The sequence below is a fragment of the Melitaea cinxia genome, chromosome Z, assembly GCF_905220565.1.
Source record: "Melitaea cinxia chromosome Z, ilMelCinx1.1, whole genome shotgun sequence".
NCBI lineage: Eukaryota > Metazoa > Arthropoda > Insecta > Lepidoptera > Nymphalidae > Melitaea > Melitaea cinxia.
Genome location: NC_059424.1, coordinates 7,994,446 through 8,066,534, shown reverse-complemented (window position 1 = coordinate 8,066,534; position 72,089 = coordinate 7,994,446). Strand labels below are relative to the sequence as shown.

The following is a 72,089-nucleotide window of genomic DNA, read 5'->3' as shown; positions in this document are numbered from 1 at the left end:
TATTGTCACACCTGTAACACCACATCCAAAGACAGTTTCGATTAAATTATCAATTGTCAAATTAACGATGTGCTCTTGATAACATTTGTCCAGTAACTCTTTAGGCAACGTAGCGAAAGCTTTAGTGGGCCACACTTTTGTGAAATATTTCGTAATCCACTTTATACATTTACGGTATAGATCGTCTAATCCATAAACCGATGATAGTGGGAAGCATTCCAGCACACCTGCTGTGCATACTTGACATGGCTAAAAGCAATTTCACCATTAAAATGACCTAAGCATATATAACATTAGATTCATTTATTTTATATCATTAATAACACTACAAAATCATTGTTAGTTTAAAATATATTATAATGCATTTTTCAGTAAATTTTCCATTTTTTTTTTAAATTAATATTAAATAAAATATTGATAATTTAATTACCCTGTGAAAATGATGACAATATTTGGCTTTTAAAGTGAACATGATGGCTTCTTTCAATCCTTCGAGTCCCAGCATGTCTGCAATTGTCGCTAACTCTACTATACTTATCGAGTCAGGGATAGTCGACAAACCAGAATATATATGGCACAATGCGAAATGAACAACGTTAAACGAGAACCTACAAAAATAAATAAATTTGTTATATAACATGATAAACGTTTATTTTATTAAATTAGACCAATACTCACGGCGGTAGGACAATGACGTTTCCAGCACTTTCTACCCAGCCACCGCTTAAAATACCAGCAAAATACTGACACCTAAAAATTATTATTCTACGTCAAAATTACAGTTAAGATTAAGAAGCTTATTTTTTTTTTTATACTACTAGATCGGCAAGCGTACGGCTGACCTGATGGAAAGCGATTATACTTGCGATTTTTATTATATGTGTTGATTATACTTTATTGGTATTTCGATGTAAATAAAAAAAGAATACAATATATTAAAATATTTACGTTTCAACGCAATGCAATCTGTAAAATTTGTTTGTTCAAAGGCGTTGTTAATCTAAGAAACTGCTGGTTCGAGTATATATATACTGCATTTACGCGATATGATCATTTAGTTAACAATTTTAGTCTTTTAAAGTTACCTTGAAGACAATATACATTTGTGTGCTTTGATACGCTTTCCGGAAACTTCAACTATAACATCTGGTGCTATTTCTTCTAAGAACATGCGGAGTAAATCTTGACCTAATCGGGACTGACAATTTACTATGAAACTTGTAGTATCACTTGTATCTTCTGTTGTACTGTTCTCTAAAAAAAAATTCAGTTATATAATCGTACTATGAAATCTACAATAAATGGTAATAAAAATGTCTTACCTATAACAGAACGACACAGGCTACTGATAACGCTACTCATTTCAGACATATCTGAACCTGGCTCATCTATTTCCCCTACACTCGAAGATACACCTTGTCTCAGTGGTGACTTTGTTCGCCCAGATAATGATATAGGCATGCTTCTACTGAACTCGTTCTTTAAATGCGGAAAAAGTCTATTTAAGCTCAATGCATTTTCCGAGTGGAATGAACTGATAACCTCACTTGATCTAGATGTCCTTGCTGTATTTTGTTCCGACCAATTATTATCAGGTATAGATCGTGTCATTCGTGACTCTAAAATTTCTCTCTCAAAATTGTCTGATTTCTGGACTGGTTTATCTAAATCCGATAATTTAACATAAAGGTCTGTCGCCTGATTTTTTGTAGATTCTTCAGGAATTACTTCTTTAATGTCTGGTATGAAAGATTTTTCACTACTTCGTCGATGTGACTTTTCAGTTTTTCTTTCTCTTTCAACCTCACATACCTCACTTGACTTTAGACAACTAGGGTCTGGAATCGCTATAATTTCAGATATACTTATGTTGGGATCATTGCATAATGATTCGTATTTCTCAAAAATAAAACTAGCGTTCGGATCCTGATCCGTTGTAGTGTGATGAGATTTATCTCTGACGGACACAGATTTTTCATTGGACATCGTTTTCGGAACTTTAGATTTTTCAGCAGCTTTTAAAGAGTTACCACTCGGTTGTTTTTTTACATTGAGGGAAGATGATAGTCGTGATGGCATTTCTTTAAGTGTAGATTTATCACCCAAATCTATATACATGGAAAATATATTCTTTTTTTCGGTACTATTTTCAATATTTTGTTTTTCAGGTGGAGTATCAGGTAGAGTAGTCAAATCAATATAGAATATATGACCAGACTTCTCAGAGCTATCAGAATCCACAGAACTTTTACTTTTATTGCAACTATCGCCGCTACTCGACTTGGGTTCATTTTTTAAATTTTCATACACTCTGCCACTCTGTTTTTTGACATTAATATTTTGGCTAGATCTGCTAGATTTATTACCCTCTGACACTTTAGGACTCAATGACATATCAACAACCCAGGCAGATGCTGATACTGATTTTGACGATTTTGGAAAACTATTATTTTCGACATTCAAACATACTTCTGTCGTTATTGAGATGTTATCTACTTTTCGTCGGATCAAGGGACTACTACTTTGTAACCCTATTTTGGAAGAAGTAGTATTTTCGACTGACGCGCCATCTGATAGAGAAGAAGATTCGTTGTACCTGTTCGGTCTCAAGTTAGTAAGACTTTCTCTGCTCATAACTATTGTATCACTTTCGCTTTCTTCAGATTCGTAATTTTTTAGTGATGTCGCTTTTAATGACATAATAGAGTTGTGTGGCGTAGTTCCCATATATACCGTGCTTGTTGAGACAGATGTAGCTTTGTCAGTTTCACAATTATTAGGTCCAGATGTGTTTTTGTTTTCATGGATATCATTTCCACTTAAAGAATCTTCGGTTATAGGAGTCATTTCAAATATAGTTGGGGATAAGTCTTTCTGTATAGAATCAGGTTCTTTGTTGTCAGGATGTTCTAATGAGTCATCATTATCATTACTTTCAGACCAATCTACTGGGCTAGTATCGACTCCCTTGATAGACGAACAAGGCACCGGCTTACTTGGTAAGGGTGTATTGTTGGCTTTAATTTTAATATTTCTCTTCTCCAGTTGATTTAATATATTCAATGAGACATATTCTTCGTCTACCAAACTAGCAGCATCGATAAAGCAAGGTGTAGTCTTAACTAAAAAGTTTGGAGAATCAGACTGATCATTTTGTTTTTTAACGGGGGTATGACTACCACTTTGACATTCGTTTTGTATAAATTTATGACAGATTTCTTTGTCAGTAATTTTTGGAGGAAAAACGGATTCCCAGGATCCTGTTTCTGAAGATACCGACGAAGATTCTAATATAACAATTTCTTCATTTTGTCGTTGCTTTTGTTCTTTAGAAGATTTACTACAAGCTACGTCATTTGATTTTGTGTCTGCATTTTTTTTAAGATCAATATATTCTATACCTTGAGGTGTTGTACAGATCGACAAAGGTATAGTATGAACTATTGGAATCCTTTGAATTTGGTTTGTGTCAACTTCTGGGCTTGATCCTTCTTCTATAGTTAAGTCATGTCGTGCGCTTTCAGATAACGATACATCTGTTAAAGTTACATCTTTATGGTTGTTAAGGCTTTCTAGTAAACCCGTATTTTCTAAGCCCGAATCGGAGGAAGTAAATATATTCTCCATTTTGATACTATCGTCACCAGCATTTAATTGTGTCAAGCACCCAGATGATCCCACAGCGGGTGAATAAGCATATGCAGCAGAGAGATAATCCGAAGAAGAACTTGGATCGTCGGTGATCAAACTGTCCGGTGAATATGCTGGATCTGTATTTTTTTCAATTGAGGGTTCGTTAGGAAGCGTGTTTTTTAATGTTTCAGAAACTTTTAAATTTTGATTATAAATTGGTTTTTTTCCCGAATATTCACAATTATTTACTACGAAAGGTTCATACGTTGTGTTATTTATATCACAATCATTGGAATGTTTTAGTATTTTGGGAGAATGACTAGAAATCAAGGACAATGTAGTTGGTTTGTTGCGTTGTGGCACTTTTTTGTTGTCTCTATCTTGCGATTTTATTATAGTTTGAAATGCATTTGATAAAGCGTCTTGTTCTATGAGTTCCTGTTCCAATAAATTTCCCTCGATGTGCACTAGCGCATAGTATTCTTTAGTTAAATCAGTGCTGGGACTTAGAGATGATATCTGTTGAAATTTTTTCTCTGTATAAGGAGTTGTACAATTCGGTGTTAGAAATACATCAAGATCCTCTATTTCTTCTTTTGATTTATGCGAATCGATAAAATTATATTTTGTAAATATATTTCTCTTGAGAAAAATTAATATTTCTTTTTCTTGAGTAGTGATATCGCATTCGGTATAAGCATCACTGAAAGTAATAAAAAGCTAATATATAATACGTTCGCAATTCTTGCAGCAATAAATAACTATTTTCGTAAACAGTGCATTGTATGGTTATATGCATAAAGTTACCTTATAAACGAATATATCTCATCAAAAGCTTCTTTACCGATGTTCACATGCAAAAATGCTTCAAGCTTTTGATAAAATTTATTTGTACGTGCTTTTAGTATACAAGTATGGGTTAGTATTTTTAGTTTACCACACACCACTTCTAGGTCCGAATAAATTGATTCGTCAAATATTCTGTAAAAAATAATAATAATCTTACATTGAAATACTCACGGTTTTTGTTTGAAGTTAGTTTAATATGCTTATCAAACTTGCTTATTAAACCATGAGCGGGAAAAGGACTTAGTTATAATGATTGAGTATGTATATTTAGATTTTTAGAACTGGAATGTTCAAGAAACAATTATTTAGTAAACAAATAATTTCAAGCAATGCTAAGATATAAAATCATCTTACAATTAGAATTTTCATATAAGAGATTCCTCTCAACTGACTACATCTAATAACAATAAAAATTGAAACGATTGTGTCGTACTGCTGTCGTGCGAGTGTAGCACTATTATGGTATTGAATTTTATGTTTTCATACAAAATATCTCCTCGAACTAAAATGGATTTATATTAAAGTAATTTGTCGCATATTTACATCATTTGTATTGCGTGATGACTAATAATTATACTTTTAATGTTTTTGTCAGTAGCATAAGATACTAGTGAGGAGTATACTATGAATGACACTTCCTCGTGTAAGCCCCTAGCTTTCTATTTTGGAAATCAGGTAACTGTTGGCGATAGCGACTTTTACATCGTCACCGATGGGAGGAGCAGTTAGTTACCCAGTAGTGAAAAAATTATGAACCCTCTAAAGAATAGTCGTCTAAAAGGCGTGTCCTAGTAAACCTCGCTTTAGAACGTAGCTTAAATTACGTTTTTATATGGAGATGACTATAATAAAGCAAGGTGCATATGGTCTTCAAACTACTACACCTTACTTTTTCTATTTCGACAAAAATCCCAGAAAAATCACATAAACTACACCCTAAGAGTTATTAATGCTTAAGTATTTTCGGTTTATAACAAATCCAATGTAATGATTTGTTTCCTATAAATTGATATTATTTTGCTACGAATAATATATAAGTCATATAAAATAGTTGCTTGTAAGCAATCGAGTAGCATGCAGTTTATAATAATTACCTTGCTATATCCTCTTCAAGCTGCCTCTGTAAGTAAAGTTCCAATTTCAATGCTTCGTCTGATGCGGAGGATTCACTAGCCGACACCGGCTTAACCCTCGAGTCCGGCATTAAGCATTTCTTACACCTTAATAGAAAAAATACTTATTTTACTATTCATAACTTAGAGCAGATAAATGCGTGTCAAAATTGAAATTTCAGTAAATATTATTTTTCAAAACTTATTAATGTCGAGAATAGCTGTTTTAGTAAATTTCTATAAAATGCTCGAACATTTTTATGGCTGTAGTTGTATCAAATAATTATTTGTTTTACATTTTTATCGTTATTTTCAACTCTTATAATATTATAAAAAGATTACAAGACTCGATTAAGGACTCGCATCAGTTGCCTGATAGCATACCGTATTGCATCCATGCAAAAATGAGCAGTTTAACACTATTTAAAAAACTAAAAGGTTTTATATACATGCAAATTAGTTAATTTTATATAAAACGTAGCTTACTTTAAATGCGTTTTCTAAAAATTGAAATAACAAATAAAATACAAACACAAAATAGGAATTTTGGTAACAAAACTTACAAAATGTTAAAAATATTTAAGCAAATGTTACAAAATGGAATATACGGGTTAATTTTTATGTTTTCAGTTTTATTACTGCCATTTGATACAATACAGTGGATTTTATAACTTGCTTCTTTTATGAAGTCAGTTAAAAAGATAAGACTAAGCAGCTGATGCCGGAGCACACTCTCTTTACTTGTCTGGTCTCACTGAGTAAAAACCGTGTGGTGTCGTGGGACACCAGATAGGAACGAAGTTAATCTATATATATAAAAATGAATGTTTGTCTGTTTGTCCTTTATATAAACTATGCATTTGATCATGTCATGATCTTCAGCAGTGTTGTGCATGAGCCCACAAAGGTTTCTGAGTTGGTACGATCAAAAAATAAAAATAAAAAAGGGTAGCAACGCGCGCAGGGTACAGCTAGTTATAAAATATTAATTTCAAGTTCAATTCGAGGTATAAAGAAAAGTACCTGGGTGACCGAGCTTAGCCCGTTATTATTATTATTATTATTATTTTTTAGTAAATCATGTTTTTTGGTAAAATACGAATTACATATCGATAAAATATGATTACTAATTTTTGATCATACCGACATAATAAAAAAAAAATATGAACTGGTTATTTAAATAAATAATCACGAGTGCAAATAGAAAAAAAAGGGAAAAAATAATCGATCTGCTGACGTGTGAGTTCTCATTCACCTTTGTATTCTAATGATATTCTAGAAGTTTTTTATTGCCGAAAACACGGATAAAACCTTCTTCTTGGCACCAACTTCAAAATTATAAAATATTTATTTAATCATTTCTGATTAACTAAATCAAAATACGAATTACTTTGTACTAAGTAAATTTATTTTTAACTTTTAAGTTTCCTTTTTGAAGTCGGTATTTTTTTGTTAAAAATTATTTTATTTTACAATTTTTAGTGATGGGTAGACCTAACAAGGATGCTTTTTCTCTTATGTCGGGGGTTCAGAAACATACACAATACACAAGCACAAACACCCAGGATCATGACAAACATCTATATGGCCAATACAAATGTCTGTCGTGCGCGGGGATTGAACCCACTAACGCCAGCGCAACAGCCGGTGCTTTGACCGCTGCGCTAACGCGTCGACATACTATGAGTAAAGTTCGCTATCAGGTGTACGTAATAACAACCGGGACTGACAGCCTGGCGTGTTCTCCGAGGCTAGGTTGGGAGAACCACAAGGATTAACAACTAGACCAAAAATAAATATTTATATAAACATAAGTATCCACTCCGAGCTGGAATAGAACCCGCGACCGTCGGTGTTTAGGCGCCGCCAACACGGCACATGCACCATTATATCAAAGCGGTCGTCAAACAGCAAAAGGTAACTGCTATAAATCGTTGAAAAGTTCCCTCGACTATCTTTCGTCTCCATCATCAGACTTTAATGGCACTTACAACTCATATATATGCAAAGTTCTCATCAATAGAAACGAATTAAGTTCAAACAGCAGGTGATTGCTATAAGTCGTTGAAGAGTACCCTCGACTATCTTTCGTCTCCATCATCAGACTGAAATGGCACTTATAACTCATATATATGCAAAGTTCTCATCAATAGAAACGAATTAAGTTCAAAAAGTAGGTAATTGCTATAAATTGTTGAAGAGTTCCCTCGACTATCTTTCTTCTCCATCATCAGATCGACTCCAGACCTTTATTAAATAGTAGTGTTTTATAGTACTTAATGAAAACTTGATTAAATTTACTAGTCACCCTTTGTAAAAAAATGTTGTAACTATACACCTGTATATGCATTAAGCAAAAAGCGGTTATTAAATCGTACAAACAGACACTCCTTTATCACTCTTTATCAATAAAAATCATAAAACTACTTTAAAAAATTATATATAATTACAAAATATATAACAATTATCGAATGATATAATAATAATTATGTAAATAGCAAACTACAATAATAATAACAGTCATCGCGTTGACTAGTCATACATAGACTATATATAAAAATCTTACGCTTATTTTTTAACGTTAGGGGCGTTTTTTGCCAGCTCTAGCGCAACGCCCCATAAGGAACTTCGTTCCAAAAACATCTAGATTTCTATAACGGGGTATCTGTTTATAAAACAATACAAAAAAAAAAAAAAAACAAAAACTTTATTAAAAAGTTATAACATTTTATTCGATGAGAATCTTATTTGTCAACTCATACTGTTTTGGTTCTAAAACAAACGGACAACGACAAATACGTTTCCTTTGGTACACCTTTTGGGTATTGGTTTATTTTAGATAACCAATTTTTTAGTCTCACTAAATACCATGACGAATTTGAAAACGTGAAGTTTCTAGATACAAGAAGAAACTACGCTTTCCCTACTATACTTCGAGTTCTTAGAAAAAAAAATTATTGCAATATATTTAAGTTCTAATGGAAAGTAATGGTTGTAAATGTGAAATGAATAAAAGAATTGTTAAATATTTTTATATCTGAGGCATTCTGGGCAGGCAAGTAGAGCAGAGTTATAGCATAACTCGTGCTATGTTGCATACCACACCATAATTTTGACTGATCGAACAGTAGAGTTAACGCAGTTTGAAATGTTTACACATTGATATTAATTACGAGTAAGTAGGCTTCTATTATTTTTATATTTATAAACAGATGACAAGAGATGAACTACTAGAATCCTAGTTACGAAAAGTGAAATCTTAGGAAGACTACCTAAATATACTATTGTAATAGTAATAATTGTGGTATGTTGTGTGTAGTGCTTGTAGGCGAAATAAAAATTAACTAAAAAACTTAAAAAGTTCTCATTAGATCTCAATAAAATTCAAAATGGGCCACATGATAAGTAAGAGCTTTCAATTAGGAAAAAGGATTCGTCAAAATAGGTACACCCAGTAAAAAGTTTTTATGTAACAATATTTATATACAAAAAAATACAGTCAAATTGAGAAACTCCTCCTTTTTTTAAAAATTTGTAAAAAAAAAAAAATATGAAAAATACATACTTCCTAAGAGTTAAATTTATTACTACCCGTAAAACTACTGGTTACTAATATTATAAAACTGAACAGATATTTTTTATTATTTGTTTGTTTGAATGCGCTAATTTCAGAAAGTACTTGTAGAAACTTGACACTCTTTTTATGTTGGCAAGCCCATTTACCAAGAAGGGCGGAGGAATGAATATTTTCAAATTAACGCAGGTGAAAACGCAGGCCACAGCTAGTTATAATTATAAATAATTGTGTTTGCAGGCAAACGAAGAAAAACCGACTTCAATTATATCGACAAGTAATGCAACGTAGGTAGACGAAAAAATAGTCAAGTAAATAGGCATTATCAAAGATTACTCCAAAAGTTGTAATCAGATCTCGATGAAATTTAAATGTTTTTCATTAAAGGCTTTTGATTAAATTAAAAATCATCAAAATCGGTACACCCAGTAAAAAGTTATGCGGATTTTCGAGTTTCCCTCGATTTTTTCTCTGGGATCCCACCATCAGATCCTGGTTTCCTTATCATGGTACCAAACTAGGGATATCTCTTCTCCAACAAAAAAAAAATATTTATATGGTCGAATTCAGTAACCTCCTCTTTTATTTGAAGTCTGTTAAAAAAAGGTTATATTTATTAAAAAAAAATTATAATTATAAAACTTTTGGCAAATTTTAATTAGATTAGATTAGATTTGTTTCAATAATTTTATATGCTTGCAAACGAGAAATAATCAAGTTTAATTGACATTAACAAGTAATACAACATAGCAACCAGTAGTTACCCTGCATTTTGTTTAATCTGATAAAAAATTATAACCCAATAATAAGGTTAAGGATCATTTATTTCTCAAAAAAAAAAAAAAAACAATTCACTCACATGAGAAATTACAAACACTAAATTAAACAATAATTTATATGTTGGGTACATCACAATACAATATATAAAAGATTCATAGTTGAGAAAAGAAATTAATAATATGTAGGGTAGGACTAAAATATCTATACACAAGTTAACAGAAATATGGGCAAATGGAAGTGTTTTTAAAAGTGAAAATGTATTAACTGTTTTGTTATATTATATGTATATAATTTTAGTAATTTTTATTTATTATTATTTTTTTTTTAATATTATTATTATCTTTTATTCTTAATTATAATCCTATATTATTATTAGTTACACAATGGCACCCGAATGAAGCTAAAAGAAAAAGAGGTAGACAACAAAAATGGTGGGATAATGATATCAGACAGGTTGCAGACATAACATGGAGTAGGGTGGCCAGAGAGAGATTAGAATGGAATAGGTTGGAGGAGGCCTTTGTCAATTGGCAAACGGACTTACAGAAAGTTAAGAAACACAATACGAAAAAAAAACTCCATTCGCCCTTAACAAGTGTAAATATATAACCCCTTAAGATTACACCATAGATCTAAATTGAAGTCAAGTTTTTTTCGTTTGCGAGCTAATACAATTAAGTATACCAATCTAAGTCCTGTCAAAATTTTCAGGGTAAAAATTAATCAGTCAGATTCACATTTATATTTAAATAGATATAGGTAGTAAAAATGAAGTTATGATAAGATGACTATAATATTTGGCTAACAAGTCTACGTCTTATTATTAAATACTAGCTGCCCAGACCGACTTCGTTCTGTCAATAGTTAATAGTAAAAAAAAAATGTTTATTTTTTTTACTATTAAAGCCTTCCGTGGGTTTTAAGGGACATACAAAAAAATAAATTTGCCAAATTTGTCACGCCGTTCTCGATTTATGCGCTTAGCAACATTCATTTTTATTTATATAGATAGACTAGCGTGTGTACTTTTATGTTTTCTATTTCATTTATTAGATCTTTACAAAAATTATGTATACTACATATAATAATCAAGGAATCATAACTAATTTTTAAATGCTCTCAATATTCACCCTTACATATGGCTGATTTGTTCTACCCTCTTTTTATTCATTTTGGGATATAATTTTTTTTTTTCTACTTAGTAACAAAACTTTTATTTACAATAATATACCTACCATTTTAAGAAGAATTAAAAATAATTTAAAAATACCTAATCGATATACATATGGCTTGACGAAATATTATTTACAAAACTCACGTTAAATTAATAAATAACGATTTTATTATTTATAAGCTAACAAAACAAATTTAAATGCAAAACATGTTTCTATTGTCTAGTACTAAATGACATCATGCAGCACCAATAAATGTATGAAATATCTTTAGACTTACTTTTATTCTACAAAAAGTAAAACGATAAAAAAGACTTTATCGTTAAAGGTTTAAATTATTTCTAGATATAATCATTAAGAAATACGAGCCAAAGAAAATAATTGAAGGTATTTAAAAAATTCTATCGCAGCAGATTTTTCGCGTCAAGTTATAAAAATCAATCACGTAAACGCACATATCAAAAAATGTGATTTTGTTAAATAATTATTAATGAAATTGATAAAATGATAAGAACAAACAAACTCTCGTGACATACCAAAAATATTCCAATAAGTGCAATAATTCTTCACGTAAAAAAGTGATGTATTAACAAAATTATTTACTGATATATGAGAAATAATAATTACAAAACAATCATTTACACTTGTTTTTACGTATTTATTATGACATTGTACTTACAAAATTAAGAAGTATGGAACTGCAATTTTCTTCTCCTCAAACACAGATTAATACTTATATACGTAGCTAGCTATCCACAACTACCTATCGATCGATCTGCACTGCACTAGCGCCATTGTCAAGACCGGTATTTATGACTTTTCTGTGACGTATCTGTATAATTTAGACATCAGATAAATATAGTCTATAATGTATTATGTACTTTGATTTTAGATAAAATCTGCCATTTTAATACAAAAGTATTGTCTTACCTTAGAAATTTTAAAATGTATATATTTGTGACGAGTTAAAAATTTCATCTATTTTTTTAACAGTGTTTGCGCCGGCGTACTGCTTATTTCAGGTCATAAAGTAAAATTCTATTTTTTTTTTAAAGTACAAAAAAAAGAACTTTGTAAATATTCTATGCATAAAATTTTATTTAGAGATACTGCATAATTTTATTAGTATACTTAATTGACTTACTTTTGATATTTACATAATAATATATATATATACATAACATAACATATCAATATGTATATATATATACATATTGATAATTTTCTAGTTCATGGCCAACTTTCCGCTTCATTTACCTATCATGATCTACTTTTCCTGTTCTATCGTGTGCGTCCCCCTAAACGTAAACCTTAATTAATTTTTCGACGTAGCTATAAGAATATTAACCAGGAGGCGCTGGAAAGTGATGCTTCGAATATTGATTGGTCTGATGTGTTGAGTGGCATCAGTATCGACGAAAAAGTTAAAAGCCTTAATGCGAAGATTTTAGACCTTTATGATCGGCATGCAGCACTTAAAAGAATCAAAGTCAAGCAAAATCCCGCTCCCTGGCTTTCCGATACTATTGTTACGAACACACAAAGAAACTAGCGCCATCTAGCGGCTATCGGCCGATATAAATAGCCGCAGGTAGGCGAGTGAGTTCAGTTCAGTTTGAGCGATCTTCGAGGCGACTTCAAGAGTTAAAACTAGTGATCAAGAGCGGTACCAGCGAAACCTACGACAGTGGCTACGCTTAGGACATCGTTAGTGATTAGTGTTAGAACCTAGTGCTTTGTGTTGGACCTAGTGCTAGTGAATAAAGTCTTGAAAAGAGTCAGCAGGTTTTTCTCTCCAAATCCTTCGAACCCTAGCACGTAACAACTGGTGTCGGAAGTGAGATTTGGAGATGCCATTGACTCCGGGAGAAGACTTCAAGGACTCCAAGGGCGCCAGCCCAAGACAAGGGCACAACGAGCTGCGGAGGCCACACCTACTGGGGACCAAGCTCCGCCCACCGTGGACCAAGCCCCGCCTACTGACCCCGCCTATCATGCCCCGCCCACTGACCACGCCCCCTGGCCCCGCCTACTCGGACTCAGGCCCCGCCCACTTGGGCTCAGGCCTCGCCCACTCAGACGCAGGCCCCGCCCGCTCGGACGCAGGCCCCTTCCACTCGGGCTCTGGACCCGCCTACTCAGGCTCAGGCCCCGCCCACTTTGTCTCAAACCCGCCCACTGGATCCGCCCACCTTATCATGCCCACCAGCGACAGCGTAGCTTCTACAGACTCTCAAGTGGCTCTTCAATTAGGAAGTTTAATTAAATTAATGGAGCTGCAAAGGGCTGAAATTCGTGCTTTGCAAGAATCACAAGAGCAAACAAGTTTCAAATTGCAAGAATCACAAGAGCAACAAAAGGAGCTCCAAGAAAAAACGCTTTGGGCTGTAAAAGATGTTAGTGACGCGGTGACTAAGCTTCGAAAAGATGTCGACGTAGTGGAAGGACGAGTTACCGGGTTAGGATTGGATGTTGAAAATGTGAAAACCGGCCTCACTGAATTACAGAAGAAAGTAGTGCGCCTTGAAACCACGGGAGCCGCGATGTCTAGTGGAAGTACCGGAGTGGCGCAAGGACCAAAATGAAAGTGCCTCCATACGACGGTACTACTCCGTGGAACGCTTATCGTCAACAATTCCAGACGGTTGCTACTGCCAACGGATGGACAGAAGAGCAATGCCTGACCGCTCTCACTGTTGTGCTCAGAGGGCAAGCTTTGTCGGTTCTGGAAGCACTGCCACATACAGGAAACGGGTTCCAAGACTTGATGGAGGCACTTGAATCCCGATACGGGGAGCGCCACCTGGTGCACGTGTTCCGTGCTCAACTGCGTGACAGAGTCCAACGCTCAGGAGAAGGACTACAACAATGGGCGTTGGAAATTGAGAAACTCGTCAGGAAGGCACACCCAGGAGCAGACACCAAGATGGTAGACACGAATATTGTTCAAGCATTTGTCGACGGAATCAAAGACCTGGAGGTCAGAGCTGCAGTGAGGCTTCGTCACCATACGTCGTTAAAGGAAGCATTGCCATGACATACGGCAGACCCATAAGATCCGCGAGGTCTCTGAGGAAGTCAAGGAGGTTAAGGCTCCTACGAAGAAAAGTTCTGGAGTTATGTGCTACAAGTGCGGCGAAAGGGGTCATCTTCAGCTCAACTGCCCGCAGAAGGAGACCCAGATAGCAAGGATGAAAAGGATCGAGGAACAAATAGAGGAGCTGAAGAAACAAGGGGCTTCGTCCCTTGCACGAGAGCAGGGAAACGAATAAAAGCCAGGACTATATACATACAGGCGAGTACTGGCTGACGCGGAGGAAGCCCCAATAACTGTTATCTCCCAGACATGCAGCGGGAATAGTCTTGCGATTCAGGGAACTATTAACAGGACGGATTGCAAAATGACTCTAGACACAGGCACCTCTAGAACAATTGTGAACCCAAAGCTGGTAAAAGCCGCAAGGGAACACAAGAGGAGAATTAACTGTCGGCTTCTTACGGCCTCCGGTCAGCCAATACCCGTCCTGGGAGAAATGTCAGTTACGATGTATGTAGGGGGGTCGTCATACTCTCATAACGTTATCGTGGCTGAGATTATGGATGATTGCATCTTGGGTTTGGATTTCATTAAGAAACACAACTGCAGAATTAATGTCACTGACGGAGTTTTTCAAGTGTGGTGAAGAAGAAATCTTCATTCTCGGTGGTGCTTGTGGGAAAGTCGCACGTGTAAAGAAAGTCATTATACCTGGAAGAGCGGAAACTCGGGTGTTGGTGAAACTACCGACAACTGGAAAGAAAAAGTCAAACAGATGCGTGTTGATCGAAGACACACCTACCAAGACATCGGCGCAAAAACTGATGACGGCGAGAACCCTTGTTAGTGGAAGCAGTAACGCTGTGGTCAAGGTTTTCAATCTTGATGATTGCGAGATCTGCTTGAACAAAGGTGACGTCATTGGAAAGTGCGAAGAAGTTGTCTGGATGAAAAAGTGTAGTTCGATGACAGGCGCAGACTTGGCAAAGAGCAACAACTACGGATTTGTGACTGAGCTACTCGACGACTGCAAGAGTAATCTGTCTTATTCGCAGAGCATGAAAGCCAAGAAGTTTTTACAGTGCTACGCGCATATCTTCTCCAGTCACGAAGGGGACCTTGGAAGAACCTCAGTGGTCCAGCACAGGATAGATACAGGAAGTGAGAGACCAATTCGTCAACGAGCACGACGGATACCAATTGCAAAGGAAAAAGAAGTTGAAGGCCTTTTGGAGGACATGAGAAGGAATAAGATTATTAAACCGTCTGCAAGTCCGTGGTGCTCACCTGTTGTATTAGTGAAAAAGAAAGATGGTAGCACGAGATTTTGTGTGGACTATAGGGGTCTCAATGATGTCTCTAAGAAGGACAGTTACCCGTTACCTCGAATTGACGACACTTTGGATACCTTGAGTGGCATGAAATGGTTCTCAACCCTAGATCTAAAATCTGGATACTGGCAGGTGGAAATTCATCCAAAAGACAAGGAGAAGACAGCTTTCTCGACCGGTAAAGGTTTATGGCAATTTAAAGTCATGCCCTTCGGATTGTGCAACGCACCTGCCACATTTGAGCGACTCATGGAGCGTGTACTGGCAGGCTTAGTTGGAGAGGCTTGCTTAGTCTACTTAGATGACGTCATTATTGTCGGTCGTGACTTCGAGGACCACTTGCAAAACTTGGAGCGAGTTTTCGCTAAAATAGAGGGCGCCAAATTAAGGTTAAACCCGAAAAAGTGTCGTTTATTTAGGAATAAGGTCAGTTATCTCGGCCATGTTATCTCCAGTAATGGAATCCAGACAGACCCGGAGAAACTGGAAGCAGTCCAAAAATGGCCTACCCCTAAAGGCAAAACCAAAGTGCGGGCATTCCTCGGTCTATGCTCATACTACAGGTGTTTTGTTAAGGGATTCTCAGAGATAGCCAAGCCATTACATCGGCTGACAGAAGATAAATGACCATTTAGTTGGGATGGGACTTGTGAAGATTCTTTTCAGAAACTGAAAAAACATCTGTGTGAAACACCAATCCTGGGATATCCACAAACCGAAGGTCAGCTTATACTCAACACGGGTGCAAGCAACACGGCCATTGGAGGGGTGTTATCTCAAAAACAGGGTGAAAGAGAAGTAGTTATTGCATATTTCAGCAAATCTTTATCCAAGCCAGAGAGAAACTACTGTGTGACAAGAAGAGAACTTTTGGCTATTGTAAAGACGCTACAACATTTCAACAAATATCTCATCGGCAGACAGTTTTTACTTTGAACTGATCACGCGGCCTTGAAGTGGCTACTGCAATTCAAGAACCCAGAAGGTCAAGTAGCTCGATGGATTGAGCAGCTTCAGGAGTACGACTTCAAGGCGGAACACCGCAGCGGAAAAATGCATGGGAATGCCGACGCACTCTCACGAAGGCCGTGTTCGGAAGACTGCAAACATTGTGTTAAGCAAGAATCTAATGAAGTAACATTAAAGCTAACAAGAACAAGTCCTTTGGGTATCTGGGAGAGTGATGCTATGAGGGAAGCTCAAGAAAGAGATGACGACCTTCGGCACATCATCACATGGAAGAAACGGGTGACGTAAAACCAATCTGGAGTGAGGTTGCACCCACTGGCGCTGTCACTAAGGCGTACTGGGCTCAATGGGACAGTCTGATACTTCTACTGTCTGATACACAAAACGGAATACTCTACCGGAAATGGGAGAAGACTAACGGCAGAGAGTTCCACCTTCAGATAATTGTCCCAAGAACAAGAGTACCAGATGTTCTCCGTGAAATACATGATGGCGTATCAGGAGGTCATCTAGGTGTCAAGAGGACATTAACAAAAGTGCGAGAACGATTCTACTGGTTGCATTGTCGAGATGATGTACAGGATTGGTACCGCAAATGTACTACTTGCGCTGCTGTAAAAGGACCACAGACCAGGAGCCGTGGGAATCTGCGGTTGTATAACGTCGGTGCACCGTGGGAACGAATTGCAGTTGATGTAGCGGGGCCATTTCCTGTAACGGAATCGGGAAACAAGTATTTTATGGTCGTCATGGACTACTTCACCAAATGGCCCGAAGTGTTCGCCATACCAAACCAAGAAGCTACAACAGTCGCTTCTAAGTTAGTCGAAGAAGTGATATGTCGCTTTGGTGTGCCTCTAGAAATCCATTCTGACCAGGGCAGGAACTTCGAATCGCAAGTATTCCAAGAAGTGTGCAGAATTTTGAGCATGCATAAGACGAGGACCACCGCGTACCATCCACAGTCTGATGGAATGGTTGAGAGATTTAATCAGACCCTTGAGAGGCATTAGGCGAAATTGGTAGACGACAAACAAAAGGATTGGGACAAGTATATACCACTCTTCCTTCTGTCGTACCGTACCGCCGAGCATGAGAGCATAAAAGCTACCCCGGCGTATGTCAATTACGGTAGAGAGTCACCGGAGGAACCAAATACCGTACAAGACTATATCAGCGATTTAAGGGAAAAAATGCGCTATGTACACGCCTTGGTTCGGGAAAATGGATTACAGTCAAGCGAGAACATGAAAACCAGATACGACCGGAAATCGAACACGAGCGGCTTCAAGGAAGGGTCACTGGTGTGGCTGCATAACCCAACTCGCCGGAAAGGGAAATCTCCAAAGTTGCAGACCAAGTGGGACGGTCCATACAAAGTGGTTACCCGCCTTAATGATGTGACTTACAGAATTCAAAAGCAACCAAGAGGGACATTCGAAGTGGTACACATAGACCGTCTGGCACGTTACCATGGCAGTAACAATGATGCTCGGGACGAGCATCTCTAAGAGGGGAGTAGTATTAAGAACACACAAAGAAACTAGCGCCATCTAGCGGCAACCATTGAAACCACACAAAGACAGAGACCGCATGAAACTCTCTACTCAATACTAGATGGCGTTAGAGGAACTGCTGTGGAATTATATAGAAGTATAGTCTCGAAAACCGGGTACATGCGCGAACTTTCCAGAATGGTCTGGGCCTCGTCTCGACCGATATAAATAGCCGCAGGGAGGCGAGCGAGTTCAGTTCAGTTTGAGCGATCTTCGAGGCGACTTTAAGAGTGAAAACTAGTGATCAAGAGCGGTACCAGCAAAACCTACGACAGTGGCTACGACATCATTAGTGCTTAGTGTTTGAACCTAGTGCTTTGTGTTGGACCTAGTGCTAGTGAATAAAGTCTTGAAAAGAGTCAGCAGGTTTTTCTCTCCAAATCCTTCGAACCCTAGCACGTAACACTATCAAGGAGCAAATGGCATTTAGAGATCGCGCTAAAAGGAAATTCAAAATTTGTCCTTCCTAAAGTAATCTCCAAAAATTCAAAACTCTTTGTAATCGATGCAAACGTTTTTTTCGTGCCTCCAAACGTCAACATTTTCACTCTTCTCTCCAAAATAGAAGTACTGCAAACGTGTGGAAATTTCTTAAGTCCGTGGGTATCGGTAAATCACCTATCCTTTCACCTAGCGATTTTGCTTAGATGCTCTCAACAATTTTTTTTCACATTCTCCTACGAGACTGTGTTCTAACGTCAAAAAAGGCACTCTAAAATATTTATCAGAATTACCATTACCCAATACTCAATTCTCCTTTACACCTATAACTGATTCAATTAAAACTGCAGTCCTTTCAATTTCATCGCAGGCCGCTGGCAATGACAAGTTATGTTTGAAAATGATTACGCTGATTCTTCTTTTCTTATTACCGATTCTTAACCATATTTTTAACTACTCTCTTACCACAAGTACCTTTCCGAAAGCCTGGAAACAAGCAAATGTTATTCCTTTGCCTAAAGTTACCAATCCTTCTTCTTTAGCTGATTTCCGACCTATTTTCATATTGCCTACTCTCTCTAAAGTTTTTGAATGCATTGTCCGCAAGCAGTTCTCTTTCTTTTTATACTCTAATGATCTTCTCAATTCATATCAGTCTGGCTTTCGTCCAGGCCCAAAGAGCAACACGGAGGGGAGTAGCCATGTACAGGCGTTCCCCTCTGTCAAGGTATAAGGCCAAATGGCCATATGCGTACAATGAAACTAGTGGCAACCGCACTGATCACTAGACTAAATCTAGTTGCGCGATTGAATCAACGTCCTTCAAAAAATGCCAAAATTGTTCTGTTTTTTGCTTCAAAAAAAGATCTGCCACGTCAAATTTACTAAAACATGCCGTTACCTTTCATACGTAAGTATTTTTTAATCACATTATTACTTGTATACTACTTTTAAACCTTTTTTAAACTTAAAAATTACAAATATTATCGGTCGTGTTGACTCGATTTGTTTACCAACATAGGCCGCTCGCCCTCATACAATATGCGGATCGATCGAGCGACTGATCGGAGTCTATTTCCCAGAAGTCACTGTCGCCGAGCGATAGTGTTGTTACCGGTTTGTTTGTAGATAGTTATCGATAAAAACGGCAAAGGCAAAAGAGGTGACAGACATTTTTGAGATCTTGATTTATTTATAATATAATATTGCTAGCTTTTTTTAATAAACATAGTTATATAATAAAATTGCATTAAATCAAATATAATACGCGTATTACGAGTATTAATACATTTTACTAGAATTACTTAATGTGAACTTCGACCGTAATGTTTTATATAAAAATTTGGCAGGTTTTCTGAAAATCCAAATTTAAGGGATACATAGAAAAAAATTGTAATAACAGACAGACCTGGACGCCCACAAAAAATAGTGTAATTTGTTCAGATCATATCAGTACCACTAACTTTCAAGTGTTACTACATTTTGTATTTCTACTATCATTAGTTTTTGCAGCGCACGCAATGTAAGGAATTTTTTAGGCTATTTTTTTATCCCTTGGGTTATATTATTGGAGTTTTAGTAAAGATCCCAAATATTTTTAAAAATATAGTATAACCTATGTCGCTCAAGGATAGTGTAGCTTCTCAACGATGAAATAATTTTTTGAATCGGTCCAATAGTTTCGAAGTCTATCCAATGCTAACAAACAAACAATCAAATCTTTACTCTTTATAATCGTTTATTTTACATGAAGATGTTTGATTTGTAGTATATAATAAATTAAGTCTATTTTTATAATAATATCTTACCTTTGTATCACTTTAAAAACATTATTTCCCTAACCGAGTAGTTGAATTTATCGATAATGCATATCGACAGTTTTTACAACCACGGCTGTTAGCAACTTTTCAGTGTAGTTGCGGCGTGTCATTATACTGTAATGACATAGAATGTATCTATGTGTGTGTGAAAAATGTAAGTATGATTTTAATTTAGTATGTGTGAGTTTCGTAGTGACAGACGATTATTTTTGTGTGGGAATTAGATAAAGTGTGCATGTGTGTAATTTCCCCCCGCAAAAAATGACAGAAAGTTTTATATCGGTAACAAATGCAATGGCCACTCCCCTCCGTGTTGCTCTATGTCCAGGCCATAACACAACTTCTGCTCTTATCGACGTAACTGATGATATTCGCTTAGCCATGGAGAATAAATCGCTTACAATCCTTATACTTATTGATTTTAGTAATGCTTTCAATTCTATCGACTTCGAAATTATTCTTGGCGTACTAAAATCTATTAATACTTCTTTATCCGCGTTAGCGTGGTTTGAATCTTATCTTCGGAATGGTTCACAGCGTGTTCAAGCAAATACATCGTATTCCAACTGGTGTAACCTTACTGTGGGAGTTCCCCAAGGTGGCGTACTTTTCTCTCTTCTTTTTTCAGTTTTTATTGACACTGATCACACACGATCACTAAGATTATATCTTCCAAATACCACTTATATGCTGACGATCTGCAAATATATCGCCATTGTAAGTTACATGATGTCGCGTCTGCTATTGTACGAAATCAGATCTTACTCCGTTTGATTATTCTATACCTAAATTCATAGCCCTGGTGCGCCAAAGTCTGTAAAATATTTTTCATGAGCGACTTCGTACTTCAAATAGCATTTAACCGATTTTTGGATGGGTGTATTTATTTATTGATTCTTTATTAAACACCGAAATACAGACAATCTTAATTTATATAAATTACGCGTCACGTTGTTTGTCCGCGATAGACTCCTAAACTACTTCACCAACTTTAATCAAATTTGCACACCGTGTGTAGTTTGATCTAACTTGAAAGATAGGCTATATTTTATTTTGATAATAATTAAATAATAATGCGATACGAAGTTCGCCAGGTCAAGTTTAAAGTAATAAATAGAAGATGAGACAACACGCCTTGTGGTACGCTAATAATTACATGAGACTACTCTGAGAAAGTATCTTGGACTTGTAAATGTCGCCGACGACCATACAAGTAACTTTGAAAGCACTCAATTACCGACGGAGATTTGTTAAAAAAACGTAACACAGATAACAGTATATCGAAGTCCACTGTATTAAAAGCATTACTAAGATTAAGTAAAGCCAAAATAGTAAGTTTTTGATCGTCCGTTGCGTGTACAATGTCGTTATGAATTTTGACAAGTGCTGTTACCGTGGTGTAACCCCTCCGAAAGCCGGATTTAAACAGATTTAGAAGATTATTTAAGGAAAAGAATAATATTAGCTGTTGATGTATAAAGAGCTCTAAAACCTTGGGAAAGACAAGTAGGATTGATATTGGGCGGAAATCGGAAAAGTCAGGTGGATTGAATTTATCAAAGACTAGCTGACCCGGCGAACTTCATATCGCCTAACACAAACTTTATCGTATGGTATTAATGTTCAAATTGACTTTTAAGTATTATCACAAATCTTTTGTATGGGAGTATAGAAAAGTGTTGTTTTTAGACTTTTTCAGGAAATTTAATTTTTTTTTTTTTAGAATTTTTCTCTCCGTAAGAACCATCCTCGTACATCAAGGAATATTTTAAAAAAAGAATTAGCAAAATCGGTCCAACCGTTCTCGAGTTTTGCGCTTAGCAACACATTCAGCGACTCATTTTTATATTATAGATGTCACTTTAATGACGTCGTTATTAAAAGTATTTATGAAAATCGCTGTAATTAAGAGTATGATTTTAAAATATAACTTTATAATTCGTAAGACAAGTATTACACAACACTATTTAATAAAACTGGCATATAACATTATCTATCACAATGGTAATAGTACCAAAATAAAACGGACTTTTTATTTTCGTTTTAGTCTTGATATACCATACTTATATATAAATTTAAAAAAAATGTATAACAGCATTACTAGAAAACATATTTTTACTTTTTGGTAAATATGTAAATGTTACAAATATAATACAACATGTCAACACGAGGCAGGCGTTCATAGAATTTGAACATGAAAGGGTATTGATTTTCTGTTCGAAGCCTATCGCACCTGCAACACATATATCTATAGAGTTTAATTTGTTTTACTTCCGATATTTCTTTATCTTTATACGCGTGTTTTAATTTCTGAAGCTAGCAATTTCACTTCATTTGACAAGTCTTTTTCTAACTACCGTACGTCTACAATTTCACGTACACAGTATTCAAAAAAGGCGCCTAGATAACGCAACTTGTACTTAGAACATTTAATCATATGCTTAAAATAAAATCGTACTTTATTTTTATTGTTTATATTTAAAAATGTACTTTTTTATATAACTAAGTTGCCAAACATGCGTACGGCTCAACTGATGGTAAGCGATTAGCGCAGCTTTTAAACGTCTGCAACACCAGAAACATCGCAAGGACTTTGCCAATCCTATACCCAATTGAGTCCAGGAGTTCTGGTCACCTTACTCACTAACAGGAACACAACACTGTCTGGAAACAGTATTATCTAGCTGTTATTCTGTAAGGTTGAGGTGCTATTCCAATCAGGCTGCTCCATATTTTGAGCCAAAAAATTCCTGCTGTACTCTACCTCAGTTTATACTGTATCTTTTAACTTTATAATACATTCAAATTTTATTGAAAAAAAAAGGTGGTTAAACGGGTAATACTTCATTTGCCCGAGTTTATTTAGGATTGATATTAGTTTTTGTTATCAAAATAAAGAAATAAACGAAAGCAAGACTTTTAAGCCCTTTGGTTTGACAATTAGCAGACAATTCGATTGAAAAATATTTCACAAATCCATATCTATATCTATAATCTATAATATATATAAAAGCGAAAGGTCACTCATTCATCACGAAATCTCCGAAACTATAACACCTACAAACTTGAAATTTGGCAGGTAGGCTCCTTATAAGACGCAGGCATTCGCTAAGAACGGATTTTACGAAACTCGACCCCTAAGGGGCTGAAAAGGGAGTTGGAAGTTTGTATGAAAGTCCTATGTTTTTGAAGTAAGAGACTTAAAATTTAAAATGTAAGCTCTATAGATGATAAAAAGGTGTCCAAACAATCTATCTTTAGAAACCAACTCCCTTTTGGGGTTAAAACGGGGGATGGTAGGTTGACTCACTCATCACGAAATCTCAGAAACTATAACACTTAAAAACTTGAAATTTGGCAAGTAGGCTCCTTATAGATCCTAGACATTTACTAAGAACGGATTTTACGAAACTCGACCCCTAAGGGGGTGAAACGGGGGTTGGTAGTTTGTATGAAAGTCCTACGTTTTTGAAGTAAGAGACTTGAAATTTAAAATGTATGCTCTATAGATAGTGAAAAGGTGTCCAAATAATGTATCTTAAGAAATCAACACCCTTTTGGTGTTAAAATGGAGGATGGTAGGTTGACTCACTCATTACGAAATCTCCGAAACTATAACATATACAAACTTGAAATTTGACAGGTAGGTTTCTTATAGGATTTGACATTTGCACATTTGCTAAGAACCGATTTTACGAAACTCGACCCCTAAAGGGGTGAAACGGGGCTTGGTAGTTTGAATGAAAGTCCTATGTTTTTGAAGTAAGAGACTTGAAATTTAAAATGTAAACTCTATAGATGGTGAAAAGGTGTCCAAATAATGTATTTTCACTGGAAGTTTGCCGGGAAAACTTTGTGACACACTGATTTCAACGCGGGCGAAGCCGCGGGCACAGCTAGTAAAGGATAAAATGTTTAAATGTTTATTAGGCCCCTTATTTGAAGCCTTTTTATTTGAAAGAGAGTGTTGGTAAATTTCTTCCTTTTTGACCGGTGGGTCATGTGACTTCCTTTTAAAAGTATCTCCCACCACGTTGAAGTTTCCTTTTTACCTGAAAGAATCTTGTGGCTCACTGGCGTCTTGTCTTCGGTAACGTTCGGACACAATTTGGTAAGTCCGTAAAACTTTTATATAACTATTATATATTATATTTATTCCGTAGTCTTTTTTTTTCTACAATGTCATTATGTCGTATTGATGTTATATTATAGTGAGGGTAATACTTATGGTTATTTGTGAAGTGACTTTAACTTCCACAAAGGGCAAGGACTAGGTTCGATAGTCAGGCACGAGCTCAGGGTAAACAAAGATTATAACTCGAAAACTTTCCGTCCTGGTCAGCATTTTGTCCAAAGATGGATAGACTCAAAAGCTCCCTTAATTTTCGTGAATATAATAAGAAACTTTCGGATACCATTTGTAAAGAAACCACCATTACATTCTCCAAATATAAAAAAAGAACATTTACAAGACACCAAGTTCAGAACAAATGGACTATATAATAGCTCAACTTCTGCAAATGAGAGTATTAGAGACTGGCTATACTCTCTGACCAAGTTTTGTTTCTTCAATGTTCGCCATACGAAAGAGCGACGGTACATCTCGTCCAATTTCCAATTTACAAAATCTGAACATGTACATCCAGATATCCACATTTCATCTACTTAATCAATGTAAAAAGAGTGTCGAATTTCTTACAACTAAACGATTAAATGATCACAATAGATTTACTAAATGCATACTTCCGTTTGCAAGTCAACAAATCACACAGATGCTATCTACGTCTTATATACAAAAACCAGTTGATGCTGTTGACATGTTTGCCTTTCGGTCTTGCTTGCGCTCTAAAAATTTTTGCATGCCTAACAAACTGGATCGCCCAATATTTGAGAACGAGGTCTACGAATTCTTGTATATCTAGACCATTTTTTATTAGTCCATCAAAACCCTCAAACGCTTTGGGCTAACAAAAATTCAGTAACTGTTTCTAGACCTTCCGGTTCTGACTTAGCAAAGTTTTTGATTGACTTGCATCAAATACAAGGCCTAGCATATAATACGATTTTAGTTTACAAATCCGCAGTCGCTACATTGTGTGATCCAAGTGTCATGACATATTAAGCTCGCATTTGTTAGTACATCAAGCATTAAAGTCAATTAAATTAAACACTTGTAATAACCGGCCTAAGAAGAAGAAGATAATTTAATAAAATGGTTGAAGCAAAATGTTCCTGATAGTAATAGTTTTTATGAATATTCTGCTAGACCGGCTTTATTGCTTTTGCTATATTCAGGTCGCTGAGTCCATGATTTGAACTTATTGACAATTGAAAAAGAAGGTTGTTTAATAAATGAGGGATACATAATATTGTGGCCAAAGTTTAGTTCGAAAACGGACTCTGTACGAAATTGGCAATCTGGATGGCGCATTTTAGAAAATAAAGAATATAATAGTTTAGATGCTGTATATTGGATAAAACGTATGATAGAATTATCACACGATAGACGTTTAAAGTACGGCCTGAATAATTTATTTATTACAACATGTGATTTACAAAGACCTGCCTCTCGAACATACATAACTGGTTGGGTTAAAAGAATTTTCATTCAAGCAGTTGTTAACGCTAGTCCTGGAAGTATACGTTCTGCAGTTAACTCAAAGAACTTTATATGAAATTGTCCAATTGATGAAGTTTTGTACAAAGGAAAGTGGCGTTCAGACGTACTTTTATGAAATATTATTGTCGAGAGGTCAGATCGAAGCAAACAGGTCAATCTACGTCACAATAACCAGTGAATGAGAGCTAATAAATTATTGTACCTATTGTAATTCTTAAATAATAAAAGTTGTATTGATTATAAGTTAATGATTAAACGGTTAAATAAATTATATATATTTAAATTAATTTACTGAAGTTCCATTTATACACCTGGAGATAACAGACAGGTCTCAAATAAAAAGGCTTGAAATAACGGTTCAAGGCTTAATAACCGCGTTTTACCTACCAATAAAACGCTTATTAAGCCTTAACCTTATTTGAAGCTTTATACTCTACCACTTCCAGGTGAAAATGACTTTTATTTGAGACTCAATGAGCCACAAGATTCTTTCAGGTAAAAAGGAAACTTCAACGTGGTGGGAGATACTTTTAAAAGGAATTCACATGACCCACCGGTCAAAAAGGAAGAATTTACCGACACGCTACCGAAAGTCAAGTTTGTTTCCCTCAAATAAAAATGCTTCAAAATAAGGTTAACGCTTAATAAGCGTTTTATTGGTAGGTAAAACGCTGTTATTACTGTTAGATGGTTGGGCGTGGCAATGAGAACATAGGCTTGATTTAATTATACTTTAATGAATTATAAGACAAACAGGCTAAATTATATTTAATATGCGGAGCGGTCGACACGACATCATGGACGACGGAAAAGCAAGAGACAATAATGTTGCCACTAATAAAATACTATATAACACCTCTCTTTTCAAAATTAAAAAAAACAATGTTTTACAATGTTTGCAAGTTACATGAAATGGAACATATCGTAAGTACAATTTTTTGTCTATGATTTTACAATAACATATACACAATTTAAAGTGACATTTGGTTGTGACAAGTAATGACAAGTGACATTTCTTAGAGATATATCTTAACTTATAATCTTATAAATAGATTTACAATAAAATTATTTTATTGACAATATCGACGGGGTTTAATAATAGGGCGACCATATGAAGAGTATTTAATGTTTGTTGTAGTATTAGTGTTGTGTTGATCAGTGTTCGTTTCTGTTTCAGGTTGGTGAACTGGACTGGAGGAAGAAGAAGACATTGGTGGTGAATTTGAACTGGTAATTGGATTGGAAGGAACTGAGACGGATACTGATTGTTTTGGTTTTAGGATGTGTTGTCTGTTACGACGGAAGGTTCCTTCAGGTGACTGGATAATGTAACTACGAGGCTGTGGACCTAACTGAGATATAATACCTGGTGTCCATGTACTTGTTGGTACCTTTTTATAGTACACTTTGTCTCCGATATTTAGTGGTTTAAGTTGTCTTGTGTGTTTATTATAATAAATTCTAGATTTTGATTTTTGTGTTTCAATAATATTTTTAATTTTATTAGTTGTATCAGTGTCTAATTTTAGGTGATAGTCTGTAACTGGAAGTCGTGTACGTAGACTCCTATTCATGCACAATTGTGTAGGTGAATAACCTGTTGCTTTAGGTGTATTTCTATAAGTAAGTAATGCTAAGTATGGGTCTGTTTTGTCAGATTTACATTTCTTTAATATATTCTTTATAATACCTACTGATCTTTCTGCCATACCATTTGACCTGTTTAAATATGGACTAGATGTGACATGCTCAATATCCCATTGTAATGTAAAGTTTCTAAATTCTTGACTGTTGAAAGGTGGGCCATTGTCTGATACAAGTATTGACGGAATGCCATGTCTAGCAAATATTGATTTAAGATGTGTAATAACAATATTAGAATTTGATCCTGACTGTAACAATGCAATTTCAATATATTTAGAAAAGTAATCTACTACTAATAGGTATTTACTGTTATCAAAATCAAAGAGATCTATACCTATTTTATACCAAGGAATTAGTTTATAGTCATGATGAATTATAGGTTCTTTAGAATTATTTCTCTGGTAAGTAAGACAAATATTACATTGGTTTATGTATTTTTCAATATCTAAATTAATGTTTGGCCAAAAAACTTTATTTTTTGCTAATCTAATACAACTATTTATGCCTTGGTGACCTTCATGAATGATTTTCAAGATATTTTCTCTCAATGTCTCTGGAATAATAATGCTATCTGACTTAAAGACTATGTTATTAATGACATGAATTTCATCTTTGTAAGAAAAGAATGGTTTTACTGACTGACTGACTGACTTTTTGTGTTCTGGCCAACCATTTTGACAAAAGTTGATAATCTGACTAAGAGTTTGATCTTTAATTGTAGCTTCTTCTATTTCTTTAAGCTTATTTGGACTTACTGACAAAGTTGACATTACTAAGTTGATGTGTAAGTCTATATCTTTTTCTAGGTCTGTGAGTGTATTATCAGGCAAGGCTGCTCGTGACAAGGTATCAGCTATGTATAAGTATTTACCTGGTTTGTATACTACCAGTAAATCATATGGCTGTAGTCTGAGCATTATTCTTTGAAGTCTAGGGGGAATGTCGTATAATGCTTTTTTGTATAGTGTAATGAGAGGTTTGTGGTCAGTTTCCACAGTTACCTGTCTACCATATATGTAGTGATGAAATTTAGTGCAGCCAAAGAGAACTGCTAGTAGTTCCTTCTCAATTTGGCTGTAGTTTTGTTGGCACTTTGTAAGAGATGCAGAAGCATAAGCTATTGGCTGACTGCCATGTGACAAGACTGCTCCAAAGGCGTCTTTGGATGCATCTACAGATAAAAGCAAAATTTTATTGGGGTCATAGTAAGTTAAGACCGGTGCTGAGCTAATAATTTTCTTTAAGTTACTAAATTCGTATTCATGCTGTTCTGACCAGTACCAGGTAGTATCTTTTTTCAATAATTTTCTTAATTCACTTGTTTCCTGCGATAAATTTTTTATGAAAGAACCTAAATAGTTAATCATGCCTAGAAATCTCTGAAGCTCGGTGACTGACTGTGGTCTTGGCATCTTACATATAGCTTCGACTTTGCTGTCGTCGACACTTATTCCTTCACTACTGAACACATGACCTAGGTATCTTACTTTTGTTTGACAAATGATAGACTTTTCTTTGTTAAACCTGAGATTGATTTCTCGTGCTCTCTGTAAGACTTTTTGTAGACGTTCATTATGCTCTGAGAGATCTTTACCATACACTAGGAAGTCGTCCATCATGATCTTAACTCCTGGAAGATCTCCAAATCTTTTTACCATCTCACTATGGAATATTTCAGGTGCTGCATTTATACCAAATGGTAAACGTGTGTACCTATATCGACCATAAGGTGTAATGAATGTACACAATTTAGAAGACTTTTCACTAAGCTTAACCATCCAGAAACCTTTATTAGCATCGAGTGTGCTGAAATATTTGGCACCAGCAAGATCAGACTTGATCTCGTCAATAGATGGGAACTGATAGTGTGGTCTCATGATAGCCTGGTTTAGTTTACGAGGGTCTATACATAGACGTAATTTTTTATTCTTTTTAGTAGTTAATACAATTGAACTTACCCATTCGGTTGGTTCTTCGACTCGTTTTATCACACCACTTTTTTCTAATGATAATAGCTCTTCTTTTAGAGGATTTTGTAGCTGTAGAGGCACACGTCTGCACACGTCGACTGAAGGAGTTGTATCAGGTTTCAAAGTAAGGTTAACCTCTAAATCACGGATACAGCCTAGACCTTCAAAGAGGTCTCTATTTTTTTCAATAATGTCCTGTGGGTTAGACTGAGTCGTAGGAGAAAAGCGGACAGTATTTACTTTTTTGACTAGGTTTAATGTTTTGCATGTTTTTCTACCAAGTGTATTTTGACAGTTTAAGTCTACTATGTGAAAGTTTTCTAAGTAATTCTTTTTTTTGTATGAAATGTTGATAGGGCATTGACCTACTGTGGGTAGTATATGACCACTGAATGTTAAAAGCTTGTGTGAACTTGGTTTAATGTCTTTTGTGTGTAAGTTAAGTTTAGTGAAAGTGTTGAATGAAATTATATTTGTGTCTGCCCCTGTGTCTAACATAAAAGAAATAACTTCACTATTAATAACAACATCTGCCATCCACTTGTCATCCTGTTCTTCACACTTCAATGTTCCTATAAAATACAAGTCGTCATTGGATTCAGGGTTTATATTATCTTGAGTTACTGCGCGGACAGTCTTGCTCGATCTGCACATGACTGCAAAATGGTTGTATTTCTTGCATATTTTGCATTGGACTCCGTTGGCTGGACATCTATAGCGGTGGACTTGACCACAACGACTACAAGTTTCCTTATTATTCCCGTATTGATTGTGCTCTGGTTGTCTGCTCCGTGAGGATTGTCTTGGTTGACTCTCTTGTCTCGGCTGGGATGTATGTCTTGTTTTAAATATTTGTCTTGACCTGGATGCCTGTTGTGTCCTTTGTCTTCTACTAACTTCACTAATGGTAGCCGTAAGTGTACTCTCCAACATCTTAGCTTGTATCCTAGAAGCTTCCTGGTGTTTCGCTATTTCTATTGCTTTATCTAGTGTCTGTGGCTTATCTTGAAGGATTCTTTCTTTTATGAACTGGTTATTGGCATTAAGATTCCAACTAAAGATATCACGGAGTAAGTCATCTTGATTTTTGAGTTCACACTGACTGGCTATGTTTTTAAGATCTGTAATATATTGTTCAATCGACTCGTCATCTCCTTGTCGCCTGTTGAATAGCTTATGGCGCTCAATTGTGACGTTGATTTGCGGCAAGAAATGTTTTTCAAATTTCTGGATTAGCTCATCGAAAGTGACAGTGTCGATGTCAAGGCCAAATGAATAGAATATATTCAAGGCATCTCTGCCTATGTGATGCAACAGAATAGCCACTTTCCTGTTATCCTTACTATCTTCTAGCATGTTGGCGCGAAGATATATTTTAAGTTGAGTGAGCCAATTTTTCCATTCTAATGGCATGTTATTAGAATGTATATTAAGCGGCTGGAGAAGACCTCCCATGGCCCCTAGGTGAGAGTGGTGTTTTTCTGATTTTTCAGACATTTTAGGCTCGACGAAACCAATGATAAAATTATATTTCTCACCTTAGTGGACGAATCGTGGCATATGGCGACTTGAATAACGGTTTGTAGAAGTTCGAGTCTCTTGACTAGAACCACTTCTGACACCATGTTAGATGGTTGGGCGTGGCAATGAGAACATAGGCTTGATTTAATTATACTTTAATGAATTATAAGACAAACAGGCTAAATTATATTTAATATGCGGAGCGGTCGACACGACATCATGGACGACGGAAAAGCAAGAGACAATAATGTTGCCACTAATAAAATACTATATAACAATTACAACCTTAATTATTAAGTTACTGAAAGTTTGTTTCAATAATTACAATTCGTGTTAATATCTTTAATTTTAATCCACTTCTTCGATTTATTTTAAAATTGATACCTTAAATGCCTTAAATCTTACCTACAAATTTTTTTTTAATGCCAATCGTGATGGAATAGAAGTAAGGATTATAATTTTTTTCACAGATGGCGCTTTGAACCTGCATCACCTATATTGGCTACATCTACAATCTACATAAATGTCTATAGGAAATAAGGGAGGTTCACAGTCACTGCTCAGTCTTAATTTCTGTCAGCGACTACAACTTTTTTACCTATTGCTGTCAAATCATTCACTTCGTCACAAAATGCACAATATTTTTTTTGAAGACTCATTTGTTTATTTGATTGATTATTTCAAAGTTGCAAATTTAACTTACTAAATTAAAAATAGTTTTATTTTACTTAGGTTTAAGTAGGCGACAATAAAATTAAGTAACCTAATCAAGTGTACCAAAAAGTGGTTTATTATATAACTGATTTAGTAAATCTTTAACAAAATGCTTTAAATAAGTTTTGGCAATAGTTTCGCTTTTGCTCGACGTATTCAATATTATGTGAATATGGATAATACAACAGACAAATGGGACCCAGGTATGTTGGTTTTTAAATATCACAAATCCCTATATTTATTAAACGTATCATTATTAAGCCTGAAAAAAGCATATATCAATGGAGAGAGTTTCTTCGGTGACAGTATTTATTCAATTTTGCAATATTGTGTACCAATATGCCAGTGCCAGATGGTGTCAGTACTAATGTAATGCAAATAAGAAGTAGTCAAATAAAAACCAGTAAAGTACGAAATTGTTTTAGCGCTAACTCGGCTGTTATCATCGCTAAAAGAAGTACAATCAGATGGAGAAGATGTAGCTTTCTTAAGTGAATTACTGCAATCAAAGCAGCTTCATGCACTTGTTCAAGTACATAATAAAATTGTAGCAGCACAATGTAAAGATGATAAATTTTACCCTTTACTCTCAAATGCTATGCAAGTGACTCTGGAGGTTTTGGAAATGTTTGGTGAGATAGTAACAACATCTACTGAGTATGATGAGCTTTTGAAGTTACTGCAAAAGCCACACTTCCAGGTAACTATTTATATTTAATTAATTAGTTATTATTAATAATGTGGCATTTCAAACCAACTTTTAACTCTTGACTTCCTGGTGAGATGTGGTGAGGTTTTTAGACTACCTCTTCCTCATAACCAAAAATCACATAAATTTTTTTATGCCAAAAAAATTGAACTTTTCAGAATATTGTCTTTAAATACAGGTATAATCAGATTATCTAAGTTTCTAGACAGGCATCAAGGTTGCAAGGTGTTTGTTTGTTGTTTTTTGGTTTAGAAATTGCACCTTCAACATGAAATAAACACATGTAATATCTCAATATTCTTATGAATTTTGTGATGTTTTTCCAAACCGCTCCCCCCTTTCGAGACTTACATGATGATTAATAGATGACTCCTTAAGAAGTTTCAAATACTGTGTAGGTACAATAACCACATATTATAATTGTTTATTTAATGTATAGGCAATACTCTGTACGCATGATGCTGTGGCCCAAAAAGATTATTACCCTCACTTGCCCGATGTACCTGCTGACGCTGATGATGAAGAAGAAACTGTAAAAATTGTTCAACTTGTAAAAAGTGATGAGCCACTGGTATGTATTATTATATATTAGAATATAAAGAATTGAAACATTAAATATAGGTACATCTTCATTTAGAAATAGCAGCTATATATATGAATTAAATGGTATTTATAGCATTTATAGATATGTTGAACTATTAATATGTATATAAGTATATTATTATTGACTGTTTCCACCTAATAAAATATATACTATTAGTAAATATTTTATTATTAGAAATATGGCAAAGTGATATTTGTCAAATAATAGGTCTTCAATTTTAATAAAAATGTAATAATATATTTGAAATATGTATTAAGTTATTAATTTTTTATTGAAAGGGTGGAGCTCAGAGTGCAGAGCCTATAGTGGTAAGTTTAAGATAAATTTTATTAATACATGATGTTGTTTTAATAATTTTTATTTGTTTATTTTTGTTATATTTTATTTCTTTATTGAAATAAAGTTTATTGACAATAAATAATAAATAAATATAAATATTAAACTAAGCAACTTAATGCTTGTGTCATAGGTAACAGCCGACTGGTATAGCTACATATATTTTTTTTTTGATAAATATACATATAAATAATACATATATCAATAAATATATATAAATAAATATATATATATTACACCCAGACTTGGGGTGGGAATCGAACCCACAACTCCCGGAGCAGAAAGCAGGGTCACTACAAACTTCGCCACCGGGCTAGACAACATAAACCTAAATCAAACACAATTGTGATTGAAGTTAATTTGGCCATTTCTCTATTATTATTATTTATATCATTCACATCAAAAGATTTTTGTTAGCTGCTATCTCTAGATGTTTTTGTAATAAGTAGTATATTTTTTTTACACAAATACCTTTTTTTCGTGTTAATATTGTTTTTACTTGCTTTAAAATAAAGCTGTTATTATTTTAAAAATTAGCTGTATATTCATTTATTTCTATTTTTTATATTTTAAATGTATTATCACTACTTAGTATAAAACAAAGTTGCTTCCCGCTGTCTGTATGCTTAAATCTTTAAAACTACGCTATGGGTTTTGATGATGATTCCAGAGGAAGGTTTATATGTAAAGTCGCAGTGTCTGTTTGTAATATTAAAATAACCTCTTTTTACTAAATATATATGGATATATACACGGTACATATACTAAAATAACATTTTTTTGACAGATTAAATTAGACAGATTTATTTTGTAACTCTGCAACTGAAAAATATTTCTTTTTTAATTACACGCGGATGAAGTCGCGGGCACAGCTAGTATAACACAAAATAAATCTATTCAAATAAATAAAATTAGTGCCTGCTAGTTTCTAAAATAAAAGTAGCCTAATATTACATCAGCTATCTGTCAATGAAAGTCCCGTCAAAATCGGTCCAGCCGGTTCAGAGATTAGATGGAACAAACAGACAGACAAAAATTGTAAAAAATGTTATTTTGGTATATGTAACGTCTATACATCCATATCCATTTAGTAAAAAGCGTTTATTTTAATATTACAAACAGACACTCCAATTTATAATTTTATAACATTTATTTTATATTTTATATTTAGTATCAGCATTGTACCCGTGCAAAGTCTGGGCGGGCCGCTAGTCCTATAAATATAAGGTTTATCGTGTATTATTGTAATTGGTAATGCAAAACACCTGTAAATATTGTTTCTTTAAACATATTATAAAATAAAATAAAAACCCAAGGCAACAGAGTAGTTGTCATAAAAATTGGTTAAACCATGCAGACTAAGTGTTAATTATTGAATGGAATTTTATTATTTAAGTTTCTTTATTAAAATAAAAGTTTTATTCTTGTAAATTTGCTTTTGCAGATTTTGTTCTATTTTGTAATTTTTGATATATCTACTTTTATCAGCCTTATGCAAATCCTTGTTTTATATCGAAAATCCATTGTTTTGAGAGAATGCTATCTGTTTGTGATCTATATTAGAATGTATCGTGCAAAGTTTAGTCAATGTTTGTAAGGTCGATTCTCTTACGATTAGTTACGTACCTTCAGTTATAGTGTTGTTTGTTATTCTTTTTTACAAATTACTTATACTTTTTTAATATTTTAATCGGATAAATATAAATCGTGGCCTAATCGGTAATTATTATTTATCTTCATGTATTATCTCAAGTTAAGGAAAGTTATTTTCATTCAAAATAACGACGCGTTGGCGCAACGGTCACAGCACTGATTTGTTGGCTGTTGCGCTAGCAGCAAGATATTACAGACTGAATCATATGTTCATTCAAAAATAAAAAGTAGCATTGTTAGTAAATAACTAATTTATTTTTAATAATCTTCAGTTTATCTGGAAGAAGTAGGTCACTCTAATCTTAATGTCATCTCTATAAGACGCTTACACAATTTGTATTTGTCTTAAACCACTCTTGCTCTGTTTTGTGCTGAGTTGTGTACAGTAAAGTGTTAAAACTTAAGTAAATCTCATGCGATTATATGCATGCCCTAATTGCAACATTTTATAAATGTGATTGTAATTTTTATTTGATGGACATACCTGTCTTCATTTTTGATTTCTAATATACAAAAAAAAAATAAGATTTATATTCTTGTTGTTTAGTTAAATTCGAGATAACGATATCATTTCTATATTGTGTTCATAATAGTTAACTAATTTTACATTCATTTCAGGGTGCTACTATAAAAACTGATGAGGAAAGTGGGAAAATTGTTATAGCCAGAGTTATGCATGGTGGTGCAGCTGACCGTTCGGGCCTTATTCATGCTGGAGATGAAGTCATAGAGGTTAATGGAATAAGTGTACAGAATAAATCACCAGCAGATGTACTTTCAATTTTGGTAATGTCCTTATACTTATTAATGAATAAGATTATTGCTAAGAGAATTGCTACTAGCTAAGCTGTGCTCTTTCAAATGATCCTGATTTTGTTGATATCATGAATACAAAAATAGCTATTAAAATATATTTATTGTAGACTTGTGTTTTAAAATTTAATCCATTGTGTGTTAAATCTTCTGTCTCTAATTCAAATTCTCATTCATGATATAGTAAGCAGTTAATCCCTTAAGAAGTAGAAATCCAGAAAACCGCTCAAAGTGCTAAATACTAAACATTATTATTTATATACAATTTTTTTGTAGTTGATGTTTATCCACAATAGTCATTTTAATATTGGTTGCAGCAAAGTTCTGAAGGGACCATTACATTTAAGCTAGTACCATCTTTTGGGAAGGGTGGTTCACGGGAAAGTAAAGTGAGAGTAAGAGCTCTGTTTAATTATAATTCCGCCGAAGATCCGTACATTCCTTGTAAAGAAGCAGGTCTTAATTTTAAGAAGGGCGATATACTACACATTGTTTCTCAAGATGACGCCTACTGGTAAGTACACAAAAAAAAATTATATTTACTGTTGACACAATATAACCAAGTCCTACATTGCTTGCGTTCGATATTGATTTTTAACCGACTTCCAAAAAAGGAGGAGGTTCTCAATTCGACTGTTTTTTTTTTTTTTTTTTTTTTTATGTATGTTACATCAGAACTTTTGCCCGTGTGGACCGATTTCGACAAATTTTGTTTTAATTGAAAGGTGGTGTGTGCCAATTGGTCCCATTTGAATTTATTTGAGATCTAACAACTACTTTTCGAGTTATAACTAATAATGTGTTTTTACTTGACGCTTTTTTCGTCGACCTACGTTGTATTATACCGCATAACTTTCTACTGGATGTACCGATTTTGATAATTCATTTTTTGTTAGAAAGGGGATATCCCTAGTTTGGTACCGTGATAAGGAAACTAGGATCTGATGATGGGATCCTAGAGGAATCGAGGGAAACTCTCGAAAATCCGTAATAACTTTTTACTGGGTGTACCGATTTTGTTAATTTTTAATTTAATCGAAAGCTGATGTTTATCATGTGGTCACATATAAATTTTATCGAGATCTGATAACTACTTTTTGAGTAATCTTTAATAACGCGTAGTTGCTTGACCATTTTTTCGTCGATCTACTACTTGTCGATGTAATTGAAGTCGGTTTTTTTTTCGTTTGCGTGCAAACACAATTATTACGATCATCAGTAAGCAAATTGTTCGAACTTGAACTTGAACTTGTGGAGGCCAATGTCCAGCAGTGGACTGCAATAGGCTGGAATTTATTTATTTATTTATTTATTTCCGTATTTACACAACATATTCAAGTAACAAGTGACAAAAAAGGAACATTCAGTTTCTAGGTGTAATTTGAAAGCAATTACTATTATGATCTCTACTTTTCCTAGCTAGGTAGCTGAGCTATCTGTATTAAGGAGAAGCGATTTGCCTCCCAAGAATTCTACAATTTTTACTTTACATTAGTTTGCCACGAGTTGTTCAGAGTTCAAAGTTACATTATAGATTATAAAGAATTGTTATCGAGTGGAATACAAAATAGAAAACTTTCTATAATTACAGGTGGCAGGCTCGGCGTGAAGGTGATCGGGTCATGAGGGCGGGGCTTATACCGTCTAGGGCTCTACAAGAAGGAAGGATTATACATGAGCGACAAGCAGAACCGCAAACCATGGACGGTTGGTATTTATTGTTTACTGTTTACTACGACTATGATACGTTAATTTATATGTAGTCTTTCGACTGTTGGAAGGCTCCTTATCTATATTTGCAGGGCGCGGGCGTAGGTTATACTCGCACTCTTTACAATATTATGTAGGTAGTACTTAAAATGATTATAACCAAATTGTAATGCGATCCGATCCAATCTATCGTGTGGCATAGGGAGTAACTCAGAGCAGTGCCTAGGACTTGCGACCCAGGTGTAGGTTTAAGGAGGCCTCCTTTGAGATGCGCATCAACGCTCACCTTCACTGCTCGAGTTATACATCCCGCCTAGCCACCTTAATCGTAATAGATAACAATTAATTCGTTTGCACAAATTAATTATTGAATGAGTCTAGGTTAAGCTACTAGCAGGATACAACAAGTGTATCGTGCCAAGCCAGAGCTAAGACTGCCTTCGCGGCGGTTGCACCGTTCGTTTCGTACACGTCAGAATAACTCGAGTAAAATAATAAATGAGGGTAGATGACTATCGAACGATGTGCTAGGTGGCGCGATCGTTGCATCTGTTGTTTATAAATTCCTTTCTAATTGCGTATGACAGCGCTAGTGTTGACATATATAATTCGAATATGAGTGCAATATGTTTATAATATAATTGTGTTTGCTCGTAAACTAAAAAAAAACTACTTCAACTACAGCGACAAGTAATACAACGTAGAAACACGAAAAAATCTAGTAAATACGCGTTAGCAAATATTACTCAAATATTAGTAATCCGATCTTGGTCAAATTTAAATAAGACCACATAATAAGTATTAGCTTTCGATTAAATTAAGAATTATCGGAATCCGTAAACCCAATGTAAATGTTATGTGGTATAAAACAACGTAGGTCGCCAAAAATATTCAAGTAAATACGCGTTATTATATATAACTCGAAAACTACTTATCGGAACTCAATTGAATTTAAATGAGACCGGATGACACGCGGTGCACGAAGTCAAAAGTTCAGAGTGTACATAAAAAAAATACAATCGAATTGAGAACCTCCTCCTTTTTAACCGACTTCAAAAAGGAAGGAGGTTACTGAATTCGACCGTATATATATATATATATTTTTCTTTTTATGTATGGTCGGGGATAACTTCGTCGTTTATGAACCGATTTTGATAATTCTTTTTTTGTTGGAAAGGAGATATCCCTGGCGTGGTACCATGATAAAGAAACCAGGGTCTGATGATGGGATCCCAGAGAAATCGAGGAAAACTCGAAAATCCGCATAACAATTATTTGGAAGTCGATTAAAAATACCCAATGGGATGTTATTATATAATGGTTTTGTTATTCGTCCGTTTTTTAGGAACTATTTTATTTTATTATGAAATTTGTATCGCCATGTTTTTTTCGTGAATATGTATATCATTTTTTTTCTAATTTTTTATACAAACATTCTCTTGACAATAACAAATACAAAGAAATAAAAATATTTAATTTTTTACGTTGAAATTTGGATATGCTTTATTACATAGTCTAAGATCTCTAAGTGCCCTAAAAGACCTTACTTATTTTCTGACGGACTAAATGGTCGTAATAGGCTTAGTGTGTAGCGTGAAGTACATATACCCGTTAGATTAAGCCGATTTTCAGGTGTCAAGTTCAAAGTTACGTAAAATTGTACTCTACCTATAAAGTTGGGTACAATTTTAAAGTATTAACTTATACTCTTATGGTTGATTCATACATATGTTTTAGGAAACCCCTAAGAAAAAGCCCCTAACGGACTGTCAATTTATGTTAACACTTTAGAGATATTTTAAGAAGTATTTTATTAATAACTTAGCTGCACCCTTCGCGCGTTGCTAAGCTTTAGTTTTTGGTCATACCAACTCAGAAACCTTTGTACGCTCATGCAAAACACTTTGCTGAAGAGCATGACATTATAAATGCATAGTTTATGATTCTATAAAAGACACATACATTCATTTATATCATATATTCATGATGTCATCATATATATATATATATATATATATATATATCTATAATATAAAAATGAGTCGCTGAATGTGTTGCTAAGCGCAAAACTCGAGAACGGTTGGACCGATTTCGCTAATTCTTTTTTTAAAATATTCCTTGAAGTACGAGGATGGTTCTTACGGAAAGAAAAATTCTAAAAAAAAAATTTTGAATTTCCTGAAAAAGTCTAAAAACAACACTTTTCTATATATACAAATTTTAGTTATATACAAAAGATTTGTGATAATACTTAAAAGTCAATTTGAACTTTAATACCATACGATAAAGTTTGTGTTAGGCGATACGAAGTTCGCCGGGTCAGCTAGTATATATATATATCACTTACCTACAAAAAAGTCAATCAGTTTATTCAGAACTTTATTCTTGAACTACAATGATACCAAGAAACTGCTAAGTGAAAGCATTTGAAATGTGTGTTTTTGTGTCCCCTCTGTTCAGTGGTTTAACCCGATCCCAAGACCTTAGTAGGTAGGGGCGATACGCAGATGCAACGAAAACACACACACTCTCTCTCTTTCTCTCTCTCTCTCATTCTCTCTTTCTCTTTCACACTCTCACTCGCAGACAGGCACACATCACTTCAAGATGCATATCACAAAACGAAAAAAATAATAATAATAATAAGACATAACACCAAACTAATATATACATATAACTAACTTGTGCTATAATCACTGGAGGAATCACTGCCTGCCTAAGATACAGGACTTTTCTACTTTAGGCGACAGGGGTTTAAAATACAGTGTAATGGACACCCATCATCATCATCATCACAGCACTATGTAAAAAAATAAACAAATAACAATTTATAGAAATAAAAAACTAATATATGGCATAACTTCCAGTTAGAGAAAGTCGGATAAGGTCGGTCCTGGCGGCCGTGCATTCACAATTATAACTCGCGTCATGTAAAAAGAACGCTGGCTGTCAAAATGCGCAAAGGCGATTTACAGTGTTGCCAACTCTTGAAAAAACTTTTTCCTACTGTCCATTTTTGGAACAGTTTTATTTGGTAACCAAACCACTGTCAATCGTAATTCACGATTTTTCCGCATTTATCACTCACTCTTACAACACACGGACACTTGTGAAACTCCATTTACTATTTATTTCAAGCATGCGAAGCATGATAAACACGTCCGCACCCTACTTCATACCACTACGGTTCTTTTTACATGACGCGAACTATACCCGCAATTTACAAAAAAAAAAAGTTTACGATGACGATGCTATTACTCTTTGTTTACTCACTGTTGTAAATTATTTATTGAGTTGTTGTATAGTTTTTTTGTCATTGACTACTCTTATGTTCCCATGATAAATGGCAATTTAATTAATGTACTATTATCGTATTACCTATATCTGATTTATAAATATATGTTAACTGTAATGCACATGTTTCTAATATCTGTACACTGAAGAAATCTATAAATGTTTGGTTGAAATAAAGATTTAATTACATTAAGAATGTATGATTTATAGGGAAGCCAGCCTTGTGTAGTTCATCGGCTACAAATTCCGATTGTGGTCCTAAAACTCCGTGTTCGCCAACACCAAATGCTACAGCTCTTCTACCATGCAAGTCAACACCTAAAGTAAAGAAAATAATATATGATATAAAAGAAAACGATGATTTTGATCGTGAAATGATTCCAACATATGAGGAGGTAGCGAGATTGTATCCAAGACCAGGACTAGTAAGACCTATTGTACTAGTTGGTGCTCCAGGAGTCGGTCGTAACGAGTTACGAAGAAGGCTGATAGCGACTGATCCGGAAAAGTACGTCACACCTATACCATGTAAGTATTGATAGCGAAGTTTTGCGAATATTGTTTATCAATGTAATTTCTGTGTCAGTGTCCTAATTTTGTTTGGCTAGCGTTATCACTGTTTTTGTTTTCATATACTGCAAAAAGAAGTAAAAAAAAGCATGAATATTATGTAATTGGTACAATAATTAAAGTACAAAATTTGCTCGCTAATGCTATCGCTATATTAAAATAAAATATTGCGAATATGAGTTCTAAATGGAGTATTTGAATGATTATCTCGTCTTCGAAGATAAAGATTGTATTAAGAAGCATTCTAAGTTAAAAAAGTATATTTTATTAATTTGAACAATGTTTAAAATGTTTTGTTTAACAAAATTATAATAATTTTTCGACGAGTGTATAATTTAATTTTTTTTAATTATACTTTATATTTATAATTTTGTTTTTGTGTTTCCTTACATTTCTATTTATTTCATAATTTTAATAATTAGTTTTGTCTTCTTTCTGTAGGTTAAATCGATGATTTAATTGCTCGCTGAATGTACTTCAATTTTGCTATGATATACGTTGCTGAAAAAATTTTCTTTTTATATAAATCATTTAAGACGCATTTTCTTTTTGAAATAAATAATTTTTGTTTACTGCGAACTAGAAATATGATTTCGGGGGAAAAGAATTTCAATTTACCGAAAAAATACACCAAATAAAAATTTAAACAATAAAATTGCATTATAATACACCCTATTTGTTTTTAACATTGTTATGTAATGTTTTTTTCCTGTATGATTTATCTTGAAAACAAAAATATTGGTTATATTTGATCCAACGGCTGTATTTCTTTTCATTAATATATTCTACTGTTAGCTAGTACTAGTTACTATTCTAGGTTACGGCAGTAATAATATAGCCACCCCCTATCTTCCCGTTGGTGTCGTAAGAGGCGACTGAGGGATAACACAGTTCCACTACCACCTTGGAACTTAAAAAGCCGACCGATGGTGGGATAGCCATCCAACGGCTGGCTTTGAAATACACAGGCCGAAGACGGGCAACAGGGTCTTCGGTGCGACAAAGCCAGCCCTACGGTCACCAACCCGCTTGCCCAGCATGGCGACTTTGGGCAAAACACATCAGTTCACGCCATTTTTGGCGCAAACTTGTGGACGCCTATGGCCAGTAGTGGACTGCGATAGGCTGAAGTGTTGATAATGATGACTGTTAAATGACTATGATGCATATATTTAAGTTATAGGTGAATAATTTCACTATCTATTTATTGTCTAATTATTCTGTTAATTTTGTATTTTTCAACGTCAAATTTTTCCGAAGCACTAAAAACAAACATTCTATTTTAAATATTAATGTAGCAGCGCGAGTTTTAAATATTTAACACCAAGTGTACTTAATAGAATCAATAATTTTCATAATGTTTTATATGTGCCCACATATATGTTGCTGATTTTTTTTTTTCTATTAATTTGTTAATACGAAATTTCATTTAAATACGATTTACATTCTGATGAAATATGAATAGTATTTATAAAGCTCACCGTCGTAATAAAAAATATGAACTGGTTATTTAAAGAAAAAATCACGAGTGCAATGAGAAAAAAAAAATAATCGATCTGGGACATGACATGGGGATTTGAACCGAGGTCTTTTCATTTCGGAACCGGCCGATTTTCCACCTGAGCTGTTATAAACTTATAGACATCTGCGAAATTTGCCTACGTATTCTAATGATATTGTAGCCATTTTTTCATTGCCTGAAAACAGGGATAAAATGACATTTTTTGTGTGTGTAATTTTTTTTAATGACTTAATATATTTTATGCATAATTTAAAAAAAAATATTAGCATTCTGTTATCCTTCTCTATATAAATTATAAGTGTACGGAATTTCATACTCCTCCATCAGCGCAATTTTTGTAAAAAGTGATACAAGTTTTTGTTTCACGTATTAATATATAGATAACTAGCGACCCGCCACGGCTTCGCACGGGTGCAATGCTGATGCTAAGTCTACTACAAAATGTCAACATTTTATAGTTTCAAATTATTTATAGTGTGAAGCTAGCTTATAGCATGGTTATTAACATAATAACAACAACATTTAAATATGCGATCATTGATGAGAGATCTTTGATATTTTGGGAGAAAATTAGATTTCTCTTGGACCTCCAAACAGACCGAAATCGTTGAACATAATTTTGTTATCTTCACTTAATGTTTTCAAGTAGTTCTTTAATTTTTAAAATTAAATAATATAATTACAAGGGTCCTGATTAGAATCGATTGAGTGGTTTGGACGTTTTCTCTAGTTTTCGTTTAAGGGGATCTCAGAGAAATTCGGCCGTTTTCATGTGCTATAAAGTATACGGTAAAGTTACGTTAAAAATATCAAATAAATATATGTTGTAACTCGGATTCAGTTTATTGATGTGACTGTAAGATAATTATTATATAAAACTCTAAATAAAGAGAAATAATTGTTTACCTGGACCTCCTTTCGCGTACAAAAATCGTATATTTCTAATTTTACTACTTACAATCATTCACTTCAGCCTATCGCAGTTCACTGCTGGACATAAGCCTCCCCAAGTTTGCGCCAGACATCCCGGTTTTCTGCAATCCTCATCCAGCCTACGCCGGCAATCTTACGTAGATCGTCGGTCCAACGGGCCGGAAGACGTCCCACACTGCGTTTGCCAAGAAGCGGTCTCCACTCCAGGACCCGTCTACTCCAACGGCCATCGTTCCTGCGGCACAGATGACCAGCCCATTGCCACTTCAATTTGCTAATTCTGTGGGCTATGTCGGTTACTTTTGTTCTCTCGCAGATAGTCTCATTTCTAATCCTATCTTTGAGAGAAACCCCAAGCATAGCTCGTTCCATTGCACGTTGAGTGACTTTAAATTTGTGGACCAGTCCCTTCGTCAGTGTCCACGTCTCGGCTCCGTATGTAAACACAGGCATTGCTCGAAGACTTGTCTTCAAGCATTGCGGAATCTTCGAAGTGAAGACTCGACGAAGCCTGCCAAACGCCACCCAGCCCAACCGAATCCTCCTGGTCGGCCTTATTCTCGAAGTTGTTGCGGCCTAGTTGGATAGTATGGCCTAGGTAAATATAATCCTGAACAGCCTCGAGAAGGGTACCATCGACCGAAACCGGTCTCGGTATGACTTGGTTTTAAACATAACTTTCGTTTTGTCCAAGTTCATACAGAGACCGGCACGCTGAGAGGACTCGTTTAGGCTGGCCAGCATCTAGCCTAACTCATCCAACGTCTCCGCAAAGATGACAATATCGTCGGCGAAACGAAGGTGAGAGATGAATTCACTGTTGACGTTAATGCCTCGTTCTCCCCAATCTTAGTCTTAAAGACATCCTCCAGCGCAGTGGTAAATAGTTTCGGTGCTATTACATCTCACTGTCTTACCCCCACGCCAGAGGGAAATAGGTCCTGGACATGAACGGTCATCGTCGCCGCGTCATACATACATTTCAGTATCTCGATATACCGCCAGTCGATATGACATTCCTGCAGAGAGTCCAGGACAGCCCAGGTCTCGACAGAGTCGAAGGCTTTCTCGTAGTCCACAAATGCCACACACTGGTTGATTATATTCTTCTGTATTTTGAATAATCTGCCGAACAGTATGAATGTGGTCCACGATGTTGTAGCCATTTCGAAACCCAGCCTGCTCTGATGGTTGGAATTCGTTGAGTCTTCTGGCGTGACGATTCGTAACAACCCTCGAAAATAGCTTATAGACGTGGCTCAGAAGTGAGATCGGTCTGTAATTCTTCAACAGAGACTTATCGCCTCCGGCGTGGTCCAGGCGTGTATGACGGCGTTAAAGTCTTACCAAGGCTTTTAGAACAGGTCGCCCTGCGGCTTAAAGGAGCTCAGTGATAACTCCGTCATGCCCCGGGACCCTCCCGTTTTTAAGCTGCTCAAGCGCTGCACTAATCTCACCCTCTTCGAAGTCCGGGATACACTCCGAATAATGGCGCAACAATGATGCCCGTGGATCTTCGGTGTCCCAAGTCGCAGGCTTGCGTGCGCTCGGCGAGTACAGCTGTCCATAAAAATTCTCAACCTCTTCTCGGATCTGAGGGCGAGAGCAGACGGTTCTGCCATCCGCTGTTTTGAGCTTCGCAAGAAGGCTTCTCCCCAATGCTCTTTGGAAAACTTTGGACCCCCTATTCTGCTCAATCAGAGTAGCTATCTCTCTAGTATTTGAGCAGCGGAGGTCTCAGCGTTTATTAGTTTCCGTATCCTCTTGGAAAGAGCCCTCTGTTCTGGCGAAGCAGCCGGCAACTTGCGCCTCTGCGGCATCAGATCAAGGCTTCGGGAGAAAGTTTGGTCTGCTTCGTTGACTTTGTTGGTGGAAAGTGCCTGCGACCCAGTGTACACACCGTCTTGACCACGTTGTCGGTTATCTCGTCCATGTCACCAGTAATTTCCAGCGAATCGAATCGGTTTTGGATTTCCAATTTGAACTGCTCGGAGCCACATAGTATTTGGGGCAGCTTAGGTTGGAGGATAGATTTCATCAAGCGGGCCCGCTCTTTTCGGAGGCATATATTCAGAGTGCCTCGTACTAGCCGGTGGCCGCTGCCGGTGTTAAAACTGTTAACCACTGAGACATCTCTGAATATATGCCTTTTATCCGCTATGATGAAATCTATCTTGTTCCTCGTCACAGTATCGGGGCTTTGCCATGTTCACCTCCTTTGGGACTTCTTCTCAAAAAATGAGTTCAATCCGTGTGGTCCGATGCTCGATAGGTCACGGTGTTGTACTCCCACTTTAGCGTTGAAGTCTCCCATAAAAATGCTGTAGAAGGTCGAAGTAGTGCCATGTATGTCCCTTGTAATGTCTTCATACAAGGCTTCGACTTCATCGTCAGAGTGTGCCGAGGTCGGCGCATATACCTGTATCACTTTCAGGGAGTACCTGTCAGTGAGTTTAAGTACAAGGTACGCTACCCGGGTCGGGTTGCTAGTGAGAGTCATGTGATTCAGAAACGCCACCTTGGGAAAACCCATCACCTTCACGGAAGTAGAACAAGTGCCCGGAGTCCAGGATCATCGTGTCCTCACCCTCTCTTCGGACTTCAGAGAACCCCAGTATGCTCCACTTAATGTGACTAAGTTCTACCTCGAGTTCGGTAAGGTGATGGTCCAACCGTAGCGTGTGTCACACTTAAAATAGTGATTTTTTTTGTTAATTAAGAATCCTATACGTAATTATTTTACAGGTTTTTAATAATAATTTTACGGTTTTTTATTAAGTGCAGTATTTTATTAGAAAATCATAAAAATATAATTTCTGGTTAGCGGGTCTGAGTTGCCGGGCGACGGGCGGCCCGCGGCAGACGGCCAGAGGCCTTTGTACGGTGAACTCGATCGCTCGCCATCGCTCGCTGCTCTTGCTTACGCGCAAATCTATTTACTTTTTTAATCCAAGATAGGCATAAAAATGTAACAGACAGACAGACTTACTTTTGAATTTTGCAATTGTATTTACTTTAAATAAAAAATAATTTAAATTATTCATTTTGACCTGTGTACGGATGTAAAGTTTGTCATTAAGCGCTGCTTAGTTTAAACTAATGGTCTAAGATCCCAACCTAAAGCCGATCTTCACCGAGCCGATAATAGAATAAAACATAAAATTGGAGTGTCTGTTTGTAATATTAAAATAACGGCTTTTTACTAAATGCATATGGATATACACGATACATATACAAAAATAGCATTTTTACAATTTGTGTCTGTCTGTCTGTCTGTCAGTTTGTTTCGGCTAATCTCTGAAGCGGCAAGTAGCTGATATAGGAAGGAGTAACTTAGGCTAGGCCGTGGCTTAGGCCGTGTAAAATATATTCGTGGCCAAACAGATTAAAGGCATGTATAAAAGCTAATGTTATCATCTTTGCCTGATAGCGATCGTTACTCATAGTAGGGAATATATCCGCCAACCCGCATTGGAGCAGCGTGGTGGATTAAGCTCTGATCTTTCCCCTACATGGGGAAAGAGGCCTATACCCAGTAGTGGGATATTACAGGCTAAAGCGATAAAAGCTAAAGGTGGCCATTTCGAATAGAATATTTTTTTTATTTTTTGCTGAGACTTTAATAAATATGTAGGTATAAATTTTAATAATATTACAGTACTTCATTTAAAAAAAAGCATTTTCATTTGTAACTTATGGCTGGACTAAGTATAATGTCCTACAACTGTCATTGCTAAAATTTTGTTAGCGATTGGAGGCAGAAGTTTTATAAAAGGCCCGTCGTCGATTCGCGCGAAGCCCTAATATCGCATATATGACGACGGGTTTTTCAATTGAAGCGAATTTAAATTGAATTATGATATATTTCTTTTTCAAAAATATGTAATGTTCATGTTTTATATATCATTTTTAGTAACATGACAATTTAGGCAGTGCCTTTCTGCCTTTAAGGAATGCACGCTACGATGTATATGTATGTATATTGTGTATATATGTAGTATATTTACTCATTTTTATATCATAGTTTTAAACTCTCTGCCGATTTTTTATCAACTCTTTGTACACTTTCCTACCGCTTCTCATTTTCTACGCCCTGTCCTATATCCTAAGGTTATCTGGAAGAAATCGGTTTTAGCAATAAGACCGCCTTTGTACATCTTTCTTTGTTGTATCAATTTTTTGTAACTTTTTTTGTGGTGTACAATCGAGATTATTTATTACTATTATTAAAAAAAAACATGTTCCTATCATGTTTACCAAATTATTTATTTAGTAGTAGTTATATAATAAACTCATCTATATTAAAACGAAACTGCCTTATTGGGCTCTCTTTTTTCGGAGTGATAAACTTAATTGCAGTAGAATATGTTTCAGTACTGACTTCGTTCATGATATATTCTCTCTCGTCATTCGTCTCTTCTTCGTATATGTTATTCTTGAAATCCCAGTAGCGTTTACTACTCGCTCTTGAACCTTTTTTTTAAAATAATTACTTATATTAATATCTTAATTTTTTAATGTTAAGTCTTCGGTAACCAAATATTTATAAACATTTAGGACGATTTCTTGTGATTAACCCTGTAAAGGTTTCCCTCTTTATCCTAAATATTTTATAGCACAACTTAAAATTACTTAAATTTTGGGGTGTTAGCAACTGTGTATTATAAATTTGAACTGAACGTGACTGCACTCTTATCGCACTAGAACAACGACTGACATAATTGGGTTTGCTCGCAAATGAAAACAAAAACCGAGTTTAATTACATCGACAAGTAATACTACTTAGGTAGAAGAAAAGACAGTCAAGTAACAATGCGCTATTAAGGATTATTAAAAAAGTAGTCATCAGATCTCGATCAAATTTAAATGGGACCACAAGACAAGCAAAGGTTACTCAAAAAGTACTCATTATATCTCGATAATATTTATATGGGGCTCATAAAAAATAATTTAAAAAGAATAAACTTGTATCCTAGCTAATACAGCTCTCTACGTTATATTAGATGTGACCACGTAACATCCTTTGGTCGATATTCACTGAAGTAGTCTTACCTAATTCAGATAGATGGCGTTGCGACAAATTACGCACCGTCTCATAAATACGCGTCATCAAAGACTACTCAAAAACTACTCATTATATTTCGATCATATTTAAATGGCAAGACACATGACAAATGACAAGTATTAGCTTTCGATTTATAAAAGAAATATCAAAATCAGTGCACCCAGTAAAAAGTTATGAGGTATAATACAAAAAACACTCAAGTAAATACGCCTTATGAAAGATTATTCAAAAAATGTAATCAAATCTCGATCAAATTCAAATGAAAGTACTTGACAAGCATTAGCTTTCGATTAAAGTAAGAATCATCAAAAGCGGTAAATCCAGTAAAAAGTTATACAGTTTAATATAACGTAGCTCCACGAAAAAACAGTCTAGTTAATACGCATTATTACATAGAACTCGAAAAGTACTAGTTAGATCTCAATTAAATTTAAATGAAGCCACTTGACACGCAACACCTTTCAATTGAGAAATTTTTTTTATCGAAATTGGTCCAACCAGTCAAAAGCTCTGAAAAATACAATCGAATTGAGAACCTTCTCCTTTTTTGAAGTTGATTAAAAACTCTACGAAGCTGAAATAAGCTGATTGTCTCTTTCTAAAGGTTGATGTGCAATATTTTTCGTCTATTACTAGGTATACTTTCCCTCTAGCATCGTAGATCCGGAAAAAATTGGTCGACATTTCGCGTGAATTAAAAAGTGAAGATTTAGCGAATGCTAGTCGCAGTTCAGTGTCGTGACGCTCGAACTGTGGGACTAATTGCAAATAAGAAGGCTCGGGTGAACTTTGCAAAAAAAAAAAAAAAAACAGCACATGCAACACCTCTCGCTGAGGACTATAGTTTTTTGACGCATTTTTTTTTTATATACAAGTAAGTCAGCAAACAAACGTATAGCTCAACTGATGGTAAGCACCGACTCTTTCCCCAGGAGCTCTGGTCACATTGCTTACTACAGAAACACAACAGTACTTACTTAAAAGCAGTAATATTTAGCTGTGATCTACTTCTGTAAGGTTGAAGTACTTCCCCAGTCAGGCTACTCTAGATTTTAAGCAGGATATTTCCAGCTGTATCCTGCCTCTGTTACGAGTTTGGTGGTTTTTGTATGGCAGCAAGAACTGTACCCATCGCTGGCGTTGCTCCGCGGTTAAACTACTTTTTTGTTGGTACAAAAATGTAATTTTTGACGTAGAACTGACTAAATAAGCAAAGTTACATTTTTTGGAAAGTGAATAAAGAAAATTTCATTGATTCTCTAACCTTGCCTTGAGATGTTGATGGTACGTAAAAATCATTATTACAAAATGTCCTCACAAAATGTCAAAACTGAACAACATTAGATTGACCCAAAGTTAATTTTATGATGAGTCTTATTTCAAGTAGTTGAAAACGATGGTCGGAAATATCAAAGACGACCACAAGCTACTGATCATAGTGTACTTAAGATGTTTCAATCAAACTCTTAGGACCCGTTTCACTAGTTGTGGATAACGCTATTCGACGGATGACGATACAAATAGACTTTGACAGTGAGAGGTAGAAAAATCCAGTAAGACCTGTTGCCCCTCGATTAAAAAACTGCAACTTGAAGACAATTATATGCGAATAGAAATATATCATAAATGTAGTAGAACTCGATGGTAAAAAAAGAATAATGAATCAAAAACTTTTCACAGTCGAATACTGTCATTAGTCAAATACTGTCATTAGTCAAATAGCGTTATCCACAACTGGTGAAACAGTAAAACACTGACGGTAATATCAGTTTGAGGAGCATTTTCTGTTAACGTTAATCCACTGGTAGATTAATGGCGATATGAAAGATACAATTTGCAAGAATATTCTGCAAGACTTGCTTCCATTTTCAACGAAAAATTTGCCTCGTGGTTGGATTTTTCACCATGATAACGATCCTAAGCATGCACCATACATTGTAAAAAAAACTTTATTTTGAGCTGATAAGTGCACCTTTTTGACAAACCCTCGCAGTTAAATTTTAATCCGATTAAACCTTTAGCAAGAACTTAAACTGCGTGTTGGTTTGAAGCAAACAAGAAAGAATTATGTCAACGTTTGCGACGTGAGTGGAAAAAGTTGCTACAAGAACGATTCTCACAACGAATGCCTCGTTGATATTCTACAGTAGTTGCAGCTCTAGAGATATTGAATCACGTAAATTCGAACAAATCATATCTCCTTAATTGTCCATCTCTATATCAACGAAATGGCATACGGCCCAAAGCTTTTCCAAGATTTTTCCATAACGCTTCTTTATGCGACCGATTAAAATAATCGATTAAGAGGCTCCCTCTTCTCAATGACCTTGAGCATTTAGACTTTGCCACACTCCACCCACCCGCACTTCACCTGATCAGTGTTACGTAAAGGTTATTAAGCTCGGCCATCTACCGGCTCTAGCTTGTACTACTAGGACATGCGATTGATCCGTTTCTAAGGCCAAGAGCTTGCGTACAAGTTGTGATCATCCATAATTATTATTTGATTCTTCTTGTCGTGTCGATCATTTAGGCTCTAAAATTAAATTAATTAGTAGCTGTTCACGCGACTTCGTCCGCGTAAAATTTAACAAAAAAAGTTATTGTTTAGTTCGCAGTTATAAAATAAATAAATTTCGAAAATAAAAAAAACACAACGCCATATATTTTAAAGAAGATTATCCACTCAAACTTCTGGAAAAAGAAACAATTACAAACTGAAATATTAAAATATAAAGCGAAAGGCAAAAAAGCTATAATTAAATATGATAAACTCATAGTATTACATCAATACAAACCAAATGATTATCAACAACCATCGAAAAAGAGGAACCTACATACTATCTCTCCAAACCATTATGGCAAAAATAATATGAACCATTTTTCGAAAAAGAACAAAACGCAAATTACATCATTTCCGCAACCAAAAACATTTTTCAAAAAAAAAACCAAGACTATGAACATTAATAATCAAACTTCTACATCAAGAATTTAGCAACTAACGGGGCCAAACCCTCTACTATTTCAACACCAAACACGGTTAGTCACCGCGTGGGAGCAAAGCGACATTGGTTTTTCTCTTGACTACAACCCTCCTAGAAAATACGACATAAATAAAAAAAAGAAGAAAACAACAAATAAAAGAAAAATGGAGGATGCCTAATGGAGGATAGAGGAATTCTAATTTATTTTAATGTAATTATTTTAATTTATTGATCGATTTTTTAAATATTTTCTATTCATTGTATTTCGCAATTATCGAAATTATATTTGCTTAAATCAAATATAATGAAATAAATTATAAAATAAAATATACTTCGTCAACGATAATGTACGCTAAATGAAATGAAAAATAAAAGGCTTATTTATTTTTATTTATTTATTTATATGTTATATTTTTATAGGACTGTTCACGTAAAAGATTATATTTTCAAAGAGGTCCTAAAATATAGTATCACTACATATTATAAAACAAAGCTGCTTCCCGCTGTCTTTATACATGCAACGGATTTTAATGCGATTTTCTTTAGATTACTATGCCTGGTATCTGCTAAAGTAACACAAAAACTAACGCACTGTAATAGTAATAAATGTTAAAAATATTTAGGCAAGACTGTGTACTGTATATTAAATGTAGAATGAAAAATGAAATATTATTATGACACATTTATCGCGAGTTATGGATTACGAATAATGAGGTTACATTAAATTTTATTAAAGTAAAATGTTTATCAGGATTGTGAGGTAACTGTCAAAGATACGTTTAGCATGGTATGAATGATTTAAGCGAGGAACTAATTTAGTAGAAGGCGAGCACAGGTCAGGACTTTTGGAGATCGGAGGTAACTAGCGATGATTGTTCTAAAAGTGGCAAAATAATTCGTTTGAAGAAATGACTGACAATTTCACAGCTTGCTGAGGAACTCGTACGGATCCAAATTTTTTTAACAATTTTGAAAATAAAGATAGGCAGTGCGAAAATGTTTGCGGTGGATTCTAAATATTATATGTAATAACAAATGCATCAATGCATGCAATGCATGTTTTAGTGGAAAAACAATTGAAAACCGTTGGTATAGTCTAAGAGGAATTACCGTAAATACCGATGGTTAAAAGATAACACTATAAAAATAACTTACTAAACTACTGTTCATATCGACATTGAACTTTTAAATAAACATTTTTCGTCTTCTACTTTACTCGATAATATTGAAAAACAACAAACGCTAAATTTTCTTTCATCGCTTCTAACTTTTAATTTTTCACCGTTTACCTTCTCCTTTTTCACCAATGTGATGTTAAAAGGAGCGTATTGTCCGTGGCTTCGAATGCTGTTGGTACCGACTATATAAGCCGTAATATAATCATTCCCATGCTAGATATTATTAGTCCTGTTCTAGTTCACATTTTAAATTATTCTATCACTAGTTGTAAATTCCCTGACGCGGAAGGAAGCTCAGATTATCCCGCTTCCTAAAAAAGCTAATGCTGCCAAGCTTTGTGACTTCGGACCAATCTCCATCCTCCCTTTCCTTTCAAAAATTCTCGAAAAGCTAGTTTTTTACCAGTTGAACCTTTTCCTCAACAAAAACTTGCTTTTCAGTGCACTCCAATCTACGGTACGGTACGGTTTCAGCTGTAGTCAAAGTTACTGATGATATTCGATTAGCCACGAACAATAAACAACTCACAATTTTGATTCTACTTGATTTCAGTAAGGCATTCAATTGCGTTGATTATGACATCCTACTGAGTGTGTTGCGGTCCTTCAACATATCTCCATCGGTGCCAGATTAGTTTCTGAGTTACCTCAGGGAGCGTCGTCAACGCATATGTCTTGATGATGCTTTCTCCTCATGGTGCGAGGTCCAATCTGAGGTACCTCAACGCGGCGTTTTATCTCCTTTGCTTTTTTCAATTTTTATTAATTCTGTATGTAATGTCTGCAGACGATATTCAGATTTATCGCCATTCCACGCCTGAGGACGTTGTGAGTGCAATCAACATAATAAATATAGACCTTAAAAAAAATTTTGATTGGAGCAAGCGATATGGACTTAGTATCAACCCTGGTAAGTCGGAAGTCATTGTTATAGGCAGTCCAGGCATGATCGTAAAAACAAATAATTTACCACTTATCACGTATAATGATACTAGCTTGCCTTATTGCTCCACTGTCAGAGATATCGGCATTCACTTAGACAAGACGCTAGTAATTACTAAAAAAACTTTTGCAACACTGAGTTCGCCACGTCGCCTTAAATCTTTTCTGCCAATTCCCTACCAAAATTATGTTGGTAAACGCTGTTCTCTTATCTATTCTAGATTATGCAGATGCGAGCTATTCTAATTTGACTGAGGACCAACTTAATAGGCTTGAGTGACTTCAAAATCTTGCCATTCGGTTCATATTTTACCTACGCAAATTTGACCATATTTCTGAATTTCGTTCTAAGCTCAAGTGGCTTCCTATACGCCTTCGCCAGAACCTACATATTCTTTCTCTGTTGTACTGTGTGCTATTTAATCCTAATTCTCATTCTTATTTAAAAGAAATATTTATATATCTCGGCGAAGCTTCAGAATTAAGAACATCTCGAAGACTTATGCTGGAGCTACCCGTACATAAGTCCAAATACTTTAGTCAATCTTTTACTGTTCAGGCTATTAAATTATGGAATAGTCTGCCCTTACCCCCGGAGGCTAAATCACTGTTGACTTTTAAAAAACACGTTATGGATTATTATCTTAACATGGAGACGATTTAGTGTAATATGGTACAATTTCTTTTCTTTTTGTTTATAATATAAGTATATTTGTGTTTTTATCACTTCATTTAATTGTTATCTTCAATTTCCGTTCATTGCTTACATACTTTATTAGTTTATGATAGAATATATATTATATTTTTATTCTATTTATTTATTGCCGCGTTGGCGCAGAGGTTACATGCCGGACCATGGATTGTACCTGTTGCGCTGGCGGTTGCGGGTTCGATCCCCGCACATGACAAACATTTGTATCATGTACACCTGATAGCGATCGTTACGCATAGTAGGAAATATATCCGCCAACCCGTATTGGAGCAGCGTGGTGGATTATGCTCTGATCCTTCTCCTACATGGGGAAAGAGGCCTATGCCCAGTAGTGGGATATTACAGGCTGAAGCGATTTATTTATGTATTTTCTGTAATAATAATAATAAATTCTTTATTTTATTATAAGTATTAGAATGTAGCCATTTGTATGTAAGTTTATTATACATCTACACCACCTAGCTACCCAATTTTGATAATAAGTTTCCTTTTTATGTCAGGATTGTCTGGAAGAAATGGCTAATTAGCCTTAATTCCGCACACTGTACTTCACTGTCTGTGACTATCTTTATACTTTGTTTGTAATATATTTGTGGTGTACAATAAAGTATAAAATAAATAAATAAAAATAACATATATCATTTTGTAACGTTACCAGGTGATGTCATATTCAACCGACTTCAAAAATGGAGGAGGTTAGTCAATGCGACCGTATATATATTTATGTATGGTTGAGGATAACTTCGTCGTTTATGAACCGATGATAATTCTTTTTTTTTTGTTGAAAAGGAGATATCCTAAGTGTGGTACCATGTTTAGGAAACCAGGATCAGACGATGGGATCTCAGAAAAATCGAAGGAAACTCTCGAAAATCCGCATAACTTTTTACTGGGTGTACCGAGTTTGATGATTTTTAATTTAATCGAAAGCCGATGTTTATCATGTGGTCACATTTAAATTTCCTCGATAATGCGTATTTACTTGACTATTTTTTCGTCTACCTACGTTGTATTACTTGTCGACTTAATTGAAGGCGGATTTTATTAGTTTGCCAGCAAACACAATTATTTCTAAATCACGATACTATATGGAGTACTTTGAAGGCTAAGAAAGTTTAATCTTCTATATAAATAAAAATGAATGTTGCTAAGCGCATAACTCGAGGATGGCTCGAACACTTCGGCCTTAGGACCACGGAAGTTTTTGATACTAAAAAAAAAGTTATTTTTACTATTAACTTTTGACAGAAGGAAGACTGTCCGGGCAGCTAGTTTGCAATAAAATTAATCACCCACAATCAGATCAGTGGTAACATAAAATGAGTTTTTTTTAGTGAAAATCATGTTTTGTTTATTTATAATTTTTATAAATTAGTTTTATAATATTTCTCATAAAATTTACGTTAATGCTTTTATACAGAACTAGCTGTGCCCGCGGCTTCGCCCGCGTTGGAATTACTGTGTCATAAAGTTTTCCCGGCAAACTTCCAGTGAAACTCTCATCAAAATCGGCTTAGCCGTTCCGTAAACCTTCCTCTTGCCAATAGTGAAGGCCTCTCTCCAATGGTGAAACCGCATGAAAATCCGTTTATTATCCGTTAGATTTTGAGCGAATCGATCACATACACTTTTGGGGACTTTGTTTTATAGTACACCAACTGTTGCCCGCGACTACGTCCGCGTGGTTATGAAGATATGCATAACTATTAAGATGTTTAACGCAAATTATTTTTTTATTTCAGTCACTTGAAATGCTTATCAAACTGAGTAACTTTTTAAAAGCCACAATTTAGTATAATTTAATAGTTATTTTTATAAAACCTCTCTATACACCACATTTTTAGTTTTATTTTCAGGCTTTTTAGGCAGGATTTTTAGTTTTGTTTCATACAAACTATCAACCCCAATTAAACTCTCTTAGCGGTGGAATATCGTAAAATGCGTTCTTAGCGGACGTCTGCTAACTATAATCTACCTCCCTGCCAAATTTTATCTTTGTCCAACCTGGATGGATAGACCATCCAGCTGTTTTTGAGTTCTTGTGATGAGTGAGTTAGTGACCTTTCTCCTTTATATGTATAGATTACGATGCATTATTTGGACACCTCCTCACCATCTATAGAGCATATATTTTAAACTTCAAGTCTCTTACTTCAAAAACATAAGACTTTCATACAAACTTCCGACCCCCGTTTTATCCCCTTAACGGTCGGGTTTCGTAAAATAAGCTTCAAATTTGTAGCTGTTATAGTTTCGAAGATTTCGTGATGAGGGAGTCAACCTACCATCCCCCGTTTTAGCCCCAAAAAGGAGTTGATTTCTAAAGATACATTATTTGGACACCTCTTCACAATCTATAGAGCATATATTTTAAACTTCAAATCTCTTACTTCAAAAACATAGGACTTTCATACAAAATTCCAACCCCAGTTTTATTCCCTTAGTTTCGTAAAATCCATTCTGAGCGGATGTCTACGCCCTATAAGGAACCTACCTGCTAAATTTCAAGTTTTTAGCTGTTATAGTTCCGGAGATTTCGTGATGAGTGAATCAATCTACCATCCCCCGTTTTAACCCCAAAAGGGAGTTGATTTCTAAGGATACATTATTTGGACACCTTCTCATCATCTATAAGGCATACATTTTAAATTTCAAGTCACGTACTTCAAAAACATGGAACTTTCACACAAACTTCCAACCCCCGCTTTACCCCCTTAGGGGTCGAATTGCGTAAAATCCGTTCTTAGCAGATGTCTACGCCCTATGAGGAGCCTTCCTGCCAAATTTCAAGTTTGTAGGTGTTATAGTTTCAGAGATTTCGTGATGAGTGAGTTAACCTACCATCCCCGGTTTTAACCCCAAAAGGGTGTTGATTTCTTAAGATACATTATTTGGACACCTTCTCATCATTTATAGAGCATACATTTTAAATTTCAAGTCTCTTACTTCAAAAACATATGACTTTCATATAAACTTGCAACCCCCATTTTACCCCCTTAGGGGTCGAATTTCGTAAAATCCGTTCTTAGCGAATGCCTACATCTTATAAGGAGCCTACCTGCCAAATTTCAAGTTTTTAGGTTTAATAGTTTTGGAGATTTCGTGATGAGTGACCTTTCGCGTTTATATCTGGGGGCACGGTAGTGCCCCCGCCAAGACGAACCAAAAAAAAAAAAAAAAAAAAACGAAAAGCACTACCTATCTTTTCTCGAAGTGCTTCGTCGTTTTTTTGAACCCTCATAACTTGGGTTTGGATTATACCAGATAAACAAAATTCTGGGGATATGGTGTCAATAGTGGACTTATTAAACATATAAAGTTTCAATTGCATAGCTCTTATACTTTAGATTTTATTGATATCTAAAAAACCCCGATTTCGTCACTCACTGATGATCATCAAAATTCTTAGAGTACTTCCTGAAGTCCCAGAAACCTGAAATTTGGTATGTAAGCTAGTATTAGTACACAAACAACAAAAAAATTCTAAAACTTGGAACTTTTACCCCCCAACCCCTTAAACTAGGGGATGGAAGTTTGTATGAGACTTCCGCAAATTTTGATGCTAGAGGTCTGAAAATTGATATAGGGACTCCTTGTTATTAATAATAATAATAAAATACATAAAAAATAAAAATCGGTTATTATAAGAAGTATTGTATGACAGAAAAGTAAAAAACAGTGAAAAAATTTTTCACCTTACGCCCACGTGACGGTAGCGAAACGGCCAAGCCACATATTTTGACTAAGGTGTAGAGTTTGTGAAGTTAGGGCTTGTAGAGTTAGGGCGTGTAGAGTTAGAAGCTTGGCTCTACATGAGATCTGATAACTTTTTGACAGTGCAAGCCATATGATCTCGTCTTGGCAACATTTTACATGAAAATGTTTTTGGTGGGATATATTATAGATTGACATAGAAATATTGTATACATAATGTAAAACCTATTTTCCTAATCAACGAACACGAAATTATGTCGTCAATACGTCAATTTATATTATTTCGCTCTCATTAACCTTCATGGGAGTAAACAAGTCGTTACGACAACACAATAGCCTAATTTTCCATCCATTAGTTTTCAGATGTCTACGCTTGTCATTTAATAACCTTTGCCCTTAACGTCCTTTTATAGGTGGGTAGATGTATTTATTCAGACTGGAAACCTGGGATACGCATTGCGGAATCGCGCATGCTCACTACACAATGCTACGTGGACAAAGGTTACGAGCAGGATAGCCTTTTATGAACAGATATTGATTTAAATTTATTTACACTGGAATTGTACGAATCTATTTGCGACACAAAAGCGGAAATTGTTTTCTTACGTTTACAAGAAAACAAAATGTACACGTTTTGTTTTTTTTTCTCTTGCTATAACTGTTGAATAACTATGATCAAGTATTTATTATCGATATGTAGGTAGTTATGTTCGTTAATTGGCGTTAAGTAATAAAATATATATTTTTTTGTTTAGCTTTTGAGCGGTCTAGGGTAGGTTTTCCTGAAGGTGTTCTTGCTGGTCTCCCTTGGGGGTTTTGCGGAGATGATTACGATGCGATTAGTGAATTTTGAAGGTTTCCTACGGTTTTGCTACCGCTCATTTGTACTTAGCACTTTGTCTCGTTTGCGTAACGAAACAAATGAACCGTTTTAATTCTATTTATTTGCATAAGTAATTTTAGCGTTATATTAGTTCTCGTTTTAGATTGACGGATATTATGTTGAGTTACGTTACAGTGCCATTATTCTGCCTTAGATTACTTTACGTAAACTCCACTTTTTCATAATTTTCTCATGAACAATAGAAACAGTCCCATGTCAGCAGGCTTATCTTTCAATAGGCTTATCGTGAAAAATAGTCTTTATTTTCAAAATTAATGGCGTGTAATTAATAATGTATCTATTATTAATAATTATTTTGATAATAAACAATAACAAACCAACATTATTAATATTGTATAGGCGTAATCGATGACGTACTACTTAAAACTTTATTTTTTTTAGATATCTACAACATACAGACACGGTTGTCTGTTCCTACGGTAAGCAACTTAATGCTTGTGTTGTAGGTAACAGCAGACTGGTATATGTATTATTTTTTCATACAAATATATATATTACACCCAGACTCGGGGTGGAACTCGATCCCACAACCCCAGGAGCAGAAAGCAGGGTCACTACAAACTGCGCCAACGGGCTAGTCAACTAAGTCGTACTTGTCTAGTAGTAAACCTAAGTCGTACATTCATTATAGGTATATTTTTTTTTTTTGTAAATTTATGGTTATTATTTTAGTAAGACTAAATATTTTTATGTTAAGGGTTTTAAATTTAAAATTGTTACTCTTTGTAACAAATCGGTAACGCAATATTGGAATCATATAGTCTGAGTCTTGCTCATAACAGCACGTAGATCTTGCCCAGAGCAGATCTTAATCTGAGACCGATCATAATTATGATTATGATATTATATGATAATTATGATATTAAATATTCTACATAAAAAAAATGTTATAATGAGACTAAACTCTTAAAAGAAAATATATAATAATAATAATATTTTTATCATACACACACGTTCGTCTGTAACTTAATTCTTGTGTTCTTGTGTTAGATATAAATAATACATACTAGCTGTGCCGCTCGGTTTCGCCTGCGTCAATTAAAAAAAAGATACTAAAATATTATATAGCCAATATATAATCTTCCTCGGAAAATGGACTACCTTACACGAAAAGATTTTTTTAGACCTTTAGATTTACTGAAAAATTTAAAAATTAAAACATTCATATTGAATAATCAGAATACCTATTAGATAATATGATGATAACTAATGTCATGTCTTTATATTATATCTTCTTCGCTTTTAAAAATGCTTCATTAGTATATAGAAGAAAGCTTCTGTATCTGTAAGCTTAGAAATAAATTTCCGAACGCACGCATAAATATTTGGCAACTAATCTTATCTTATATACAAATTCTCGTGTCACAATGTTAGTTAAAACACTCCTCCGAAACAGGCAAAATCTATTTTTCATACCCCTAAGTTATAAGGGAGGGGGGATTAAGCTGGTTAAGAAAATATATGGCAAAACAACGTTTGCGGGGTCAGCTAATCTTATATATATAATTCACCTGTCACAATGTTAGTTACTATACTCCTTCGAAATGGCTAGACCGATTTTTATAAAATTTTGTGTGCATATCGGGTAGATCTGAGAATCGGCTAACATCTATTTCCCCAAGCTATAAGGTGGAACGGAGGGGGTGGGGGTGATTAAGGGGGTTAGTAACAAAATGTGGCAAAACAACGTTTGTGGGGTCAGCTAGTATTTCCATGGCTAACTTATATAAATAAATAAATATCTTATAACAATGGTAGGCTTTGATCAGAATCGACTACAATTCGTAAATAAAATATACTGTCACGGAATCATTTCAGTCTATCGCAGTTCACTGCTGGACATAAGCCTCCACAAGTTCGCGCCGAAAATGACGTGAACTCGCCTATAGTCACCAAGAGGACGGGTAGGTGACCGCATGGCTAGCTTTGTCAAGCCAACAGTCAGATGGTTATCCCGCCATTGGTCAGCTTTATAGGTGCCAAGGTGATAGTGGAACTGCGTTATCCCTTAGTCGTCTCTTACGACACGCACGGAAAGAGAGGGGGTGGCTATATTCTTTACTGCCGTAACCATACAGAATGTTACGGAATACTGGACTGACAGTAAATAAAAAGATTAATCTAATACGAACAACAACAAAAAATTCGATGCGAAGCTATCTATAATTAGATTTGCCCGGGCCATGTATTCTGCGCATGCCTCTTTTGAGATACATGATAACATATATGTACATTATATAAACGCCAGGATTTGTTATGCGAAAAGGAGACGTCAACATATTTAGTTATTGATTTTATTCTATGTAGTAGTTGATGTAAGCTGTGTTCAAAAAAAGAAAACTTCTGGAAATTTACACAAGAAAACAAGAGTATGCGAATTTATTTATATTTACTCACTAGTAAATAACTAACTTTTGAAAAAAAAATTCAATCTTATTTACATGAATATCGAAATACGTCGGTATACTTTGGGAGTTAATTAGGCATGAATAATAATATTTATTTTTATAATGCTGTTATTATTGCCGTCAATGCCATCAACAACGATAGATTACAAAAAAATTGTTACGAAAGTCTGTTTGTTTATGAAAAAAAAATGATTTCCATTATTGAAAAGTGAGATGATAAAAACACATCCACATACACGCATTTATATTACGTCGATTTGGCATCAACACTGGAATATAACAAATTGTCTAATCTGGTTTTTTATATATTTTATAATTATTTTGAATTATGATAATTAAGGCGTTGTCTAAGGGTTCTAAAAAAATGTCTAACATTTAAGTGCAAAAAGGTTATTTTTTACTTAAAATTTATTTAAATATTGTTTTCTATACATTACTAAATACGTAATACCCAGTTTGTACAGTCCTAACATCTGTATGTTTATTTATTTATTTATTTATTTAAATATAAGCTTTTAAGTTCTAAAATGTTGATCAATACAAACAAAACATTGTGATGAATAAAAACACACGCTTCTTGAATAATAAAATTTATGTGACCCTTGACATTAGGCAAGTTTGGTCTTGAAATTTGAAAATCGATAAGCCAGTACCTATGTACGCATTCGTATTGCGCACTAAACGTGGGCGGTGTGGCTGGAACCAGGCCGTTGTCAATAACTTCGCGCTTGCGCTAAAACGTGATATATATATATTGTTGCAGCCTCCCAGGGCCCACTTTTAGTTCAGTTATCTATCAGTTCGGTCGTGTGTTTAGTTTTTTATCTTTTTTTATGTGTACTAATTTATCAAACGTTACAACACAGATACATCTCGTCCCCAAAAATCAAGTGAGCAGAATGGGAAGGAGTACGTTTTTGTTACGCGTGAAAAGATGGAACAGGATATTTCCGAAGGAAAGTTCATAGAGCACGGCGAGTACAAAGGAAATCTTTATGGAACCTCAGCAGAAAGTGTGGAAACCATAGTAAACTCAGGTGAGGTCACTAATTGTAATTATTATTTTATTATTATTATATAAAATCGTAGGTCGCGAATTTTTCTGTTGTTGACTGAAAATGTTTATTTAGTTTGGTTTAAAAAAAAAATAGCAAACGTGCATCGCGATAAAAATCAATATATTTAAGTGCTTGTTGTATCGATTTTAATTTTTGAATGTATGTGTAAGTTCAAGGGCAAATGCGTCACCACCCTTCTCAGCGCATGCGCGCGATTTATCTCTTTGCACATTGGCACATGCGCCTTAAAAAATGACGCCGCGTCGGAGCTCACCCGCCTTATTGCAATTAATTTATATATGTACTAGCTGTGCCCGCGACTTCGTCCGCGTGGAATTTTACAAAATAGTTATTTTTGAGTTCGCAGTTACAAAATAAAATTATTCTAAGTTACTCCTTATTACATCAGCTATTTGCCGGTGAAAGTTCCGTCAAAATCGGTCCAGCCACCTCAGAGATTAGCCGTAACAAACAGACAGACAGATAAAAATGTTAATGTGGTATATGTACCGTGTACATACATATTAATTAAGTAAAAACTGGTTATTCTAATATTGCAAACAAACACTCCAATTTTATTTATTTGTATAGATGCATAGATATATTTGTTTGTTACAGACACTTTCTATAGAGGCATAATATTGCATTCCTATGTGGGTTCAGCTTACTTATTTTTATTCTAGAACTAATTAGAAATGTTCTTACGTTATTGGGTATATTTAGTATCTTTTGTTTCTATACAATTTGAAATTTTATTTAAGGACGCGTTTGTGTTCTGAGTCCTCACTGGCAAGCCTTAAAAATGTTACGAACTCCGAGACTGCGGCCCTACATTGTATTTATAAAACCACCACCGCTTGAGACGCTCATCGAAACCAGAACCGCAGCCAACGCTCGCTCGACGTTTGACAAGGACTGCTCTAGAGCTTTTACGGTTAGAATTAATTGTAAATTTGTAAAAAATATATTCATATAAGTATTGATTTTCGCTAAATAAATGATTTTTACAGGAAGAGGAATTTGCTGATATAATAAGGTCGTCGAATCGTATAAATTTCCTGTATGGCTACATGTTTGATGAGGAGATAGTGAACCAAGATCTGGCTACCGCGCTGACGCAGCTTCTTAAAATGGCGTGGCGGGTTCAATCCGAGCCGCTCTGGGTCCCGGCGGCTTGGGTGCAGTGAGGTGTAACCGGTTGTAATGTTAGACATAATTAGTTCAATTCTAGTCAATTTTTCTTTTCGTTTAGTCATTTTAGAATAATTTCGTTACGTATCGTATTTTTGTTGATTAATTATAGGTCATTCAGTTATTCTTACTTTTTTTATTATGCTGGCGAAAATTTGAATCTCTTTAATACTCTCATTTATATATATATTTTTTTTTAGTTTCGATGTAAAAAATGTACATAACTTGCTTTTCAATATTCAATTTACGTGCCCCGATAGTCATAGAAATAATTATTTATACTAAATGTTAATCGTCCGATCTCTTCGTATTTACTTATTCCGACGTTTTAGACTTTCGTAAGTGTATCGACGTATTATATGATTTTCCTTTGGGATAATCAATGTATTTATAATTTAGTGCGTGTATGTGTGCAACTAATAGTTACTTTGAAGTCGCGACTAAGCGATCTAGTCTAATAACGTTAGTTGTGTACTTGCACGCGTCTTGTGCTTCATCGCGCAATCCCAACGTCCCCATCCACGGTAACTCTAGATCCTACATAGAACATTGAACCATATTCTACCGATAAAACTCAATAGCTCCTCTAAAATATTGACCCGATTAAAAGTAGCAGCGAAGACGGTGATCTTTAAAATTACGTCATTCTAAACATTCAATATATTTAATCAGTATAATCAGTACGTCTTCCTTGTCCCTTACGTATAGCTCAATGGTTTATGTAACAAAATATTTTTATTATGAAAATTTTAAAACGTTACAAAATATCTTAGATTCAACTTAGGTATATCGGAGTGTTTACAATATGTTTATTTCAAAAATCATAAATTTTAAATATACAATATATTTCGTTACGTTTATGCATCCAGAACGATACTGTAGGAACGGTTAACGATCGATCGGGTTATTTAAAAGTTTAAACAATAGTTATTGTATTTATTTAACTAAACTTGATACGTGATGGTTCATACGTCAGAAGTTATGTTCAGTTTTCAATGATTTCCGTTCGAAAATATAACACGAAGTAAGATTAAAATGCGAAATATGTAATAAGTCATAACGAGTGCCTCTAAATCGTCATAAATATTTTTAAATAAACCTATCTCTTCGAATGTGTCATTACAATCTTAGCGTCTTAGGCAATAAGTAAGCTTAATAAGGGTGCTTGATGACTCGCACTCTCTATTGCAAATGGTAAAACAAACTGTAGTTGTAAATAGTAGAAGATACGCGACCGACTAGTTATATGATCGAAAATAGCCTAACATTAGCTTAAGCACGATCCGCGATTTCGTCTCTTACCGTTTCTATTTGAATACATCGTATTATGTATTTAAAAAAATATTACATCTTTAAGGTAACGATAATTTATTTTAAATATTTACATAAACGTACGTTATAAAAATAAAATAAGAAATTTATTGGGTCGTTTCCTGAAATTTTATATAAATTAATATAACAACTACATCAATAATAGACATGAACTTTTAGTTCATATTATATTTTCAAATAAAAAAATCAAGTTGACTATAGAAATTACGCCGCTATAATTAATTTAAACACATTTGATTGATAAAATTTCAAATACAATTGAAGTGAAAATAATCTGGATTTTTTTTTGTTACTAATAAAATATCGACAGTAAAAAAGGAATTGAATGAATATTGAAGATTTTTAAATCAATAAATTTAACAACATTTCAATAACGTTTTAAGCTAAAGTTCGTTAAAAAAAATCCATATCCTTATCCGGTTATTTACAATTTATTTTTTTAAGATACAAAAATATGGCAGTCAAATTTCGAATATTAAAAGAAATAACTTTCTATGTAAATGAAATAAGCATAAGCACTGATCGATCCCTATGCTTATTAAATATAAATAGAAAGTTATACACCTAACTTGTTTTGTATTATTAAGTTCAACGACGGAAACTACCCAATGTCGATAACGTTTTAATTTAATAATGTAAAAAAGTAATAATTAGTAAAATTAAATAATAGAAACGTATAATAATTAGGAGTTCGAAATTTTGTTAAGAAACTTTTTTTAACATTAAAAGTTATATATGAATAATTACTGACGTAAGTTGTGCGTACTTTCTATGATATGTCGTATTCAACTAGTGTTTAGATTCTGCTTATCGGGACCTCGAATAACGCTCGGTAGCAGATTTTAAATTATTCACAAATGTACTTAATAACATTAAATTTCCTTAATCGAAATAAGGTCGTTCGAAATCCGTTACTAGGAAGTAAGGTATATGTCGTCGAGATTATATTATAGCAATAAAATGTATGTAGGATACAGTCACGGAAAGCGTAACTGCCGTAAAAATAAGTGTAAAGCAATATTCTTGCCCTTGTAGGTAAATTAATTATCGGACTCTTTCTATCACTAAGTCATAATATTTTCAAATGCTTTCTCTATTATCTATTTACAATTTAAAATGGTTGTTGAAAATATTTGAAAGTTGATGAACTATCTGAAGGACTAGTAATATAAATTTTAAAAATATGAATAATTAAAAATCATATTAAATAACATTTATCATTCGTTTTAATTATAACAAAATTTTTACTAACAGTTACCAAAACCTCTTTTTCTCTGTTTCTTTCTTTGCTCTAAATGAAAAGTGACACCAGTTTGAGTTTGAATGTTTAAATATTTTTATCTTTTAGTAAGTAGTAATTTAATATGTTCAAAAGAACCACAATGAAGTCTAAAGTCGATTTCTTTGAAGAAATAAAATAAAAATAAAAATAGTCCTAAATTTTAGTAAATTTAAACTTTTATGTCAAAACAAAATTATCGTATATCACGTTTATAAATCTTTATGATGGAAAGAGTTCCATGATTACAGCTAGTGGATGTAATTATGTTACATAACTAGTGTTTAAAAAAAAAATCTTTCTATATGTTCTTCCATTTAATTATTACGTCAGAATATTTGTTATTTTTATATTTAAAAAAGTAATAAGTAATCATAAAATTAAAAAAAAAAATGAAAACCGTTAAATTATTATAAATGAGTTTAAATGTATTGATATTTCGTCTTTTATTGTTTAATTTCTCATTTGTCTTTTTTATTTTATTTTTCTATTATTTCATCGTTAAACATCGGATTTTACATCGGGTTCTCTGGAAGGTATTAAGGTATTTTGGATTTGTCATTTTCCTTTTTATTATTTTGGTATCACGATTTTCTTGCACCATTTTCTAAAATTCGTCTTGAATAGGTTAGGTGTTTATTAATATAATGTTAAATATATATTAGTTAAGTACTCTTTGAAAATTAATAACACAGAAAACGTGGTACATAAAAGTAGTAGGTAAATATTCGTTCGTATCGTCGATGAAGCGGATAAATTACCATTCGTTATTAGATTTTAGAATAATACTTCCTTGCACTTAAATTTAAACAATTTCACAATATTTTTCCAGTCGTATTAATAATCGTATAGTAAGTAGTTAAAAGTAAAATACTAAATATTTTAAAATATAAGAGAATAATAACTATTTTGAATTAGTAACAGCGATATGGCAACCTATTTCTGGCTACATTTAAGAGTTATACGTTTTTTTAAAGTACTTTAATAGTCAATAAAGTAATTTGTCAAAAATTTTTCCTTTTAAAGATTATTAAATAAGTATGTCTTATTTTGCTTAAGTTTTTTTATTATTATTTATCAATCGTCCAACTTTTAAATCGTGTAAAAAGCTGATTAAGGAAATAATTTAATTAAAAACATCGGATTTTACATCGGGTTAACGCGGTGGTCATACATTGTTAGGAATTTTCGGAATACACATCCAACATGCACGAGACGACACTGAATCACTAAATACAACGTAACGCCCAGTTTGTGACCGATCTCTTCTTAAAATCTTACAACTACAAATTCTGACGTTCGCTCGGTATGCATACGGCTAATGTTAGAAGTGGACAAACGATCAGGTTAAATAAACTGTGTGTGATCCTTCTATCTAATGTATGCAAAGAGTGCCTTCTGGTGCACGTTGGAGCTTTTCCAATAGAAATTTCTGACAATGCTTGGTTTGTTAGTTGGTTATTAGACGTTCTCGTAGAATCGTTTGACCGATGGTAACATTACAGACAATTTTGTTTAATAATAAATAATAAAGGTTTGATAATTTTAAATACAATGAATAGCTTTTCATTAAATAATGTTAACATTTTTTGCTGGTTGTGCTTTCTTATATTTTAAACCTTAACTCATCTCTCATAATATGTTTAGTAATTTATCATTCTCCTGTACTATAAATACTAATCTTCTTTTCATTTTTAAACATTTACATTTTATTAATTCGATTTTAATAATCGAATTCAAAAGAAGCGCATTTTAGGACATTGAGTAGTATGTAAAAAAAAAACGTAATATTTAAGTAGAATATAATAATAAAATGAGCACATAAATTTTAATATATTATTTATTCGTTAAATTAAACTCTTTGGTCGAAAAATTCGTTAAAAGCAATTATTAGTAGTTTATATTGCGTAGTAGTAGTTATTGTGGTTAAGACCATGGTCAGTAATTGTACACAGTTACTGTGAATTTAAAGAATTAATTAATTCAATTTCAAATTGCCAACATTAGTGCTATTCGTAGAGTTTCTAGTGTCTAATATACCGAAGACAGCATGCGATAGAATAACGATGATGTTCCAGCAGTTTTCTCGATGTTATTGTACACAGTCGTTAATCACATATGGATAGAGTTATATGAAGAAAAAATATATATTCATGCATTATTACGGGGTCCATAATATCCTTTTATTCATTTGATCGCAATAATTTTAATTTAATATGAAATGATTACCAATTTTTTTAAACTAAAGCACATGCAAGCTTGATAGTTATGTCTATAATTTTGACCATTAAGAATAATACTTTTCTCTTTTCTTTGTAAAGCAAAGATATGTTAAAATTGTAAAGTTTTTCTTCGAAGTCTAGTATATATATGTGCATTATTAATATAAGGAAAACGATGTTTATAAAAAATAAAATAAAACAACAAAAAAATTACGAATCGATAAGAGCCATACTTAATAATACAGCTAAGATTCTATGAAATTGATATTGTATTAAATTAACAGTAAAAATAGAACGATGTAGTGTTAGTTTTTACGGAAATGCCTAAACTATGCATACCGCGATATAGGTGATTAATGCTTGATGGTTATGTCTATAATTTTGACCATTAAGAATAATATTTTTCTCTTTCCTTGTAAAACCAAGTTATTTATATTAAAATTGTAATGTTTTTCTTCGAAGTCTAGTATAGATATGTGCATTATTAATATAAATAAAACGATCTTTATATATAAAAAAAAAAAAAAAAAATACTTATGAATTATGAAGGTATTCTGGTCTAGACGCCTAAATTTTAGACATTTTTCAAACAAAGATAAAAAAATGAAAAACATTTTTACTATCATTTTTTTAATGATTTTTATTGACATTTGAAGAATATTAAAAAAATCAAAAAATCGTCGAATTACAGGCTGGTGGAGTGGGGGCTACAAATTTCGAGGGAACCTTCCAAAATCGTAGTGGCGACTAGCGCGTTTATTAATTTTTTTCGGTGTAATTTTAGTCTTTTTTTTTTTCGTTTGCTAGCAAACACAATTATTAATAGCTAATGTTTTGCGAAGTTCTTTCTGCTAATCGAGCTGTTCTGCCTTCTTTTGAAGCAAAAGCAAAGCAAGCTAGCGCCTCTTTAAACGGTATATTAATTTGACGAGAATCGTTTCTTGGTTTTCCTATCTGGACGATTACAACTTCCCCGCGAATTTTTTCTATCCATTTTCAGGCAAATACGTACAAAAATACTCCAAAATATATTATTAGTTCGCTTCAAGATTAAAACTGAACTGAATAGAATAATAAATGACAAACAATTTCTACACTATGACCATCAAAATATAAATTTCCAGAGTATAAAGTTAATATATATAATAAAGGTTTGTGTGGAATACAAAAGAGTGTCTGACAGAACGAGTCCTCAAGTCGTCCGGCAACATCAGGTTTCTAGACCAGAATACCCCCTTAAGAAAGGCTGTACTAATAATACAGCTATAATTCTATGAAACTGATACTGAATGAAATTAATATTAAGAATAGAACGATGTAGTGTTACTTTATACGGAAATGCTTGAACTATACATACCGCGATATAGGTGATTAATTTTTTTTTTTTTTATATTAATGCTCATCGTTTATTACTTTTTAATGGCAAACAAAATATAACATTCTATAATAACATTGACAAATGCAAGTAATTAAGTTAATTAGATGTTTAATAACATGGTCTGCTTTTCGTCATCCGTGCTCAACACATCGTGCCTTTGCTGACAGATAAAATGTTAAGACGAATTCACACCAATCCCGCATTATGCCGAGCATGCTCTGAGGCATGCTTTAGCAACAACTAACAGCTTAATCTATGACTAAAATCTTATGTTTTCTCGTTTTACGAATCTTTATTCGCTCTTCCTCTTTCGTCCTTCGTAGTCGTTTAAAATGTTCTCGTTACTTCAGCGGTACTGGTGTGTTTTATGTCTTAGTTTCATATTATAACAGAAAATAATCGAAATATAGTACATTTATATATGGCTAGTTTTAAGTAACGTAAAGCGTATGTAATTTAGGGGCACTCGTACTTCTATGTGTTACTTTGAACGGATTCATCAAAATAAAAAAAATCTGAGGCGTCATGTGTCAAATTATCATGAAGATCTCTTTAAACATAAGTTTGTAACTCAATTTAAGTATTTTGCTTATTGAATATAAGAATTTGTTCAATATTTAGTAGTGTATCACAGTAATTACTTTATAATCTTATAAATATGTAGATGGGATGATGAGACAGTTTTATTTTAGATTATGATATCAAATCCATCTCTTAATATTTCAACATTTCCTTCTACTACGTTATCTCATTTGTCTTCTAAGTTTACATTTAAAAATATCTTATTAAATAAATGATCAATTGGATTTTATTTAAAGAAAGTATAAAATAATGTGATATGAAGAAAAGTTTTAGACATAAATCTTTATCGACTGATTTTGATTGTGTTAATAAAATAGTTTAGTTAAAATTTATTTATTCTTATGTGAAACTATTTAGATTTTACTACCGTTATAAAGATGTATTGTATAATGATGATGAATTTTAGATGGTATTCTGGAATCCTTGAAATTGAACTTACTACCTAGAAACGGCAGAAATAATTGCTTTATTGTTGAAAATGATTTTTAACATTATTTGAAACATTTATCGCCCAAGTTTGAGTAAAAATTTAAAAGATTGTTACAAGAATAAATTACGCACTTTAGTAACCTATTTAGTGTTGTTCTTTTAAAAAGTCACGCACTCCAAAACAATTTTTGTAAAATTCAATCGTTATCATTTGATCAGACTAGAAATTTTAAGTTCGAATAAATTAAAAATATTGTGGGTAGTTTATTAATTTTTTATAGAATAAGGTTTTATCAATGTAAAAAAATATAATTAGTTTTGTGCATAACACTAGATCATTTGGATTATAATTAAATATTTACAGTAAAATCTTTATACCAACATTGACTTAGCTATGACAATCTTTCTTATACATAATGAACATACATTTAGCAGTTTTGAAATTATAACTATTTCTGAAACTATAATAAATATTATTGCTTAAAAGTCTGAATTAAAAGTATCATTAAAATTGCACACACACATTTGGTAAGAAGTAACATCATGTGTAAAATCCAATAGTTTTTCACGGCGTTGGCGACCAGTTGTATGGACCTTTACTATTACAAAATGTGTAGTTAGTTTTAGATTGCAAATACGTGGATTTTGTCACTTTCAAATCTAAGGCATTTAATGCTATTTGTGCTTTATTTAAAACAAATATACGAAGGTCTAATTAGTTAGGAATAGTTTTAGGTAAATTAACCTGAATGTAATTTCTGTAACCCGATTAGTCTTTCAAAAATATGATTGTTGTTTGTGGTACCAAAGCACAATAGGAGAAG

At 34.2% G+C, this 72,089-nt stretch overlaps 3 protein-coding genes across 3 annotated transcripts in view; 2 read left to right on the top strand and 1 right to left on the bottom strand.

Annotated features, from left to right (window-relative positions):
• Nucleotides 1–11,919, bottom strand: part of LOC123668564 — a 14,624-nt gene extending 2,705 nt beyond the window's left edge. Inside the window, exons 1-8 of the mRNA XM_045602296.1 lie at nucleotides 11,800–11,919; nucleotides 5,577–5,702; nucleotides 4,441–4,614; nucleotides 1,323–4,336; nucleotides 1,086–1,254; nucleotides 679–750; nucleotides 431–608; nucleotides 12–249 (exon numbers count right to left, since the gene is read on the bottom strand). Coding sequence (XP_045458252.1) covers nucleotides 12–249; nucleotides 431–608; nucleotides 679–750; nucleotides 1,086–1,254; nucleotides 1,323–4,336; nucleotides 4,441–4,614; nucleotides 5,577–5,686 — 3,955 coding nt within the window. The 5' untranslated portion in view covers nucleotides 5,687–5,702; nucleotides 11,800–11,919. The remainder of the gene's footprint in view (nucleotides 1–11; nucleotides 250–430; nucleotides 609–678; nucleotides 751–1,085; nucleotides 1,255–1,322; nucleotides 4,337–4,440; nucleotides 4,615–5,576; nucleotides 5,703–11,799) is intronic.
• Nucleotides 11,920–32,324: 20,405 nt separating this feature from the next.
• On the top strand, nucleotides 32,325–41,752 carry LOC123668680 (MAGUK p55 subfamily member 7-like). Its single transcript, XM_045602388.1, has 6 exons — nucleotides 32,325–32,443; nucleotides 32,892–33,023; nucleotides 35,664–35,831; nucleotides 36,176–36,372; nucleotides 37,450–37,565; nucleotides 41,073–41,752. Exons 1-6 carry the CDS (start codon nucleotides 32,342–32,344, stop codon nucleotides 41,399–41,401), a joined length of 1,044 nt encoding a protein of 347 aa, XP_045458344.1. The 5' UTR covers nucleotides 32,325–32,341; the 3' UTR covers nucleotides 41,402–41,752.
• Nucleotides 41,753–62,574: 20,822 nt separating this feature from the next.
• Nucleotides 62,575–64,169, top strand: LOC123668681 (MAGUK p55 subfamily member 7-like). The gene is made up of 3 exons (XM_045602389.1): nucleotides 62,575–62,831; nucleotides 63,614–63,786; nucleotides 63,863–64,169. The coding sequence occupies exons 1-3, from the start codon at nucleotides 62,729–62,731 to the stop codon at nucleotides 64,037–64,039; spliced, it is 453 nt and encodes a 150-aa protein (XP_045458345.1). The 5' UTR covers nucleotides 62,575–62,728; the 3' UTR covers nucleotides 64,040–64,169.
• The last annotated feature ends 7,920 nt before the right edge of the window (nucleotides 64,170–72,089 follow it).

What these genes read in the sequence shown, in the direction of transcription:
- LOC123668680 (XM_045602388.1), top strand. Translation starts at nt 32,342, where the DNA reads ATGCAAGTGACTCTGGAGGTTTTGGAAATGTTTGGTGAGATAGTAACA. An exon ending in TGCAAAAGCCACACTTCCAG is followed by an intron (nt 32,444 to 32,891) that starts GTAACTATTTAT and finishes TTTAATGTATAG; the next exon opens with GCAATACTCTGTACGCATGA. An exon ending in TAAAAAGTGATGAGCCACTG is followed by an intron (nt 33,024 to 35,663) that starts GTATGTATTATT and finishes CATTCATTTCAG; the next exon opens with GGTGCTACTATAAAAACTGA.
- LOC123668681 (XM_045602389.1), top strand. Translation starts at nt 62,729, where the DNA reads ATGGAACAGGATATTTCCGAAGGAAAGTTCATAGAGCACGGCGAGTAC. An exon ending in GGAAACCATAGTAAACTCAG is followed by an intron (nt 62,832 to 63,613) that starts GTGAGGTCACTA and finishes ATTTTATTTAAG; the next exon opens with GACGCGTTTGTGTTCTGAGT. An exon ending in ACTGCTCTAGAGCTTTTACG is followed by an intron (nt 63,787 to 63,862) that starts GTTAGAATTAAT and finishes TGATTTTTACAG; the next exon opens with GAAGAGGAATTTGCTGATAT.